Source organism: Apodemus sylvaticus, chromosome 19, assembly GCF_947179515.1.
Source record: "Apodemus sylvaticus chromosome 19, mApoSyl1.1, whole genome shotgun sequence".
Taxonomy (NCBI): Eukaryota; Metazoa; Chordata; class Mammalia; order Rodentia; family Muridae; genus Apodemus; species Apodemus sylvaticus.
The window spans coordinates 58230402-58302490 of record NC_067490.1 but is presented as its reverse complement, the minus strand read 5'-3'; the positions used below and the strand labels follow the sequence as shown (position 1 = coordinate 58302490).

General features: G+C 38.4%; 4 pseudogenes; 2 read left to right on the top strand and 2 right to left on the bottom strand.

Annotated features, from left to right (window-relative positions):
* Positions 1-18907: 18907 nt before the first annotated feature.
* LOC127669279 (frataxin, mitochondrial-like) lies at positions 18908-19650 on the bottom strand (annotated as a pseudogene).
* Positions 19651-20523: 873 nt separating this feature from the next.
* LOC127669278 (zinc finger protein 431-like) lies at positions 20524-37004 on the bottom strand (annotated as a pseudogene).
* A 16997-nt stretch (positions 37005-54001) lies between these two features.
* LOC127669277 (zinc finger protein 431-like) lies at positions 54002-58547 on the top strand (annotated as a pseudogene).
* A 254-nt stretch (positions 58548-58801) lies between these two features.
* LOC127669276 (zinc finger protein 431-like) lies at positions 58802-62620 on the top strand (annotated as a pseudogene).
* The last annotated feature ends 9469 nt before the right edge of the window (positions 62621-72089 follow it).

Genomic DNA, 72089 nt, shown 5'->3' with positions numbered 1-72089 from the left:
CAGCCCTTGCTCAAGTTTGTGCATGTAAATTCAAAATCAAAGATCGAATAATGTTAGGTTTCAAATCCTGCATTTAATTTCCGCTCACATTAGCTTTTCATAAATACTACATTCTAGAAGTGTTTTCCCTTGGAAATGGGCCCTACAACATTCATGACGGAATTTCTGTATATGCATGTCCCTCTTTGTGTGTGTGTGTGTGTGTGTGTGTGTGTGCGCGCGCGTGTGTGTGTGTAGCATAACTAGGAATAGAAGCCAGGTTCTTGTATGTGCTAGACATTTACTGCACCCCTGAGCTACATCTTTAATCTTTATATTTGTTTCTGTGAGACAAGGTCTGAGGAAGTTGCCTAAGCTGTTCTTTGTTACAGACCGTTCGTCTGCTTAGGGATATCCAGGGTCCTCTGGTCCAGGAAGGCACAGGTCCGGCTGAGATGACAGTCAGCACAAACCACGCACACACAGAGGCGGTTTGAACTGAATGTATTTTGGGGCCATAAGGCAAGGATTTTTATACAGGAAGAGTTGGTATTACCATTTCAAAAGATGTAGCCAGTGGGGCAGGCACAATTATCATAGCCATTTGGTACAAGGAAATGCAACATCAGGAACAAAGTTTCTCAAGAAACAGATACAGAGGATCAATTTACAGATGCCATCAAACTTCCTGATTAGAATACAGAGTCACTCATAGTTTACAGTAAACCTTCAAAGAGTTTTGAAGTTTCTTATACACCTGGGTCTTAACAAGTTCTTGTGAGAAATCCTTATCTAACATTTAGCCTTCTATCTTGTGAAACAAAACTTCCTGACTAAATTAATGCTCTCAGTACGGAGTGCCCTAGCCATCCTCATATACATACGCACAGTCATAAAAACCTACATGTGGTTGGAAGGTAGTAATTATGTAAACAACTATGAGGCAAGGCATTGCAACTCTGAAAAGAGGGTTTGGCTGGTCAGTGTGTTGACTTCAAAGACCGGATTATCAGCCAGGCCTTAGGAATCCCGGTGAAGAGAGAAAAGGAAAGGAAGAAGTCAGGGCAAACTGCTACTTGGGAACTAAGGGCTCATCTTAAATAGCCAGAAAGTAAGAGAGTACAGTAAATTGCCAGGTGAGATTATTAGCTTCCACAGCTTCCAGAGAGCTCCGTTCTTCCCAGGAGGCATTTCTTTTCTGCCTCTGTCTGTAAAATACCATTTTTACAGACATCACTGGGCCACCGTGGCAGTTCTTGAACTCATTTTAGTCTAAGCAAGCCACCACTTATGACCTTAACACTACCAAAATAATATAAATAGCTATGCAGGTTAAATCTTGAATTTTATTTCAAAATATGATACAGATTTTATAGGTTTGTGAAAATCAAGCACTTACTTGTATTAAATTAGAGTAGCTGTCCTCTATGTTTCTATCCATTTACATTGTTTATTCAAATATATTTTGGGATAAGTTTCTGTAATATTTTGCCTTAATTCTTTGTGGAATTTCTTCAAGATACTAATGTCTTTAAGAAGACATCTTGAAAGGACCTTTTATTTCCATTAGTCACAAGTATAATCATCAAAATCTTGTTTTACATTTATTTTGATTATCTCATAGCAGGAAGATATACTCCTACTCTTGCAATTATTGTTTTGTATATCCTTCTAACTTGGTAAGCAAAATCTATAACTTTCTGCCCATTTGTCTATACTTCTAATTAATTAGTTAATTAATTCACTTTATCTCCCAAGACCAGGCTCCCTCCCCTCCCAGTCACCCCTCTTACAGCTCCTCACATTCTCTCCTCCCTTCTTCCTGTGAGTACTGGAAGCCTCCCCATAACACCCTTGTCCCTCCCACCACACATTAGTTACTGCAATACTAGGCACATGTTCACTGGCCAAAAATGACAGCCCAGTTAGGAGAACTGGATCCTCAGGCAGGCAACAAATTCAGGGACAGATCCTGCTCTAGTTATTGGGGGAACCCACAGGAAGACCAACCTAAACCTGGGGAGGACCCGAGGTCACCTTTTTGTTTGGTGGTCCAGTTTTTGAGAGCCCCCAAGGATCTAGGTTAGTTGACTCTTTTTGTCTAATTATTGAGTCCCTATTCTCTCTGAGTCCCTCAACCCTTTCTATAATTCTTCCAGAAGACTTCCCCATCTCCATTTACTGTGGGACTCTGCGTGTGTTTTATCCCGCAGCTGGGTGGAGACTCTCAGAAGACAATTATACTAAGATGCTGTCAGCAAGCATAACAGAGTGTCATTAATAGCTTCATGATGTATTAGTTAGTGTTTCATGTAGTGAAGTGAAGCAATGACCAAGGCTTTTCTTCTAAAGGACAACATTTACCTGAGGCTTGCTTACAGGTTTAGAGTTTCAGTCCATTATCATTAGGGCAGTAAGCATGACAGCATCCAGTCAGGAATGGCACAGGAGGAGCTGAAAGTTCAACCTCTTGTTCAGAAGGAAGATAGGAGAAGGCTGACTTCTAGGAAGCTAAAAGTAAGATCTCAATGCTGACCCCTACAGTGGCATACATCATCCAACAAGGCCTTGCCAACTCCAGTAAGGCCACCCTCACCCCAACAAGGCTACACCCATTCCATCAAGGCAACATCTCTTAATAGTGATATGCCATAGGCCAAGCTTAAACAACCACACTCCATTCCCTGGCTCCCATAGGCTTGTTCAAATACATGAGTTTATAGAGGCCATACCTACATGATCAAAAATACATTTAGTTTGACTTCAAATGTCCCATAGTCTATAAAATTCCAAAGCTCAAAGTCTCATGAGATTTATGCATTCTCTAAACTGTAATCTCTTAAGAAATCATAAAGCAGATCACATACCTCCAGCATCATACAGGATATACATGACCATTCTGAAAGGCCATGGTGAAGAAATAATGGACCAAAACAAGACAGGAAGCCATCTGGGCTAACTCTAAACTCCACATCTCAATGTCTGATATCAAAGCCCTCTTCAAATCTCCAACTCCATCCTTCCTGATTGCTGTTTATAAATCTGATATTCAGCAGCAACAATTATTGTTCTTTTTGTCTGGTACCACTCCCTGTTAACAGCTTTCCTTGGCAGGTATCCCACATTTTTGACAACTCTAATACCTTGGGGTATCCAAGGCAACCTCAACATTACAGCTTCTATTTCCAGGGTCTGAGATACACACATGACCTCTGGGCTCATCGAAAGAGCTTGGATCACTTCTCCAGCTCTATCCTCTGTAGACTACAGAGTCTTATCGAATAAACTGTATTGCTGCTGCTGTTCTTGGTGATCATCATCCTATGGTGCTGGCATCTCCAATAACCTGGAGTCTTCTGCTGCAGCTACACTCACCAGTAAACTCATAGGCTGTGTTCACAGTGTAAAGCCTCAACTTCTTTGCATGACCACTTCAGTCCTGTGCCATCAACTGCAACTGAGGCTGCACCTTCACCAATGGCCTTCCATGGCCTCTCACAATGAGAAGCCTCAGCTGCTCTGCATGACCCCTTCATGCCTTCAAAACCAGTACCACAATACAGAGTTGAACTGCAGCATGAGGTTCAGCCTTAGCTACCTCCGGAATACAGCTTCTTTGCACCCTAGAAAACACTTCCCAGAAGATTTTACCTGAGTGATGCTGGTCTCTTCTTAATCACCAATGATTTCTTAGCTTCAAATAACCAGGATCAAATGTCCCAGTAGTCACTTCTATTGTTGACTCTATAGGGAGAGCCAACAAGCAGCTGAAAGTCATATGCAGATATTTACACAAAACCAATGGTCAGAAGCTGTTGACCCCTGTGATTGAATTAGGGAAAAGCTGGGAAAAGTTGAGGAGGAGGGAAACCCTATAGGAGGACCAGCAGTCTCAACTAACCTGGACCCCTGAGATCTCTCAGACACTGGGCCAGCAACCAGGCAGCCTACACCACCTGATATGAGGCCTAAACAAATACAGCAGAGGACTTCCAGGTTTAGTCTCAGTCAGAGAAGATGTACCTATCCTTCAAGGGAATGGAGGCCTCAGGGAGTAGGGAGGTCTGCGTGTTTGTGGGGCAGATTCTGCAAGCATATCAAAGTATCAATAATATGTCAGGGATTCATGCTTGCCCATAGGACTGTTCTCAAGTTGGGCTGGATATTGCTTGGCCATGCTTTCAATCTCAACTTCAACTCCCATCTCTACAATTCTTGTAGACAAGATAAATTTTGAGTAGAAAATTGGTGTCCTTCTTGCTCCATTAAGGTTCCTGCCTGGTTACAGGATGTGGCCTTGTTGGGATCCATATCCCTAAATGCTGTGAAGCACAACTAAGGAAGGACACCCTCGTGGATTATTGGGCACCTCCCATAACCCAGGTCTAGTTCTCTTCCTGGAGATACTTTCCCTGTTCCTGCTATCAGTTGGAGATTTCTATTCATTCTCATGGTCATCCCTCCTGTCCCTGTTTCACCTATCCTAATCACCCCATTCCCCTCCTCATTCTCTCTCCCATCCAGTTCCCTCCCTTCATGTGCCTCTTTTTGTTTTTTTCTGAGACAGGGTTTCTCTGTGTAGCACTGGCTGTCCTGGAACTCACTCTGTAGACCAGGCTGGCCTTGAACTCATATATCTGCCTGCCTCTGCCTTCCAGATGCTGGGATTACAGGTGTGCATCCCCACACCGGGCTGCAATCTTAGTTCATACACAAGAATATTTTTAGTAATTAGGAATCCTTAAATATATAAAGTTAATGAAGAATAATGTTTTGGGTTTTTTAAACATTAGACAAACAATACTATATAACCATTGTCCTTATTTCTTTGCATTTTACTATTAAAATTATTATCCTTTTAAATTAAGAAAAAAATACAAGCCATATAATATTGATCCAATATTCATTACCTCCTAATTCTCTCCTCCCCACCCCTCTCATCTCACTCACACACACTCACACTGAAAATCTCAATATATTTCTCAACAATTTGCAGAGGCAATATTACAATAATTAAAAGAACAAAAGTAATACTATTAACCCCAGTTCCACCCTCCAAGTCATGTTTATGTCAACTATTTGTTTTCAAAGTTTTATTTTAAATTCATTTTCTCTATCAATGAATATATTGAAATAAATTCATGTTATGACTAGTTAAATTTCATAGCCTACACTTTTTATTTTCCTGAGGTATAGTTTCTAATTCATATTAAACTTTCCTGTATGTATTCAGTCATTTTCCTTATATTGAGTTTCTCCATATTTAATAGTAATAGTAATAGTAATTAATAGTAATAGTAATTCAATGGTAACAGTAAAAAGCCAAGTTTTGTCCTTAAAATTCTAATAGGTTGATTGAATCAAAGTGTACAAAATACTCAACTCTATTAAATGATGTAGCCATATTGTTTTGTAAAAATAAGTCATTTATGTGTCAACAATGTAGGGCTGAGGCACTTGCCTTCTAAAATCCCCATGATTTTACTAGGTTATGAAGAATTATGCCTAAAGACAGAACCTTAGAGCTGCATGAAATTCTGCTAGATGCCTGGAACATAGTAATAAACAGCAGTGGAATCTATGGAGATTTTTTCTTTCAGTAATAATTTACCTTTGCTAAATTTTTTCCATTGTGTGATAGCACAACAGATCAAATATATTGATACTACTTAATAGTTTTCATATTATTTTAATCTTATATATTTGCTTTACTTTTTTGTAATAAGCTTCATAAGAATGATATTCCCAATTTTTATTGAGGGAAAACAATTCTACAGTCTCTATTTCTTTTATTCAGGCTTTTTGTATTCAAAAATTTTATATAGCATATTGAGTCATAGATTTTGACACCTGTAATAACAAAAGTTAGTCAGTCTAGATTTTTAATATACAAGTATGGCTGATCCCCAGGACTTTTACCTCCTCAGACAATGGACTATTCAATCTATCTGCAGAAGCATGTAAAATTACATTAGTTTCTTTTTAACTTACACACTTTCTGAAATACTTCTTGGGCTAGACTTATTTATTAGTTGATTGGATTACAAATTAGCAAATCACATAATTTTCTTACCTTATATTTTAAATTTATTTGTATGAGCATCCATTTATAAATTTGGCTAACAAAAGCTTAGATTATCATTGCCAAATGACTTGGGTAAAGAGCTAATCTTTGGTTTATAAGTATTTTGTTGTCTTCTGTACCAGATTTGTTGAATGTCTTCATCTTAGTTAATAAAGTTATTTTCTCTGAGATTATTGATCTTTTAAATCTATAAAATAATTTTGGGACTTTTGTGTTCTATGACATTAAATAGTTTACTTTTATTCGTAAGTACAAACTTTGTTGTACACCCCAAAGAAAAAGGAAATTTGCAATTCTGTTTTAAAAATAATACATTTCTCAGTATTATATAATTGCTTGTTATATAATTGCATTTGTGTGGTTCATTTAAAAATAACTTAATTTCTATTCAACCTAACCCAGTAGGAACAACCAATGACCTGTAAATTCCATGAATGTGAGACATTACTACCCCTTCCTTCCAAGTGACAAAACACTTCCTCTTCTGGCTTTTCTATATCTATAATGTAAGCAGAAGACTTGGGCTATAACATTGGGTATTCTAGCTGGAGACACCAGCTTAGAGAAAAAACAGAAAGAAGACCCTAAACAGCAGTCATTTCCACCAAAGTTGGTGGCTTTGGTACTCATTTTTGGAAAGCAGTCTCCTGGAGTTCAGAATCCAATCCATGAATCATTTGTTTGGCAACAATTATCTGGGCTCATTTATGGCAGTATTATGAACTGTGCTGGGTCATTCGTGGTCCTGGGCTTATCTGTTCCAAGTTTGGTTACCTGCCTTTCAAAGAGATCCTGTGATATACCCATTATTGTTTTAAAATCCTGTTTAATTAAATAAGAAAAATAAAATAAAAGGTATCTCCAAATTTGATAAATACAAGACAGAAATACAAGTTTGAAAAATACAAAAGAAGTCGACTAATATATGAAGTATAATGTATAATATTTATAGTGAAATAATCCCAGGGTTTTGTGATACCGTTAATGGCCAAAGGTGACTGGAAAATGTGTGAGTTTCAGTGGGATGTCTTAAATTCATTTTTCTATATGTTATATTACAATTCACTCAGACTCATTCTTATACTTAGAAAACAAAGAAGCACATACTTTCTTCAATTTGACTATGTGTACTGGCTAGTTTTGTGTGTCAACTTGACACAGGCTGGAGTTATCACAGAGAAAGGAGCTTCAGTTGGGGAAGTGCCTCCATGAGATCCAGCTGTGGGGCATTTTCTCAATTAGTGATCAAGTGGTGAAGGCCCCTTGTGGGTGGTTCTACCTTTGGGCTAGGATTCTTGGGTTCTATAAAAGAGCAGGCTGAACAAGCCAGGGGAAGCAAGCCAGTAAGAAACCTCCCTCCATGGCCTCTGCATCAGCTCCTACTTCCTGACCTGCTTGAGTTCCAGTCCTGACTTCCTTTAGTGATAAACAGCAGCATGGAAGTGTACGCTAAATAAACCCTTTCCTCCCCAACTTGATTCTTGGTCATGATGTTTGTGTAGGAATAGAAACCCTGACTATGCTGCCACATTTTTTTTTCTGTTAGTTGCTTCTATGTCCCATTACACTTCTCAAATAAAACATATCTGTTACATCTCTTATACAAACTTGGTGTGTTGCTATTTTGAATACCCACTTGTTCTGTAGATGTAAAATGAAAGCATTATTTTTTTGTCTAGGATGGATTAGTCTCAAAAAAGGATGCTAGTCTTGAGTATAAACAAGTGAGGAGGATGCACCTTCTATCTCTCTTGGTTTCACTTCTGTGCATTCTATTTTTTAATTATTTATTTGATTTTTTAATGATATATCACATACTTTCTTCATTTCCTTTACTCCATCCAAACAAGCCCATTCTCCACACTTTGGACCCAAAATTGTTAAACAGAAGTTATCCTTGCAGACAGCATCCTAGCATAACTATTTTTGAAAGGTTCCATCTAACAGGTGACTAAAACAAACACAGAGATCCACAGCCAATATTAATTAAATGGAACTTGTGGAAGAATTGGCAAAAGAATTCAGAAACTTGGAGAGAATAGGGACTCCATAGGAAGAACAAAAGAGCCAACTAACCTGGACCCTTGCGGGTTCATAAAGATTGATAGACCAACCAAAAATGAAGCATGAAACATACTTAGGCTCCCAGTACGTATGTACCACATATGTAGCTTGGTCTTCACCCCAGTTTCCCCAACAACGGGAGCAGGGTCATTTCCTGAATTTGTTGCCTACCTGTGAAACAATTTCCTAAACTAGGCTACCTTGGCTGGCCTCCACACAGAGTATGTCCCTGTGAGAGAACAGCCTGGAGAAGAGGGGTTACTGGTTTTGAGATGTAATGTGAATTAATTATTCAATTAATTACTTTACAAAGAAAACCAAACAGGCTGAAAGTTTTTTGTACCAAATTAGATTTACAAAACAATAGTTGCAAGGGTAGGAGTCTATCTTCTTGCTCTAAGGGAGATTTTATATATATATATATATATATATATATATATATATATATATATATATATATATATATATATATATATATATATATATATATTATGATGAGTACCCTTGTGACATATGTAAACAAAATGTTCTTTCATGTTACCTTCTTAAAATCTTTGTGTCAGCTTGGAGATATGACTCAGTGGTTAAGAGCACTGACTGTTCTTCCAGAGATCCTTAGTTCAATTGCCAGTAACCACATGGTGGCTCACAACCATCTGCAATGGAGTCTGATGCTCTCTTCTTGTATGTCTGAAGAGAGCAATGGTGTATTCATAGACATAAAATAAAAAAATAAATAAGCCAAAAAAATTTAGTGTATTGAAGTAATTCCAGAAAAGATTCACTCAAAATATTACAGAAACTTGTCCCAGATTTTATGTGAAGAAAGAACAATGTGTTTCAATAGAAACATAGAAAGCTGCCACTCTAATTTAATTAACTAAATACTTTATAAAAACATTTCTATTATTTTGGTACTGTTAGGGTCAATAGTGGGTGGACTGCTTGTACTACTAAGAGTTGAAGAACAGCATAGGCAACTTATTCAGACCCTGTCTCAGAGTAACAAGTATAAAGTAGATTAAGGCTAGAGTACTTGTCTGGGATATGCACAAGTCTGGCTTCTATTCTTAGTTCTGATACTCTCTCTCTCTCTCTCTCTCTCTCTCTCTCTCTCTCTCACACACACACACACACACACACACACACACACACACACACACACACACACACAATGTTGTAGAGCTCCTTTCCAAGGTATGACACTAACATATGTAATCTTATAAATATCTAAATTGAGGTGAATTTAAATGCAGGGTTTAGTGTAGTTTGATGCTATTCAGAGTAGGCAGAGTAATAGGTATTTTCAAGGACAGCTCCTTACTGGCCTGTGATAAGCAACAGGAAATACAAAGCCCCACCACAGAGCTTCTATAAGCTGTCCATCAGTTTCTACTACTTGCAAATCTGGGTAGTATGTACTTGAGCCCCATGAGAATGAAGGGCACATGTTTTGGGTTAGGTAGTTGCAAAGAAGAGGAAAAATTGGAAGACCTGGAGGGAGCTGAGTAGATTAAAAAAAATACAGTAGAAGCAAGATTATCCTCTGGTACACCCCAAAGATTGTTCTCTGTCCTTTTAATACTTTTCTTTCACAGTCAAAGCACCCCCCCTTCTAATAGGTCATCCATATTCTGTGACTATTTCTTCCTTTCTTTTTTAGTTTTTTGTTTTTCGAGACAGGATTTCTCTGTGTAGCCCTGGCTGTCCTGGAACTCACTCTGTAGACCAGGCTGTCCTCGAACTCAGAAATCTGCCTGCCTCTGCCTCCCAAGTGCTGTCTTACAACTTACTCTGTAGACCAGGCTGGCCTCGAACTCAGAAATCCACCTGCCTTTGCCTCCCAAGTGCTGGGATTAAAGGCATGCGCCACTTCTGTCTCCCAAGTGCTGAGATTAAAGGCCTGTGCCACCTCTGTCCAGCTCTGTGACTATTTCTAAATGCCTGATTTTGCTAACCTTAGAATGACTTCTGTTTGAGTCTCAAATTCTCCTGAAAACAAACAAGATGTCATCTGGAGTCATCAGCATCAGGGCTCCCAACTGAATATTTTCCAGGCATCTTGAAAGCAGAATACAGTCCCATTCAGACAAGTTGGTCTTCATGCCTGAAAGTTCCTTTTTTCTTCTTAAAGTAGGCATAAACTCCAGCAGAGGTACACATCACATGTATCCTTGTGAGCTGAATAGGTTGCTCCCTATTTACAATATGAGATAAACTCAAGTCTCATGGCTTTGTTGAATGGTTAACCCCTTTTGATTTAATTATTTGTCAGTTCCTCTATTTTTTTTTCTCGAGACAGGGTTTCTCTGTGTAACCCTGGCTGTCCTGGAACTCACTCTGTAGATCAGGCTGGCCGCGAACTCAGAAATCCGCCTGCCTCTGCCTCCCAGAGTGCTGGGATTACAGGCGTGCGCCACTACCTCCCGGCTCTCTATTTTTTTTTTTTACTTGACCCTAATTTAGTGGAGATTTGGACCAAGTCTAAGTTACTTCATGAGGCTATTAATCTTATACTTCTTCTGGGTTATCAGGGCTGAGGTAAAGATAGGAGCAACCATTTAAACCTTACTGCTATTAATGACATGTGCATGGGACTGAATAGAGGGTCAGCCCCTAAGAGCATTGGCTTCTCATCCAGGGCCTATCTCTGATTTCTAGCACTTAAGAAACAGCTCAAAACTGTAATCATCCAGGCTGTGGTGGCACATGCCTTTAATCCCAGCACTTGGGAGGCAGAGACAGGCAGATTTCTGGTCTACAGAGTGAGTTCCAGGACAGCCAGGGCTACACAGAGAAACCCTATCTCAAAAAAACCAAACCAAAACAAAACAAAAAAGAACCAAAAACCAAAAACAAACAAAAACCCCAAACAAACAAAAACAAAACAGAAAAACTGTAATCAAATCATGGAGGATCAGGCACTCTTTTTGCCTACTCTAACCACAGTTAAGGCCTTGGTATATACAGTGGAAAACCTACACACCTAAATTAAACAAATTTCATTTTTTAAATATGGCTTATGCATGAAGAATACCCTTTGTACAATAGGGAATCAAATATGCAAGTGCCTTTCCACCATTTGCATAATTGGTGCTCTAGGATGAGATGTCCTGGACTTGAGAATATAGGCAATTCTGCAACATCAGATGTGGCTTCTAGGAACCAAACTTGGGTATGCAGTGGGAGCAATACTAGTAACACTCCAGCTCTCATATATATATATCCTTGTAATGCACTAGATAAAGATATTCCATTATTACTCTGTTTCCTATCACCTGAAGGTGCTAAAGTCCATGTTAGATGTTTGGTGAAGGATTCAATAGTTTTCTAATCTTCTGTTAATAGATTCCCCACATTGCTTATTTTTATTGTTAACATGGTTCTCTTAGTATGAGTAAAGGTATATTTTGTTGAATCCAGTCAGAGCCCAATCAGATTAAATTAGAAAAATTTCCATAATTTGAAATATACTCTTCCTGGATGGAATCCTTTTCAGATAGGATATCTCTACAGTCAGTACAGTCTCAAAACTCACTGTCTTGGACCAAACTGGCCTCAAATTAAGACAGATTGGTCTGCCACTGTCTTCCAGGTGCTGGGATTACAACTCTACGGCCAGGTGAGATGCACTTTTTTTTTAAATTTTTTTTATTCGATATATTTTTTATTTACATTTCAATTGATTTCCCCTTTTCTAGCCCCCCACTCCCTGATAGTCCCATAAGCCCCCTTCTCTCCCCCTGTCCTCCCACCCACCCCTTCCCACTTCCCCATTCTGGTTTTGCCCTATAATTCTTCACTGAGTCTTTCTATAACAAGGGGCCACTCCTCCTTTCTTCTTGTACCTCATTTGATATGTGGATTATGTTTTGGGTATTCCAGTTTTCTAGGTTAATATCCACTTATTAGTGAGTGCATACCATGAGTCACCTTTTGAGTCTGGGTTACCTCACTTAGTATGATGTTTTCTAGATCCATCCATTTGCCTAAGAATTTCATGAATTCATTGTTTCTAATGGCTGAATAGTACTCCATTGTGTAGATATACCACATTTTTTGCATCCACTCTTCTGTTGAGGGATACCTGGGTTCTTTCCAGCATCTGGCAATTATAAATAGGGCTGCTATGAACATAGTAGAGCATGTATCCTTATTACATGGTAGGGAATCCTCTGGGTATATGCCCAGGAATGGTATAGCAGGATCTTCTTGAAGTGAGGTACCCAGTTTTCAGAGGAACCGCCAGACTGATTTCCAGAGTGGTTGTACCAATTTGCAACCCCACCAGCAGTGGAAGAGTGTTCCTCTTTCTCCACAACCTCTCCAACACCTGCTGTCTCCTGAATTTTTAATCTTAGCCATTCTGACTGGTGTAAGGTGAAATCTCAGGGTTGTTTTGATTTGCATTTCCCTAATGACTAATGAAGTTGAGCATTTTTTAAGATGCTTCTCACCATCCGAAGTTCTTCAGGTGAGAATTCCCTGTTTAACTCTGTACCCCATTTTTTAATAGGGTTGTTTGGTTTTCTGGAGTCTAACTTCTTAAGTTCTTTATATATATTGGATATTAGCCCTCTATCTGATGTAGGATTGGTGAAGATCTTTTCCCAATTTGTTGGTTGCCGATTTGTCCTTTTGATGGTGTCCTTTGCCGTACAGAAACTTTGTAATTTTATGAGGTCCCATTTGTCAATCCTTGATCTTAGAGCATACGCTATTGGTGTTCTGTTCAGAAATTTTCTCCCTGTACCAATGTCCTCAAGGGTCTTCCCCAGTTTCTTTTCTATTAGCTTCAGAGTGTCTGGCTTTATGTGGAGGTCCTTGATCCATTTGGATTTGAGCTTAGTACAAGGCGATAAAGATGGATCAATTCGCATTCTTCTGCATGCTGACCTCCAGTTGAACCAGCACCATTTGTTGAAAAGGCTATCTTTTTTCCATTGGATGTTTTCAGCCCCTTTGTCGAGGATCAAATGGCCATAGGTGTGTGGGTTCATTTCTGAATCTTCAATCCTGTTCCATTGATCTGCCTGCCTGTCACTGTACCAATACCATGCAGTTTTTAACACTATTGCTCTGTAGTATTGCTTGAGGTCAGGGATACTGATTCCCCCAGAATTTCTTTTGTTGCTGAGAATAGTTTTAGCTATCCTGGGTTTTTTGTTATTCCAGATGAATTTGTTAATTGCTTTTTCTAACTCTGTGAAGAATTGAGTTGGGATTTTGATGGGTATTGCATTGAATCTGTATATTGCTTTTGGCAAAATGGCCATTTTAACTATATTGATTCTGGCGATCCATGAGCATGGGAGGTTTTCCCATTTTTTGAGGTCTTCTTCCATTTCCTTCTTCAAAGTCTTGAAGTTCTTGTCATACAGATCTTTCACATGTTTGGTAAGAGTCACCCCAAGATACTTTATACTGTTTGTGGCTATTGTGAAGGGGGTCATTTCCCTAATTTCTTTCTCAGCCTGCTTATCTTTTGAGTATAGGAAGGCCACTGATTTGCTTGAGTTGATTTTATAACCTGCCACTTTGCTGAAGTTGTTTATCAGCTGTAGGAGTTCTCTAGTGGAGTTTATTGGGTCACTTAGGTAGACTATCATGTCATCTGCAAATAATGATAGTTTGACTTCTTCCTTTCCAATTTGTATCCCTTTGACCTCCTTATGTTGTCGAATTGCCCGAGCTAGTACCTCAAGTACAATATTGAAAAGATAAGGAGAGAGGGGGCAGCCCTGTCTAGTCCCTGATTTTAGTGGGATTGCTTCAAGTTTCTCTCCATTTAGTTTGATGCTGGCTACCGGTTTGCTGTATGTTGCTTTTACTATGTTTAGGTATGGGCCTTGAATTCCCATTCTTTCCAAGACTTTAAGCATGAAAGGTTGCTGAATTTTGTCAAATGCTTTTTCATCATCCAATGAAATGACCATGTGGTTTTTTTCTTTGAGTTTGTTTATGTAGTGGATTGCATTGATGGATTTCCGTATATTAAAACAACCCTGCATTCCCGGGATAAAGCCTACTTGATCATGGTGGATGATCGCTTTGATGTGTTCTTGGATTCGGTTGGCAAGGAATTTATTGAGTATTTTTGCATCGATGTTCATAAGGGAAATTGGTCTGAAGTTCTCTTTCTTTGTTGGATCTTTGTGTGGCTTTGGTATCAGCGTAATTGTGGCTTCGTAGAAGGAATTGGGTAGTGTTCCTTCTGTTTCTATTTTGTGGAATAGTTTGAAGAGTATTGGTGTTAACTCTTCTTTGAAGGTCTGATAGAATTCTGCATTGAAACCATCTGGTCCTGTGCTTTTTTTGGTTGGAAGACTTTCTATGACTCCTTCTATTTCTTTAGGCGTTATGGGACTGTTTAGATGATCAATTTGGTCCTGATTTAATTTTGGTATTTGGTATCTGACAAGGAAATTGTCCATTTCCTCCAGATTCTCCAGTTGTGTTGAGTACAGGCTCTTGTAGTAGGATCTGATGATTTTTTTGGATCTCCTCAGTTTCCGTTGTTATATCTCCCTTTTCATTTCTAAGTTTGTTAATTTGGATACTTTCTCTGTGACCTTTGGTCAGTCTGGCTAAGGGTTTATCAATCTTGTTGATTTTCTCAAAGAACCAGCTCCTGGATTCGTTAATTCTTTGTACGGTTCGCTTTGTTTCCAATTGATTGATTTCAGCCCTGAGTTTGATGATTTCCTGCCTTCTATTCCTCCTGGGTGAATTGGCTTCTTTTTGTTCCAGGACTTTCAGGTGTGTCATTAAGCTGCTAGTGTATGCTCTCTCCATTTTCTTTTTGGAGGCACTCAGGGCTATGAGTTTACCTCTTAGCACTGCTTTCATTGTGTCCCCAAGATTTGGGTATGTTGTGCCTTGATTTTCATTAAATTCTAAAAAGTCTCTGATTTCTTTCTTTATTTCTTCTTTGGTCAAGGTGTCATTGAGTAGAGTATTATTCAGCCTCCATGTGTATGTGGGCTTTCTGTTGTTTTTGTTGCTATTGAAAATCACTCTTACACCATAGTGATCTGATAGGAGGCATGGGATTAGTTCGATCATCTTATATTTGTTGAGGTCTTGGTCGATTTTGGAGAAGGTACCATGAGGTGCTGAGAAAAAGGTGTATTCTTTTGTTTTAGGGTGAAATGTTCTATAAATATCAGTCAAATCCAATTGGTCCAAAGCTTCAATTAGTTTTACTGTGTCTCTGTTTAGTTTCTGTTTTCCTGATCGGTCCATTGAGGAAAGTGGAGTGTTGAAGTCCCCCACAATTATTGTGTTAGGTGCAATGTGTGCTTTGAGCTTTAGTAAAGTTTCTTTTACGAATGAGGGTGCCTTTGCATTTGGCGCATAGATGTTCAGAATTGAAAGTTCTTCTTGGTGGATTTTTCCTTTGACCAGCAAGAAGTGTTCTTCTGTATCTCTTTTGATGACTTTAGGTTGAAAGTCAATTTTATCTGATATTAGAATGGCTACTCCTGCTCGTTTCCTGTGACCATTGGCTTGTAAGATTGTCTTCCAGCCTTTTACTCTAAGGTAGCTTTTATCTTTGACACTGAGGTGTGTCTCCTGTATACAGCAAATTGTAGGGTCCTGTTTCCTTATCCAGTCTGTTAGTCTATGTCTTTTTATTGGGGAATTGAGACCATTGATGTTAAGAGATATTAGGGAATAGTGATTATTACTTCCTGTCATTTTTGATATTCTTTTTATATTTGAGTGGTTATCTTCTTTTGGGTTTGATGAAGGAAGGTAACTATCTTGCTTTTTCCAGGGTGTAGTTTCCCTCCTTGTATTGGAGTTTTCCTCCTATTATTCTTTGTAGAGCTGGGTTTGTGGAAAGATATTGTGTAAATTTGGTTTTGTCATGGAATATCTTGGTTTCTCCATCTATGGTGAATGAGAGTTTTGCTGGGTATAGTAGTCTTGGCTGACATTTGTGTTCTCTTAGAGTCTGCATGAGATCTGCCCAGGATCTTCTAGCTTTCATGGTCTCTGGTGAGAAGTCTGGTGTGATTCTGATAGGTCTTCCTTTATATGTTACTTGGCCTTTCTCTCTTACTGCCTTTAATATTCTTTCTTTGTTTAGTGCATTTGGGGTTTTGATTATTATGTGACGGGAGGTATTTCTGCTCAGGTCCAGTCTGTTTGGAGGTCTGTAGGCTTCTTGTATATTCATAGGCATCTCTCTCTTTAAGTTAGGAAAGTTTTCTTCCATAATTTTGTTGAAGATATTTGCTGGCCCCTTCTGTTGTAAATCTTCACTCACATCTATACCTATAATCCTTAGGTTTGGTCTTCTCATTGTATCCTGGATTTCCTGGATGTTCTGGGATACAAGCTTTTTGCATTTTGTATTTTCTTTGACAGTTGAGTCAATGGTTTCTATGGTATCTTTGGCATCTGAGATTCTTTCTTCCATCTCTTGTATTCTGTTGTTTATATTTGCATCTATGGCCCCTGATTTCTTCTCAAGGTTTTCTATCTCCAAAGTTGTCTCCCTTTGTGATTTCTTAGTTGTTTCTACTTCTGTTTTTAGGTCCAGGTGAGATGCACTTTTAAAATGATCTATCTTCCAATCAGAGAATGAAGGGATAAATAAGATTCCTACATTAGGCGCACCTACATTGTTTTCGTGGAAAGTAGTACTTCTTGAAATGCTACAATAATAATTCAAACTGGCAATTCCATTCACATATTTTCAATACTTTTCTTTGCTAATTTCATCCATGAAAAAGGCTTGAACTGTGTTTGTGTATATACAGCTGTTCCATGGTGTGCATGTGCCATAGAGAGGACAACCTTTTGCTGTATAGTATATTCTTCCCCTATGTGAGTTCTAGACATGAATACCAGGGAGTCATTGGGTTCAGGTGACCTCATTGACCCTTATTTGGATTTTAAAAAATCATTTTTATGCTCTATTTTGTTATTGTCCATATGCCATAGGCCAAGTGTTGAAATCTGAAAAGAAGAGAGAAATCTGTAGGAGTAATATGTGTCTCCCAGACACTAAACTCAGGTCATCAGTTTTAGCAGCAACCCATTTTATCCATTGAGACAATTAGTTGGTCTTCATCTGTGGTTCTGATGTATTGTTATGAACAAGCATTTACTCATAACAATAAACAAACACATTTCCCTCCAAAGATAACAATATATCCTTTTTATTAGCAAATAGGATCTATTATTCAAATGGTCTTATTTTCTCCATCCTTAGATGACAATGTTTACAATCTGAAAAGAACAATATTTTAATGATGTAATGATTAAACTAGTCTTATTTAAGCATGAATAGGATAGCTCGTGGAAACTGGCTATGGTGTACGAAGCTGGAGGCCTAAGCCTAACACTCATCATCATATAAAGTTGTGTGACTCTACAAAGATGTCTTCTGGTCTGCAGCTATCTGTCATGGCACTAAATACCCACAATCAAGTTACACACATACATACAACAGATTTTTCCCCTAAATAAACCTCACTGCCGCCATATTGTCTAGCTTTTCTAGGTATTTCCCTTAGAATGCAGTGCTTCAAAATGAAAGCCAATCATGGGTAGGAGCTGGAAGCCATGTGTTCTACTTGAGACAGCTTTCTCAAAATCACCAGACAGGAAGCATGTAGACTTCAAGTCAGAGAAATCAGTGTTTCTCAGCTTGTGCTCTCATATGGAGAGATTTAAGAAATACTGCCATGTTGGTGGAAATATCACTGGGGCTAGTGGGCCTGAGAGTTTACACCAACACATCATTTCTAGTTTGCACTCTCTGCTTCATGCTTCAGCTTGCAGATATCAGCTCTGACCTTCCTGCTTTAGCTGCCATGTGACACTTGCTGCATTACCACTTTCACCCTGATCCCATATCCCTCTGGAAGCATAAGCCAAATTAAACTGCTTTAGAAGTTGCCTTAGATGTTGTATTTTACCACAGCAAAAGAAAAGACACTAATCCACATCCAATGCTTTGCACCTAGACAAATTTTTTCATGAAATTTAAGAGAAACCTAAAAGCCTTACCTTATTGTTTAAATTACAGGACTTAGGCCCATATGAGCTTGCAAGTACAAACAAAATAAGGAGTGACATCATCATGCTTGATAAGATTGTTAACACTTGTCAGTTTTCCCCAGAATAATCTTCTGTAACTGAATGTAAGTGCATTGACTAAAGATCTTACCAAATGCTTTATAGTTATAGATCACATACAGTATGAGTCCTCAAAGACTATTGTGACATATAAAGTCTTTAACAGATTCATTACACACTAATGGATTTACTCTTGTATAAAGATACCATGGAGTGTAAAACTTTACCACATTGACTACATTCATGATGTTTCTCTGCATGGCTTTTTCTCATAATTTCAGTGACTACTGCTTCATGCAGAGGCTTTCCCACATTGCTTCTCAGTAGTCACACAGCTTCAGTATGTGTTCTGTTATGTATTCACATATACTTGTGTTGTCAAAAAGCTTTATCACATTGATTACATTTGTATTGTTTGTAACCAGTATGTGTTCCTTTATATATCTACAGACCACAACGAAATACACAGTCTTTACCATACTGGTCACATTTCTATGTTTTCTCTTCCTTATGTCTTTTTGGGGGGGTACAGAGGGGACATATGTGGGGGGGGAAGGTAACACACATTTTTCACAGAGCTGTCACACAAAGTATGACTCTCATCAGTAGCAGACATGGGAAATCAGCTACAGGAGGAGGCTGGGTCTTCTGTTAGTTTTTAGTCTCTTGGAATTTGGCAGGTAGTCAAATGCCTTTTCTAGAATAGGCCAGTGAAGACAAGTCCAGTTTGGTGTTTAAGCTTCAGCCAGCTCCCTGGCCAGTAACTCATGCAGAGATACACTCTCATAGGTGTACACCCAATCTTCCCTGTACAGGCATAGCCTTGAGGCCACTAGAGCAAGAAGATGGATAGATTTGCTTGTTTGGGGGTCTGTTTCTTGATCATGTTAAGTCCCTAGATTCTGGCCAGTTTAATGGTGAGCATACCACCCATAAAGGAGACAACATATTCCTCCAGGGTATAGGGCTTGTGTGTAAGGTCTTCAAAGTTCACTGTTAGCTGGGCGGTGGTGGGGCACGCCTTTAATCCCAGCATGTGAGAGGCAGAAGCAGGTGGATTTCTGAGTTCAAGGCTAGCCTGGTCTACAAAGTGAGTTCCAGGACAGCCAGGGCTACACAGAGAAACCCTGTCTTGAAAACAAACAAAACAAAACAAACAACAACAACAACAACAACAAAAACCCTGCTGTCAGAGGATCTAGCATCTCTTCTGTGTGAGTCTTTCATAAGCTGTCTTGTCTAAAGAGATTGGGTTGTCCAAAGTCCCTAAATTCCTTAAATGTACCACTCAGACACTGATTTTTGATGTTCAGTACCAAAGTCAAGTAGTAGAGGCTCAAATGGGCATGGCGGATGACACTGGCTGCTTTGATTGTGACCACTATCTCCAATCTGTTCCCTCCTGCTTGAGAGAGGCAGTACTCCATCAGAGCAAGCTAGCAAGTACTCACATGTTGCTCCTACTCAGCAATCGCTCGGTGTGTATTTTTTTTTTAATTTTTTTATGTTTTAGGAAATGACTGTTGTGAAAAGACTTTACCACATTGCTTACATTCATAGGATTTCTCTCCAGTGTGTTTTGTTTATGTATTAGTAGGTAACTGTGTGGTGAAATGGGTTTATAACATTGATTACATTTGTAGGTTTTTTTTCTCCAAAATATATACTTTTATGTTATTGAAGATGATTATAACATGTAAACATTAGGAAGAAGCAAAAGAAACATGTCCTAAGTACTACCTTTTTGTTATCAGTCTCCATTTCATCATAGGGTAAAACTAAGTTCAGTTTGCCAGGCTCTAGGGGAGATAGGGACTTTTCCAAAGCAGATCAGCTTCTGCTCACCAAAACACAATGACTCTTCCAAACCACAGCTTATGTTATTCATCTTTGTTTCTCAAAACATGATCCAAAATATAAAAGAACTAGTAGATATGATTGCTTAGACTGTAATATCTATAATCTGCATCAGTTGACATAGATCAGCTGCATAAAGAAAGTCCCTATTCATGAATCCTGATTGGTCAGAAATATGTAGATGTGCCTTGGCACAGGTGTTTCTGATTTTCCAACAAAACATTTATAAGATTCTGGTTTAGGGTTCGGAGGGTTTGTGTGGCAGTTCAGCTCCTGAGTTAGATCTTTGGCCCTGATCAGTCAGTAGCAGATTAATTAAAATAAATTCTTATGATTTTTATTGAACTGGCATTTGAGTAGTGTTGAATCTCAGTGGACTCCCCATGACAAAGATGCTATGATATTGCTTAGATTCATACAATTTCTCTCCTGTATGAATTCTTTCATGATGATTGGAGATTAGTATGATTTGGAAAGGCTTTACCACATTGGTTGCATTCATAGGGTTTCTCTCCAGTGTGTGTGCTTTTTTTATGTCCTTGGAAACTAGTATGATATGGAAAGGTTTTACCACATTGTTCGCACTCATAGGGTTTCTCTCCAGTGTGTGTTCTTTTATGCACTATATAAATGTGCAAATATTTGCAGTATATAAATGTGCAAATGTTTTCTAAATATATTCATAGGGTTTCTCTCTAGCATGAATTCATTTGTGACTCCAAAGATGATAATGACATGCAAAGGATTTACCACACTAATTACATTCATAGGACTTCTCTCCAGTATGTATTCTTTTATGTTCTAGGAGACAACTCTGACTTAGGAAGTCTTTACCTCATTGATTACATCCATATGGTTTCTCTCCACTCTGTGTTCTTTTATGTTCCAGAAATGATTCTGACTTGCAAAGTCTTTACAGCATTAATTATATCCATAGAGTTTCTTTCCACTATGTACTCTTTTATGTTCTAGGAAATGATTCTGACTTATAATGTCTTTACAGCATTGATTACATCCACAGAGTTATTCTTCACTATGTGTCCTTTTATGCACTCGGAGACTAGTATGATTTGGAAAGGCTTTACCACATTGGTTGTATTCATAGGGTTTCTCTCCAGTGTGTGTGCTTTTTTATGTCCTTGGAAACTAGTATGATATGGAAAGGTTTTATCACATTGTTCGCACTCATAGGGTTTCTCTCCAGTGTGTGTTCTTTTATGTACTCGGAGATTCTGGGAACGTGCAAATGATTTACCACATTGGTTACATTCATAGGGTTTCTCTCCAGTGTGTGTCCTTTTATGTGTTCGGAGAGTATAATGACGTGCAAAGGCTTTACCACATTGGTTGCACACATAGGGTGTCTGTCCAGTATATATTCTTTCATGCACCTGAAGGTTACTATGATATGCAAAGGCTTTACCACATTGTTACATTCATATGGCTTCCCTCCAGTGTGTGTTCTTTGATGCATTCTGAGTTGACAGTGATAGACAAATTCTTTACCACACTGACTACACTCATAGGGTCTCTTTCCATTAAGTATTTTACTGCATTTTCGGAGATGATTGTGATATGCAAATGCTTCACCACATTGATTACTTTCATAGGATTTCTCTCCTCTACGACTTCTTTCATGCCCGCAAAGATAATTGGCGCATGTAAAAGCTTTACCACATTGCTTACACTGATGAATCTTTGTGTCTATAGTAATTAATTTTATAATTTGGTCTAATGGTTAAGAAGAATCAGATCTTAAGGACTTATCACTTTGTTGACATTCAGTTTTCCTCGACATTATGGGTTGTTTTGCATCTTTGAAGATACCTGTGATGGTAAGGACATTTCTTACATGGCTCACGTTTATAGTATCCTTTTTCTATGAGTATTTTCACATACTGAGGAGAACTAGGAAAGGTCAGAGCTTTACTACACTGAGTGCATTCATAAATTTCCCTTTACTACGAAATACACTACCTTTGTATACTGCATTTACAATGTGAACCAGGATAAACAATGAAGAATTTCCACATTCCTAGTACAATAAGTATTTTCTGCAGTGTGAGTTTCAGGATGATCCCTATGAAATTGAAAAACCAGTTAACTGTAAACTTGTATTACTCAGAAAGTCTATTCAATGTGGGGACTACTATATATATTCTAATTGTTCTGGAAGAGAGAGAGAGAGAGATTGGTTCTTTCACATCTGTATGCTTATGTGGCTTGTATCAATTGTTATATATGATATACCTATTAAAAGAAGAATAACAAGTGAAAGGTTCCATACTGCATTTCACACAATTTGACATTTTGTTCCTCATAGACATGTGGCATAGGATTAAGATTTCTTCAAAACAACATTCTTGACTCTCATAAACTGCCCTTCTCTCTTAGCAATGTTACCATAAGTATAAGAGTATCTCCAGCCGTGCGGTGGTGGCACACACCTGTAAACTCAGCACTCTGGGAGGCAGAGGCAGGCAGATTTCTGAGTTCGAGGCCAGCCTGGAGTGAGTTCCAGGACAGCCATGGCTATATAGAGAAACCCTGTCTCGAAAAATCCAAGATCCAAAAAAACTAAAAAGAAAGAAAAAAAAAAGAGTATCTCCAGCTCTACTATGGACCATTTGCCTATTAGAAAGTTTGCCCACTTATTTATTACCTTTTTGCTGTGTATACATTTTGCAATATCTAAGTAGTATGAGATTAAACAGATTGCCATTTCTAACACATAATCTAATGATGCTATTATACAAATGCTGTTATCAATAAGGCACTGTTTCTCAAGAATTTATTAATTATGATATGTGTAAATTAGTCCTTTATTATACAGTCACTTTCTTTAAAAATTTACAGGGAACATTATAATTTCTTCAGAGGTACATTCAAACCAACTTGCACATGAAAATTACCTTCTATGTCTTCTAAAATTTGGTAAATGTTCTTCAATATTGTCATCTTCCCAATTGTAGCCTACAATATAGAAATGGAAAATTTATGACAAATTATTGGAAATTAGGCCTAATTTAACTTACTATCTTTTGTGAACCATATAACCATGCCTGATTCAACTACCTCATTCTTCCTTTTCTCAATAGAAATTACAGAACAACTTTAATAACAAAGGAACAACTGTCCCTTTATTTTGAAAAGTGACAGGAAATTCACTATCTTACCTATAGCCTTGAGATTCCTGTAGGTCTCCAGCATCACATCTCTGTAGAGACTCTTCTGTGAAGGATCCAGTAAAGCCCATTCATCCCAAGTGAAGTTCACATGCACATCATCATAGGCCACTGCATTCTAAAATATCCCATACAGGAGTATAACACAGAACATGATGCCAACATAATTTTAAATGTATTCCTCACTGACAATATATTTGTATAATTCTGGTGCTTCCCCCACTGATTTCTTCATCCTGAAATACTAATGTAATCAATTATTTGAGAAAGAAATTGAATAATGAGGTTCAATTCTGTCATTTCTGTGAATTTTCAATAGGATATGGCTTTGCAAGAGAAATGCCAATTAAGAGAGAGAGAGAGAGAGAGAGAGAGAGAGAGAGAGAGAGAGAGAGAGAGAGAGACAGAGAGACAGAGAGAGAAGGAAACAGTACTGAGCATTCAATGAACTCATAGATTTTTCACTGGGGCTCTGACTCTGATGAACATAAATGGCCAGAACAGAACTGAACTAAAACTACAGAGAAAGAACACAAGACTTTAAATTTTGCATATTTCTTGTTTCCAGAGCCAGTAAACATGGATAATCTTTCAAAGCTCAGCTTCTAAATTTAAATGAACTGTACCATTCTTTGACCACAGTTGCAGTAGGTTTTATATGACGTTCTTTCTGGAATAAGGATTCACTTTGCTTATTTATTCTATTAATGTAAAGCATAGCAGGAAGAAGTGTTACTCATAGGAGAGTTTGTAGGTCATTTCAGTTTGCCATCTGAGACCTCTAGCTAAATGTATGATGAAGTCCAGTACCCACTGACATCTTCTAACCTCAACTTCTTCTGTTTGCATTATATTCAACACTCCCATCTTACAAGTTTAAAATAATTAAACTCTGTACAACTCTCTATGCCCTTTGCCTCTTAAGTCCTGATACTTTCCACATTCCTCCAAAAGAGAACATTTCCAGGTTCTGGCTAATAGAACAATCCCTTTTTTTTGTACCTTTTATTTTGTTGTTATAACTTGATTCTCTGATATTAAATCTTCTAACCAAAAGTATCTCGGGTTATGGACTTTTTTTTTTTTTTTGATGGTTATCTGAGGAAGCCTCAATTGAGGGAGTGTCTCCATCAGAATGAATGGTTACTATGTCTGAGAGACTGTGTTGACTGATGATTGATGTGGGAAGGCTCTTCCACTGATGATGGCAATATCACTAAGCAACTAAGCCTGGACTAGATAAGAGAGCCGAGCCTGAAACAGTAACCGTGTTTTTCCATTCTTTTTGTCTTCATTTTCTACCTTGAGTTTCTCTTCTAAGTTCCCAAAATGATGGAATGTTATCTGATATAACCATCAAAAAAAAAAGTCCATAACCCGAGATACTTTTGGTTAGAAGATTTAATAACATATAATATCAGAGAATCAAGTTATAACAACAAAATAAAAGCTAACACAGAAACAGTAATACAACAAACTTTTTTTTTGTTTGTTTTTTTGAGACAGGATTTCTCTGTATAGTCCTGGCTGTCCTGGAACTCACTCTGTAGACCAGACTGGCCTGGAACTCAGAAATCTGCCTGCCTCTGCCTCCTGAGTGCTGGGGTTAAAGGCATGTACCACCACTGTCCAGCTACAACAAACGGTTTTAAAACACCAAATCAATATGTTAACCATATCAGTCACTTAAGTAGCAACATAAACAGTGGTGATTGATAAAACTGGAAAACACAGATTTGCTAAGAAAGGAGGAGGAGAGGCAAGACTTTTTTTTTTTTTTTTTTTGGATTTGGTTTTTTCGAGACCAGGTTTCCCTGTATAGCCCTGGCTGTCCTGGAACTCACTCTGTAGACCAGGCTGGCCTTGAACTCAGAAATCTGCCTGCCACTGCCTCCCAGAGTGCTGGGATTACAGGAGTGTGCTACCACCACCCGGGTGAGGCAAGACTTAAGGAGAAAAAATTAATATGTTTCTCCACAAAAAGTCCCCAAACTAACAAAATCTCAAGGAATTCATAAGATAATAGAGTAAATTTTCAGAAGACAAAAATAGGTGGTCTGTAATGTTTTAGAGAAACAACAATAAAATATGTGTTCAATTAATAAAAACCATACAATATAAATTATACCACTGTTAAATGAAGACACAGAGACTGGCTTATAAATATAATGTGGTTCTGTTTTTTTTTAAAGATTTATTTATTGTTATATGTAAGTTCACTGTAGCTGTCTTCAGACACCCCAGAAGAGGGCATCAGATCTCATTATGGATGCTTCTGAGCCACCATGTGGTTGCTGGGACTTGAACTCAGGACCTTTGGAAGAGCAGTCAGTGCTCTTAACCGCTGAGCCCCTATAACGTAGTTCTTAAAACAAGAATTAAAGGATTATATTCAAAATCAAAATCAAAGAAATCACTGGCCAGTACTCATACTGTGCACTCTGGTTTTCTCTTTTGCTAGTAGCAAAAAGTGGATTGAGAATCGAGGGCTATTCCAGTTGGAGAGTTTGCATGAAGCATACAAATGATTCAACATTAATGAAATGATTTGGTCTAGCAAGAGTATCTCATTCTCTATGATAAAGAAAAGAATGTCTACTAGGAACACTTAGCAAAGCATTTTAATTCCAATGACAGATGATTAGATATAATTCTAAGGCAGGATAAGGAATGCAAACATTTACAAACCAAATGGAACAAAGCAGATTTTTAAAGAAACAGCATATTTGTATTGCACACCTAAAGAGCTTGTTTTTTACTAATTGGTTTATAAGTCATAAGCACTTTTGAAAGCAAGTCTATCCCTGTTTTAAAGCATAGGTTTGTGGTCATGACAGAGAGGTTTTTCCATATGAGTACAGGTGATACAACAGAGAAAAGGACTTCAGATTCCATGAATCTGTAGTAGCAGGTGATTATGAGCCCTTCAGCTTGTGTAGGGTGTTGGTATCTGAGCTAAGGCCAAACCACAAAAAGAACATTTGCTGAGTGACCTGCCCAGCCCATATATCAATTTTTTCCTAATAAACAAAATGTCTTTCACAGATTAATAACAAAAACCTAAATGAATATAGAATTAAATAAATAACCCTTGGGATCCTGAGGTCTAAGTATTAAGATGCTGGGTATGGGACTAGATAGGATGCTTCCAGTCCTTACCCATACTCTGTTACTTGAGACCCAGTATTCAGGGTTGCTCTTTGTGAGCAGCTACCTTCCTCACTCTGTCCATGCCTCCTGTAGATACCACAGACCATCCTATCTGTTCTTTCAGACTCATCTGTGTCTGAATCCTCCTCAACTACAGGCAAACAGCCCCTTCTCAGGCATGCTTACCTGCAGACTAAGTAGCCAGTCCAAAGACCTATCCCACTACTGTTATTCCAGACCCAATTTTCACAGTGGATCCTAGCACCTTTTTGATTTGGTTTTTTTTGAGACAGGGTTTCTCTGTATAGCCTGGAACTCACTCTGTAGCCCAAGCTGGCCTCAGACTCAGAAATCCACCTGCCTCTGCCTCCCAGAGTGCTGGGATTACAGGCAAGCGCCACCACAACTTGGCTTTTGTTTGTTTGTTTGTTTGTTTGTTTTTGATACTTTTTCCTCTTAAAGGAAGAAAATATTTTAGTGGAGCCCACAGTCTTTGAATTTTTAAAAGACTTTGAATTTTAAAAGATATTGGACATTTTAAAGGGATTAAATTTTTAATATATAAAGACTGTGAGACTTTTAAAGTAATTTAGATCTTGGGGATGAATAAGAAAGTAAAGGTTCAGGCTTAATAGTGATGTGTTTTTGTGTCAAGCTGACAAGGGGTCAATTGTACTGGCTGGTTTTGTGTGTCAACTTGGCATAGGTTGGCATTATCACAGAGAAAGGAGCTTCAGTTGGGGCAGTGCCTCCATGAGATCCAACTGTGTGGCATTTTCTCAGTTAGTGCTCAAGACAGGAGGGCCCCTTGTAGGTGGTACCATCTCTGGGTTGATAGTTTAGGTTCTATAAGAAAGGAAGCTGAGCAAGCCAGGGAAGCAAGCCAGTAAGGAACATCCCTCCATGGCCTCTGCATCAGGTCCTGCTTCCTGGCCTGCTTGAGTTCCAGTCCTGATTTCCTTTAGTGATGAACAGCAATGTGGAAGTGTGAGCTCAATAAACCCTTTCCTCCCCAACTTGCTTCTTGGTCATGTTTGTGCAGGAATAGAAACTCTGACTAAGTCAAGGACACCACAGAAGAAATGGATCTATCCGTCAAAAAAAAATTAAATCTAAAAGTCTTCTGGCATAATACATCCAATAATGCTGTGTTACCTCACACATATTTTCTAGTTCCACCCATTTGCCTAAGAATTTCATGAAGTCATTGTTTTAATAGCTGAGTAGTACTCTATTGTGTAAATGTACCACATTTTCTGTATTCCTTCTTCTTTTGAGGGATATCTTGGTTGTTATTGTGTAAATGTACCACATTTTCTGTACTCCTTCTTCTTTTGAGGGATATCTTGGTTGTTACTGTGTAAATGTACCACATTTTCTGTACTCCTTCTTCTTTTGAGGGATATCTTGATTGTTTCCGGCTTCTGGCTATTACAAATAAGGGTGCTATAAGCATAATGGTACATGTGTCCTTATTATATGTTGAAGTATATTTTGGATTTATGCTCAGTAATGGTATAGCTGGGTCTTCAGGTAAACTATTTCCAATTTTCTGAAAACTGTCAGATTGATTTCCAAAGTAGTTGTACCAGCTTCCAGTTGAAGTAGCAATGGAGCAATGATACTCTTTCTTTACATCCTCACCAGCATCTCCTGTAACCTGAATTTTTTATTTTAGCCATTGTGATGGTGTGAGGTCGAGTCTCAGGGCCATTTTAATTTGCATTTCCCTGATGACTAAGATGTTGAACATTTCTTTAAGTGCTGCTCAGCCATTTATGATTCCTCAGTTGAGAATTATGTTTTGCTCTGTACCGCATTTTTTTACTGGATATATTCTTTATTTACATTTCAAAGGTTATCTCCTATCCCAGTTTCCCCCCTCCCAGAAAACCCCTATTCCATCTTCCCTCCCCCTGCTTCTATGAGGGTGTTACTCTACCTAACCCACTCCCACCTCCCCACCCTCTATTCCCCTACAGTAGGGATTCTATCAAGCCTTCATAGGACCAAAGACCTCTCCTCCCATTGATGCCTGACAAGGAAATCCTCTGCTACATATGCAGCTGGAGCTATGTGTACTCCTTGGTTGATGGCTTAGTCCCTGGGAGTTCTGGGAAGGTCCAGTTGGTTGCTATTATTGTTCTTCCTATGAGGCTGAAAACCCCTTCAGCTCCTTTATTCCTTTCTCTCTTTTTTTTTTCGATATAATTTATTTACATTTCAAATGATTTCCCCTTTTCTAGCCCCCCCCCCACCCCCCAAAAGTCCCGTAAGCCCCCTTCTCTTCCCCTGTCCTCCCTATTCCTTTCTCTTAACTCCTCCACTGGGGACCCTGTGCCCAGTCCAATGGTTGGTTGCGAACATCTGCCTCTGTATGTGTAAGGCTCTGGCAGGGTCTCTTAGGAGACAGCCACACCAGGTTCCTTTCAACAAGCATTTTTTGGCATCCACAATAGTATTGGTGTTTAGTGACTATATATGAGATGAATCCCCAGGCTGGAGTCTCTGGATGGCCTTTCCTTGAGTCTTTATCTCACTTTATCTCCATATTTGCTCCTGTGAGTACTTTGTTACCTTTCTCAGAAAAAGCAAAGCACCCACACTTTAGTCTTCCTTCCTGAGCTTCATGTAATCTATGAATTGTATCTTGGGTATTCAGAGCCTTTGGGCTAATATCCACTTAACAGTGAGTGCATACCATGTGTGTTCCTTTGTGACTGAGTTACCTCACTCAGGATGGCACTCTCTAACTCCATCCATTTGCCTAAGTATTTCATTAATTCATCGTTTATAATAGCTGAGTAGTATTCCATTAATTAATGTGGTAAATATACCACATTTTTCTGTATCCATTCATCTATTGAAGGACATCTGGGTTCTTTCCAGCATCTGGCTATTATAAATAAGGCTGCTATGAACATAGTGGAGCATGTGTCCTTATCGTATGTTGGAGCATCTTCTGGGTATATGCCCAGGAGTGGTATAACTGGGTCCTCAGGTAGTACTAGGTCTAATGTTCTAAGGAATCGCCAAGCTGATTTCCAGAGTGGGTGTACCAGCTTGCAATCCAGCAATGGAGTACACACACACACACACACACACACACACACACACAAATCAATGAAGCAAAGTTGATTCTTTGAAAAGAATAAAACAAAACAAAAACAAAATAAACCCTTATCCATACTAACTAAAAGACAAAGAATATTCAAATTTTAAAATCAGAAACAAAAAGAATAACAGAACAAAAAAACAATGAGGAAATCCCCAGAATTATAAGAACATACTTCAAAAATTTATATACTACCAAATTAGAAAATCTAAAAGAAATTGATAATTTTGTTGATAGGCATCACTTACCAAAGTTAAATCAAAATCAGATAAACAATTTAGGGAGCTCTGTAACTGTAAAAGACAAAGAAGAATTCATGACAAGACTCCCAACCAAAGAAACCAAGGGCTGGTTGGTTTTAGTGCATAATTCAAACTTTCAAAGGAGACTGAATGCCAACACAGCTCAATTTATTCTACAAAACAAAAATAGAACATTACCCAGTTCATTTCATGAAGCCACAATTACCCTGATACCCAAGCATATAAAGATTCAAAACAGAGTGTAACAGGCAAATTTCCCTCATAAGCATAGATGCAAAATTACTCAATAAAATACTTGCAAACAGAATCAAAGAAAGAGCTGATCAAGAAGATCACCCACAATGTTCAAGATGCAGGAATTGTTCAACATGAATATAAGGAAATATAATCCATAAAAAGTTACAGAAAGCCTGGCGGTGGTGGCACACACCTTTAATCCCAGCACTTGGGAGGCAGAGGCAGGTGGATTTCTGAGTTCGAGGCCAGCCTGGTCTACAGAGTGAGTTCCAGGACAGCCAGGGCTACACAAAGAAAGCCTGTCTCAAAAAAAAAAAAAAAGTTACAGAAAAAAAAAATTACAGGATCCCATTAGACACCAAAAAAGCCTTTGACAAAAAGTCCTCCGGAAGCCGAGCAGTGGTGGTGCATGCCTTTAATTCCAGCACTTGGGAGGCAGAGGCTGGTGGATTTCTGGGTTCAAGGCCAGTCTGGTCTACAGACTTTGTTCCATGATAAAAAGGGCTATACAGAGAAACCCTGTCTCAAAAACCAAAACAAAACAAAAAGAAGTCCCTCTGAGAATTTTCATACACTTCTTAGATTAAGAGAGATATGAGGACAACAAGCAGAGTAAAACACTGTAACAGCATGAAGTTCTCAGTACACATGGTCCATCAGCTCATGCCTCACCAAGGTACAAGCATCATGGCTCTGCTACAAAATGTGCTACATTCCAGGAATTCCTTCATACCCCTTAGAAATATTCCATGACAAAACTAAATTTAAACAATATCATTACCTTGGATAGAACTTCAAACACCATATTGAATAGATAGGGAGAAAGTGGGAGGCCTTGTCTTATCGTTGATTTTAGTGAATTTGCTTTAACTTTCTCTCCATTTACTTGATTTTGTCTGCTGGCTTGCTGTATATAATTTTGATTATATTTGTGTATGTGTCTTGTATTCCTGATCTCTTATTTTTGTGTATGTGTCTTGTATCCCTGATCTCTCTCACACTTTTAACATGAAGGGGTGTTGGATTCCGTCAAAAATTTTTTCAGCATTTAATGAGATTCTCATGTGATTTTTTTTAAGTTTCATTATATGTTCGATTATATTGATGGATTTTTAGATATTGATCCATTCCTGCATCCCACAAAAATTAATAATTAGGGGGCTGCAGAGATGGCTCAGTGTTTAAGAACACTAACTGCTTTTGCAGAGATCCTGAGTTCAATTCCCAGCAACCACATGGTGGCTCACGACCATCTGTAATGGGATTTGATGCACTCTTCTACTGTGTGTCTGAAGACAGCTGCAGTGTACTAATATAAATAAAAATAAATAAATCTTTTTTAAAAAAGAAATTAATTACACAACAAAACTATAAGAAAAGATCTTATACAAATATACACACTCAAAAAAACAGAACAAAACAGCAACCAACCAAACCAACAAAAAAAACCCACCACCTCCAACAACAAAATATCATGAACTAAGCTGGGCAGTGGTAGCGCACGCCTGTAATCCCAGCACTCTGGGAGGCTGAGGCAGGCAGATTTCTGAGTACGAGGCCAGCATGGTCTACAGAGTGAGTTCCAGGACAGCCAGGGCTATACAGAGAAACCCTGTCTTGAAAAAACCAAATAATATATATATATATATATATATATATATATATATATATATATATATATATATCATGAACTAAAAATCATTGCTCACTAATACATTTAAACATCAATGGGCTCTATTCAACAATAAAAGGACACAGGTTAACAGAATGAATGTGAAAACAGGGTCCATCATTCTGCGGCATGCAAGAAACACACTTCAGCAACAACGATATAGAGGACCTCAGAATAAAGGGCTCAAAAGGTTTTTCCAAGCAAACAGACTCAAGAAACAAGCTGGCATAGCCATTCGAACTTCTAATCAAATAGACTTTCAACCAAAAGTAATCAAAAGAGATGGGAAGGATACTTCATAAGCATCAGAGGAAAATCTACCAAAATGGCATCTTAATTCTAAACATCTATGCTCCAAAGACAAAAGCAGATACATTTGTAAGAGAAACATTTTTGAAGCTTAAATATCACATCGAACCCCATATACAAATTGTGGGAGACATCAACACCCCACTTGCACCAAGGACAGGTCATTAAGACAGAAACAAACCAGGTGGTGGTGGTGCATGCCTGTAATCCCAGCACTCTGGGAGGCAGGCAGGTGGATTTTCAAGGCCAGGCTGGTCTACAGAATGAGTTCCAGGATAGCCAGGGCTATACAGAGAAACCCTGTCTCGAAAAAACAAAATCCAAAAATAAAACAAAAAAAAAAAAAAAACAAAAGAAAGAAAGAAAGAAATGAAGGAAGGAAGGAAGGATATAATCAAACTGACCTAACAGATATCTATAGAATATTTTGCCCAAATGCAAAAGAATATTTCTTTTCAGTACCTCATGAATCTTATCCTATATTGACCATGTACTCACAAAGAAGTGAACTCAGAGAGAAGAAAAGCCTGAGAGAGATAGAGACCACAAGCTGTCTCCAAGAGCAGTTTCAGAACAGCAATGAGTCCCCTTCATTGCCTGAGACTGTGGTTTTGCATCTATCCAATCCTCTCATTCTCAAGAACCCCAAAATAACTGAGGTTGGTCTGTGGCATCTTATCAAATCAATCTATACATTCAATGCAATTGCATCAGAATTCCAACACAATTCTTTTCAGACCTTGAAAGAACAAGTCTTACCTTCAATATGGAAAAACAAAACAAAACAAACTACTGTTTTAGGATACTTAAAAACAGTCCTGTATAATAACAGAACTTTGAGAGGTATCACCATCCCTGATTTCAATCTGTACTATAGAACAATAGTAATAAAAACTCCATGGTATGGGTATAGAAACAATCAGGTTGATCAATGGAATTGAATTAAAGACCCTGAAATAAACCCACACAACTATGGACACTTGATTTTTCACAAAAAAAAGGCAAAATCATACAATGGGAAAAAAAAGAAAACATTTTCAACAAATGTTTCTGGTCTAACTATAGTTCTACATTTAGAATAATGCAAATAGACACACATTTATCACTGCACACAAAACTCAATTTCAAGTGGATCAAAGATTTCAACATATATCCAGATACACTAAATCTAATAGAATATAAAGAGAGAAATAGCATTAGATGCTTTGATGTTTGATTTCAGAGCCTGGAGCAAGGGAATGAGGTGTATATTTTGAGGTGTATATTTTGCATACCAAAGCAGACCTAACCTCCAGGTTATCCAGCATGCCCCAGTCCCAACAAGGGAAAACCTATTCACTAAACTGAACATTCTAACACAGGGCTGGGCTGCTCTTACCCCCAGAGGCTCTTCCCTACATAGTCTAGACATTTTGGTTTCCCACTCTCCTATTCTCTTCTCTCTCTCTTCACATGTATTTCCTCTTCCTCTCTCATCTCTCTTCCTTCCCATGGTGACTTGCTGGATTTGGTCCTTTGGACCAGTGAACTTATCTGAGAGCAGCTTCCTTTAATATAATCTAATGTAGTTGAAATTAGATAATTTTACTCGTGAAGATATAACTTACCAATTAGGCCACAGCTTCCTAAACAGAAAAACCAATAGATACGGTACTAAGATCAACAGCTGATAAATGGGAACTCATGAAATTGAAGAGCTTCTGTAAGGCAAAGGACACTGTCAATATGTCAAAACAGCAGGCCACAGACTGGGAAAAGATCTTCAACAACCCCACATTCTACAGAGGGCTCATATCCAAAATATACAAAGGACTCATGAAGTTAAACACCAGTTACCCAAATAAGCCAATTAAAAAATAGGGTATAAAGCTAAACAAACAAATCTCAACAGAGTAATCTCTAATGCTTTAGAACCATGTAAAAAAAAATGTTCACGTACCTTAGTCATCAAAGAAATACAAATCAAAACAACCCTTGAGATTCCACCATCAAAATGGGTAAGTTAAAAAATTCAAGTGACAGCACATACGGGTGAGGATGTGGAGAAAGGGGAATGATTCTCCATTACTGGTGGGAGAGCAAACCGCTATAATAACTGCAAATCTATCTAGTAGATTCTAAGAAAATTGGTAATAGTTCTTCCCGAAGACCCAGCTATACTACTCATGGTCATTTACTTATAAAGTTTTCCATGCTACCACAAGGACATGTGCTCCAATATGTTCATAGCAGCTTTGTATATAATAGGCAGAAAATGGAAACAATCCAGATGCCTCTCAACCAAAGAATATATACAGAAAATGTGGCTCATTTACTCAATTTATTTAGCTATTAAAAATAAGGACAGAGCCGGGCAGTGGTGGCGCACGCCTGTAATCCCAGCACTCTGGGAGGCAGAGGCAGGCAGATTTCTGAGTTCGAGGCCAGCCTGGTCTACAGAGTGAGTTCCAGGACAGCCAGGGCTATACAGAGAAACCCTGTCTCAAAAAAAGCAAAAGGCCAAAAAAAAAAAAAATTAAAAAAAAAAAATAAATAAAAATAAGGACAAGCCGGGTGGTGGTGGCGCACGTCTGTAATCCCAACACTCTGGGAAGCAGAGGCAGGTGGATTTCTGAGTTTGAGGCCAGCCTGGTCCACAGAGTGAGTTCCAGGACAGCCAGGGCCATACAGAGAAACCCTGTCTCGAAAAATCCAAATACAAAAAAAAAAAAGATATTGTGAATATTACCATCAACTAAATAGAAATAGAAAATATTATGAACGAGGTAACTGAGATGCAAAAGAACATGTAGGGTATGTATTCACTTAAGCATGGATATTTAAAAGAGCCGGGCAATGGTGGCATATGCCTTTAATCCCAGCACTTGGAAGGCAGAGGCAGGCAGATTTCTGAATTTGAGGTTAGCCTGGTCTACAGAGTGTGTTTCAGGACAGCCAGGGCTACACAGAGAAAACCCTGTCTCGAAAAAGCAGGGGGAGAAAAAAAAAAGAAATGCTGGGACAGAAAATGAGGGAATAGCCAAGCAATAACTGGCCCAACTTGAGTCTTATCCTATGGACAAGCACCAAACCCTGATGCTATTAATAATACTCTATTATGCTTGCAGACAAGAGGCTAACATGATTGTCCCATGCAAGGCTCTATCAAGCAGCTGACTGAAACAGATGCAGACTGACAGCCAAATATTGGATGGAGCTCAGTGAGTATTACTGAAGAGTTAAGGGAGGGATTGAGAGACCCAGAGGGTCTCCACAGGAACATCAGCAAAATCAAATATCCTGGACCCTTGTGGCCTCTCAGAGACTGCCCCACCAACAAAAGAACACTGCACTATGTTCTTTTACACTGAGCTCCCTGCATACACAGCAGAGGTGCAGCTTGGTCATCATGCTTGTTTCCTAACCTGTTGCCTGTCTGAGGATTCTGTTCCCCTACCTGGACTGCATTTTCAGGACACAGTGGGACATGATGAATCTAGTCCTGCAGAGACTAAATGTGCCAGAGGTATCCTTTTCCAGTCGACTTTCTTGAAGGAACAAGTAAGGCAATATACAAAATCTTGGAAAACACCTTTCTACAGACTAGTCATCAGGACTAAGACAAAAGGAATGCCACACATGCCCCAGCGGAGCCCTCTCTGAGGTTTGCATTAACTCAAATGTAAATGTTCTTAATCTGGGCCTGTTTCCAGATTCCAGCCTTGAGTTTACTTCTTTTGTTCTTGCGGACCTCAAATTCCCGCCAAGTGTCTAGAAGCAAGCGGGTCCCAAAAAGCTCTCCATAAGATACATGATATTCTAGTATAATCCACAGACCCAGAGAGGATATAGGGAAAAAGGAGGCCTATAAGGGGGGAAGTGTGGATCTCCCTAGAACCATGCTTTTCTCTAAGAGAAAACTGAACATTTGCGGTACACCAGGCCATAATGCTAATTGTGATCCTGTAAGGCCACATTGAGCAGCTTTTTAGAGATCTCTGATATGGGAATGGACCAAGTAGCTGGTTATAAATCATGGTTGTTTCCTTTCTTATTGGTTTGGAGCCATGTTTTTGCATAATCCTGGTGAACAAACATGATGTATCCTAGCATTCTAATCTCTAACAGGCTTGGTTAGCATACTATTTATCTGTGGTGTGTTTTACAAGCAGTCCTCCCTCAGCTAAATTCTACTTGGTGTGACTTAGTATTTCCTAAGCACTTGAGTAAATCCTTTACATCTTCAATTCTATTCTTTTACAGCAGAGTTTAGTACTGGATTGCTACCTAAAACATGAAATGCAACTTTCACAAAATTTACTCCAAGCAGAGCTTACACCTTAATGCGAATTCCTAAGAGCTGAATATGAAGAAACTAGTTTGGCATCCTGTGATGGGTGTTTCTACACAAAAGCCATTATGCAGATGCAGATGCAGTTCCCACAGTGAATTTATTCAGTTATTCAGAGCTAGTGCTGAGTCCAAGGAGTGGTTAGAATCACAAGGGAACCTATTGAAGGCATACTGTTCCTCCCTACACCAGGAAAAGACTCACCAAACCAGCTCTCATAGCTCAGCCCCCTGCTCTTCCACACTGTTAACAGTGACCCTGTGCTCACCATGCTGAAACTTTGGAGCTCGCCTGAATACACCTCATAGCAACCAGCAGCCGGGATCAGAGCACAGAATGCCAAACCACGCTAGGAGGCTCAACAACTAAACCAACCTGGCACCCCGAAGAACCTTCCTCCTCTTTGAGTGGCAGGTCTGTCTTAAAGGTTTGATTGGCCAGGGTGTATTGAGTGACATGAGCACCACCCATAGTGGTCAAGCTTACTGGAGGTCCACAGTTTAGTGTTTCCTGACTACCAGTCAAGAGGCTGACCTTTCTTGAATCTTCAGGAATTTGCATTTCAGTAGCACTTTTACCTGTCCTCCAATAACTTACACATCTATCTTCCTTACACGGCCCTGGATGGACCCACCACTCCGGCTTGCACTGCTCAGCAGCCATCTCCTCCTTTTCATGGGCATTCAGACTATGCTCACCAGGTCCTGAGTTCAAAGATTGCCTGAGCTCCCCTCACAGTGCTCCGTAGGCATTCCCCTTCTTCATTTAGGAATTAAGGTAGATAGCATGGATAGCCCATTACCAAATTCTAGTGGAGTTATTAATCTGTCCTACAAGTGAAAGGGTGCTCAGAATGTATATAATTAAAGAGAGATCTTAGGAAACAAGTAGTGGGTTTTTGTTTGTTTGTTTGTTTTTGTTTTTTTTATGCTTCTGGGTTTTTTGGTTTGTCCATTTCTTTGTTACTGTTGTTTTGTTTTCTTTGTTTTTTCGTGGCTTCATGTTGGGTTCAGGGAAACTGCGGCTACTGAACACCTGGCAGGCATGAGACAAGCCTGGGAGAAAAGCAGGAAATGATGTCAAACACTGTGGCACACTATTGTTTGCTGGCACAGCTTCCCTGTAGCAAGCAATGAGATCATGAGTCACTTCCAAACCAATGATTTCCTCTAAGAAAAGACTCACAGGGATTTTACTGAGGGAGTCTGTGTATATTCACATATAGGTTTTCTTACTCCTATAAATGCTGAGTCATATCCTCTACTGAAGGTTATCACAATTCGCATATATGCAAAGGACAGGTCCTAACGAACAAGTGACATAGCCCCTAAGGAAGGGTAACAGTCTAGGGAAGAATGAAACTGGGATAATCATTCTTTGGAATTTGTCTCTATATAAAAAGGTAGGTAAGGTCTGCCTCCACAGACAGCAAAAGGATCACCAGTTCATCAACAAAATCCACCCAGACACTTTTGGATAGAATGCAGATATTTTATCTCTCTCAAGAAGAATAGGGCCTTGTTTATTTGACATTCTTGGTCTTCTTAGTGATCTGTGGATACAGGGACTTTTATGACTCCCAACAACCTGTTGTTCCTTAAAGAGGGGATTATCGCCTGCAAATTTAGCCTGCATTATCCTTAAAGAGGGGATTATCTCCTGCATTATTTAGCCTCAGGCAAATAGGAGCTCTGCTTTTAGCTATCCAAAGCATCTTTGTCATTCCTGAAACCATATACACACAAGTAACAGAAATGTGCTCAGCAAGTTTTCTTCATAGTTTTAGGATACTTATTCACTCATACTTGACAATGAAGAAATTGACTGGAAGCCAGGTAGTAGTGGCACATGCCTTTAATCCCAGCACTTGGGAGGCAGATGCAGGTGGATCTCTGAGTTCAAGGCCAGCCTGGTCTACAGAGTGAGTTCCAGGACAGCCAGGGCTATACAGAAAAACCCTGTCTCGAAAAACAAAACAAAACAAAACAAAACAAAACAAAACAACAAAAAAAGGAAAAAAATGTATTTAAAAAAAAAAGAAATTGACTGGAAAGATTTTGGGAAAAGTGAGAGAGATCTGAAAATGTGAAATTGATGTAATATATTTCAATTAAAATGTTTAGAAACAATTTTTAAATGAAAAGTGACTAGAGAGATAGCTTAACATTTAAGAACAATTGTGTGCTGTTAATGAGGACCCAGGTTCCATCCTAGAAAACACATTATAGCTAATGTTGGTACTCCATTCCCAGGCATCGCCTGCATTCTTCTGGCCTCTGTTGTTGCTGCACACAGACACATGCAGGAAAACACCTGTATGTACATAAAAATAAAACGGAAGCTTAAAATATAGAATTGTATATGGTGATGTCACAGCCCAGAGGCAGACAGCAGTCAGAGCTAGTTATGATGAACTCTTTCAAGTCCTTCATGGCTGCAGCTGTGGTCTTCCTTTGAGCCAGCCATCTCAGAGGCTAAAGCAGAGTCATTGTGAGGTTAGAATAGCTCAGCAGAGATGTTCCTCTAAGAAAATTGTCCAGAGTTAATGATAGCTGATTTTTCCTTGATGTTTTCTGAATTTATGTTGTCTGTTCTTTTTACATGTGAGAACCATGGCCTTGATACAACTGTTAGATCATACATCATAATCAACGGGAGCAATATCTCTTTAGCAATGTACTTTCTCTGTGTCACTTAGAGGATTTTCAGCTAAGACCATGTAGTAAAAGTCGAACATTCCAGAGACATTTTTATCCATAATTTATATATTTTACATATGTTTCTGCACACTTTGAGCTAAGAAAGCCCTTAAATAGCTCTGCTTTTACATTGTGACCACATTCAACAGAGGATTAGTATAGGCTTGCATAGGAGCAAGCAAACCTATATGTGAACATATTCAGATTCCCTCAGTAAAATTCCAATGCTTCCTTTCTTGAAGGAAATCATTGCTTTGGAAATGACTCCTATGTTCTCCTTGCCTACCATAAGGAAAAAATTCTTCCTTACTTCCAATGCCTTGGATGATATGATGGCTATTTTTACTAATTAAACTGACTATATGTGGAATTAACTAAAACCAAAAGAGTTTGGGTACTGTGGAGAATTTTTCTTAATTATAGCTTTTGAAGTGGAAAAAAATTCTTCTTTAATGGATATTTTGTGGTGATGAGATCCACCCTTAATCTAGACCATGGCTTCTTTTGTCAGCCTAGATATATAAAAGTCATTGAAGATGGTATCTTTCTCTACCTCTGTGTAGCAATTTCTTTTCCCCTTGGCATTAGAGCCTACTTCATAGGAATTCTAGTATATTCTGAAGATGAACTGAGAATCCAGCCACATGATTTGAACAACTACTGAATTCTTCAATTTGCCCTTGGTAGCAAGCCATTGTTAGACTAGTTGGATCACAGCCTATAAACCATTTATTATTCCACTTTCTGCATACATTGCAGTTCACAGTTCATTCTATCAGTACTGTTCATCTGGAGAACCTTTAGTAATACTGTTTGTTTGTTTGTTTTTCACCTTTCCACTGTGGAGGATGTGCCAGCTAACAATAGTACTCCAGTGTTTATCATCCATTTCCTGCTTTTCTGCTGGGCTTCACTCACACCTACCAGGTGAGAAATAGCTGCAATTTACCCGAACCACAGAAAAACTCTCATTTCCTAAAAACTCCTTAATTTTTAATATTCTGATCACCCTTCCGCTTGTAGGACAAATTAATAACTACAAGTTGAGTAATTGTAATGTCTTTATATTACAAAATAAAACCTATGCAAGCTGCTTACCCTGATTTTAGGAGGAAGAAGGGGAAGTGCCTATCGAGTGCTGTGAGGGGAGATGAGGCAATCTTTGAGTTAGGACCTGGTGAGTGCAGGCTCAATGCCCATGAAATGGAGCAGCTGGCTGCTAACAGTACAAGCTGGAGTGGTGGGTCCACTCTCGGCCTGGGTGGGAAGACAGGTGGATAAGGTATTGGAGGACAGGCAAAAGTGCTACTGAAATGCAAATGCCTGAAGATTCAGAAAAGGTCGGCCTCTTGACTGGTAGTCAGGAAACACTCAGCTGTGGACTGCCTGAAAGCTTGAACACTAGGGGAGGTGCTCATGTCACTCAATACACACTGGCCAATCAGACCCTTCAGCAGACCTGCCACTCAAAGAGGAGGACGGTTCTTCCGGGTGCCAGGAGGAAGCTGGTTGACTTAGTTGCTGAGCCTGCTTGAGTGGTTTGTCCTGCAATACTCTGATCCTGGCTGCTGGGTGCTGTGAGGTACAATCAGGCAAGCGCGAAAGTTTCAACATGGTAAGCACATGGTCACTGCTACCAGTTTGGAGGAGCAGGGGGATGGGCTGTGGGAGCTTGTTTGAGAGACTTTCCCTGGCTTTGGTGGGATCTGGCTGCCTTCTGAAAGGTCCTTTGTGTTCCAGCTACTCTGTAGACCCAGCAGTAGTAGCCTGAATAAGTTGACTGTGGGGGCTTCATCTGCATAGGATGCCAAACTTGGAGAACCCCAGTTTCTGCATATTCAGCCCTTAGCATTTCACATTAAGGTGTAAGCTCCACTTGGAGTTAATGTTGTGAAGTTGCATTTTGTATATTAGGTAGCAATCCAGTATTAAACTATGGGGTAAAAAGTAGAATTGAAGTTGTGAAGGATTTACTAGTGCTTAGGAGATAGTAAGGCACCCTAAATAGAATTTAGCTGAAGATGGACTGCTTGTAAAACACTCCACAGATAAGTAGTATGCTAACCAGGCCTATTAGAGATTAAAGTACTAGGATACGTTTGCTCACCAGGATTGTCCAGATGTATGACTTCAAACCATAAGAAAGGAAACAACACTGATTTACAATCAGCCATAAGGCCCATCCCCATATCAGAGAGCCCTAACAAGCTGCTCAATGTGGCATGACTGGATCACAATAAACATTATGGCCTGATGTGCCACAAAGGTTCAGTTTTCTAGGAAAAAAAAAACATAGTTCTGCTACATGGGCAAGCTGACATCTGGTGACAATCATTTGAAATAGTAAAAAAAAAGCACTGTTTTGACGAGTGCTGGCCTGATCAAGGTAGGCTTTCCCTGAGGTCCCTGTGAATGGAGAATGACATAGTTCCTTCTGAGACCCTGGAGCATGCTATGCGCTAGGCAGGGCTAGTAACTCTCTGGGGCCTAGTCCTTGGTTTCTTTTCCTACAGCCTTGAGGTATGGAGATAAAACAGAGCTCCTTTAAAACCATGAATATGCTTGGGAGAGCTGGTAACAGTCTGGGGCCAGATTCTGAGAACACAGTTATTCCCAACACATGGAACAGTGGATATCTTGACCTCTATAGGCTTGGACAGGAATGTTCTTGAGATACTCTGAGTTCCCCTTGTACATCACTGTTTGATTAAAATCCTCCTGAGTGTATTGCATTGTATGATAGTTTATGATACTACATAGAAATCTTTCATTCCCTCTATTTCTCCCATGTTAGTAGTAAAGAAGATGGTTTTCTTGGTGGTGGTGCATGCCTTTAATCCTAGCACTTGGGAGACAGAGGCAGGAGGATTTCTGAGTTCCAGGACAGCCTGGTCTACAAACAAACAAACAAACAAACAAAGAGAATCTTATATAGCATAAGCATAAGACATTGCTTGTGCAAGACCTTCCTACCCCAGTCTTTTTTTACTCTGTGTCCTACCATCAGTCTGAGTTGTTTAGGGATTTCCATTTGAACTCCTCCAAAAACAACTCAACTGAATGTAATCCATTCCTACCACTGATGTCCTGCCTGAATACAAAGGATTACCAGTTCAGACTCTGTGTTCTCCATTAGAATGAGTCCTCACCAATATCATTCTCTAGATTCTAGGAATTTAGTAGTGCATTAAGTTTATACACTAACCTGAAATGTCCCCTAATTCTAGCTGTTTTTCTCTGCACTGTATTCTTTTCCTCCATCTCCCAGCTGATCCTCCATTCCTGTCCTCATTCTCCCTCATTCAACCACAGAATCTAGTCTATTTTCCCTTTCTAGGGAGAGCCATGTGTTCCCCTTATACCCCTCCTCTTTTCCTATCATCTCTCTGGGTCTGTGGATTGTAGCATGTAAATATCACTTACCTAATAGCTAATATCATTTATAAGGGAATGTATACCAAATTTGTGTTTCCAGGTCTTGGTTCCAACCTTGGGGTGATTTTTTTTTCTAGTTGCATTTATTTTCCTGTAAATTTCATTATGTCATACCCCCACCCCAGGGCCAGAAGGTTTTATGTATTCATTTTACATCCGGAATGCTGCCCTGCCCCCATGTTCCTCTGGGCCTCCACCATACATAGTCTTTCCTACTATTCCTCCTCTGCTTCTTCTCTGGGAGGGTGGAGGAAGCTTCTGGGTGTTCCTCAACCCTGGTACATCAAATCTCTGCAAGACTAAATTTCATCATCTCCTACTGAAGCCTGAAAATGCAACACAGTTAGGGGAACCGGATCCACAGACGTGAAACAGCTTCAGGAGGTCCCATGTGAAGACTGAGCTGCACCTCTGCTCCCTTATGCAGGGAGCCTAAGTTCAGTCCCTCTATGCTCTTTGGTTGGTGGTCCTGTCTTTGAGAGCCTACAGGGTCCAGATTAGTTGTCTCTGTTGATCTTCATGTAGAATTCCTATCCCCTCCAGTTCTCTCAATCCTTTCTTAATTTTTCAGTAAGACTTCCTGATTTCCTTTTAATATTTTGTTGTGAGTCACTGCATCTTTTTCAGTTAGCTGCTCAGTGCAGTCTCACAGAGGACAGCTCTTCTACCTCTTGACTGCAAGCATAAAGGAGTACCATTAATAGTGTGAGAATTTAGTGCTTACCCACGGGATAGGTCTCAAGTTGGTCCAGTCATTAGTTGGCCATTTCCTCGGTCTCTGCTCCATATCTGTTCCTGCATTTCTTATAGACAGGACAAGGTTTTGAGGGTGGGATGGAGTCCTTATCCCCTCCACTGTGGTTCCTGCCTGGATACAGAAAGTAGACACTTCAGATTCCATATCCCTGTTGCTAGGAGTCTCATCTAAAGTCACCCCCATAGATTCCTGTTAGCCTTTCCCATCTGAGATCTCTGGCAAGCCCTTGAAATGGCATCCACCCTTTCCAGTCATTGATTTCCATTCATTCTCTTAGCCCTTTGGTCCTTTTTCCTGTTTTTCCCCACAAATTATTTTCAACCCCCATCATTCCCTTCCCCATTCCCTCTCTTACCCAGTCCCCTCCCTCCATCTGCCTCCTATAACTATTTTTTTTTCTCCCTTTCAAGTGAAATTCAAGCATTGTTTCTTAGACCCTTTTTTTCTTGTTTAGCTTTTTTGGGTCTGTGGAGTATAGTGTGTGCATCCTGTACTTTATGGCTAATATCCACTTTTAAGTGAGTACATACTATGCATGTTGTTTTGGGTCTCAGTTACCTCATTCAGAATGATCTTTTCTAGTTTCCATCTAGTTGCCTGCAAAATTCACAATGTCCTTGTTTTTAATAGCTGAGTAATATTTCATTGTGTAAATGAACCACATTTTCTGTATGCATTCTTTGATTGAGGGGCATCTGGGTTGTTTCTGTTTTCTGCCTATTATGAATGGAACTGCTATGCACATATTTGGAGTACATGTCCTCGTGATATGGTAGAGCATCTTTTAGGAGTATTATAGCTGTGTCTTCAGATATTCCCAGTTTCCTCAAAAATCACTGGGTAGATTTGCAGAGTCATTACACAAGTTTGCACTCCCACCAGCAATGGAGGAGCATTCCTCTTCCTTCACATCCTCCCCCATTTGTGCTGTAGCTTGAATACTTTATCTTACCCACTTTGATGTGTGTGAGGTCCAATCTCAGAGTCATTTTGATTTGTATTTTTCTGATGACTAAGGAAATTGAACATATCTTTAAGTGTTTCTTAGCCATTTGAAGATTCCTTTGTTGAGAATTCTCTCTTTAGCTCTATACTCCAGAGAGAGGAGGGAGAGACAGAGAGAGAGAGAGAGAGAGAGAGAGAGAGAGAGAGGGGGGGGAGGGAGAGGGAGAGGGAGGGAGAGGGAGAGGGAGAGGGAAAGGGAGGGAGAGGGATTGGGAGAGGGAGAGGGATTGGGAGAGGGAGAGGGAGAGGGAGAGGGAGAGGGGGAGAGGGAGAGGGAGAGGGAGGAGAGAGAGAGAGAGAGAGAGAGAGAGAGAGAGAGAGAGAGAGAGAGAGAGAGAAGAACCTCTGGGTCAAAGGGCAGCCCATCCCGTGAGCTTGAATGTTCAGGGTAAGGGGCAGGCTTTGTCAGGTAGGGACTGAGGAAAGCTGGAGGAATCTGGAGGCCAGGTCTGCTTTGATATGCAAAAGATACACCTTTCTTCTTAGTCTTAGGGTCTGAAACCAAACCACAAAGCAGTCAAGGCTATTTCCCACTTCCTCTATTAGATTTAGGGTATCTGAATTTATGCTGAGATCTTTGATCCACTTGGAATTGAGTTTTGTGCACAATGATAAATATGGATATATTTGCATTTTTCTACATGCAGACCTCCAGTTAGACCAGAAACATTTGTTGAAGATGCTTTCTTTTTTCCATTATATAATTTTGCCTTCTTTGTGAAAAATCAAATGTCCATAGTTGTGTGGTTTTTATTTCTTTGACTTGATTTTATCGATCAACCTCTCTTTTTCTATACCATTACCAGCTTTTTATTATTATTATTATTGTTCTGTAGTTCAGCTTGAAATCAGGGTTGATGATACCTATAGAAGTACTTTTATTATACAAGTTTGTTTTGTTTTGTTTTTGTTTTGTTTCATTTTTCCATATTAACTTGAGAATTGTTCTTTCAAGATCTGTACAGAATTGTGTTGGAATTCTGATGTGAATCATATTGAATCTGTAGCCCACTTTTGGTAAGATGCCAAGGACTCTTTAGTTTTAAGGTTCTTGAGAATGGGAGGATTAGATAGGTACAAAATAAGTGTCTCAGGCATTGATGAAGGTGCAAACTGACAGGTGTCTGATTGATGTTCTGAAACTGCTCTTGGAGACAGCTTGTGGTCATTCTCTCTTTCTCCCTCTCTCTCTCTCTCCCTTTCTCTCTCTCTCTCTCTGTCTCTCTCTCTCAGTTTTTTCTTCTCTCTGATTTTACCTCAGTCTTTTATTGGTTTCACTTTTTTTTTTTGCTATACAATAATATACAAACAAAAGCCTTTTTATACTTTTTCTTAAGCTCATTATTTTCCATGAAACACTCTATATGATGATATCACTAGAAAACATTGCACACACAAAGTCACAGTTCAATGTCTGGTATAGCAAGTTATACATTAACTTTTTATTTTCAGAAAAAGCTACAAATTATACATCATCTGGACATAAACAAGGTTATAGCATTATCATAAGAACATAAAGGTACTAAACAGGTCAGGATAATGTTAATATTTTTAACTTGTCTAAATTTGCAAAATCTCTGTATTAATCTCATCTAAGTATTTCTATAATGCTTTACAACCTCTTTTCCAAATGCTATCTTGAGTCCTCTTGCAATTTTCCCCAGAATTCTTCACAAACCCAAATTCTATCTCTAAGAACTTATACCCTAATTTCCTTAGGCAGACAAAGCCAGGGAGTCAAATTAGTATGTTCCATTCTTTCCAGAAGGGTGATTCACTAATCCAAGGACCCCTTGCTGTGTCCAATTATTCTACTCATCCTTTTATCTTTCTTTATTATACATTTATGTTACAGTTTTCTGTTACGGGTGTCCTGATGCTGTTTGTATTCTGATGTTATTTCTGCTTCCTCAAAACAAGTTATCCCTGACTAGAAGTCTATCAAATATTTACGTGATTCATGTGAACCTTGTCCCTATTTTCACTGATCAATAAAGGCTAGAGTCTGTGATTGGGCAATAGAAGGGAGACATGGGCCTGGAGTCTTGAAAATGGAGGTTTGAGAGTGGAGGTAGAGAGGCAGAAAACTACTTTGCTTACTCACTCTTTGTTAATATCTAACAAGTTGCTTAGTTCTGAAGTGATGTACATTCTTGGGAGTAATTTGTTTTCTTTTTCTTTTTTTATTTTTTGAGGCAGGATTTCTTTTTTTTTTCCTTTTAATTTTTTTTATTCGATATAATTTATTTACATTTCAAATGATTTCCCCTTTTCTAGCCCCCCCCCACTCCCCGAAAGTCCCGTAAGCCCCCTTCTCTTCCCCTGTCCTCCCTCCCACCCCTTCCCAGTTCCCCGTTCTGGTTTTGCCGAATACTGTTTCACTGAGTCTTTCCAGAACCAGGGACCGCTCCTCTTTTCTTCTTGTATCTCGTTTGATGTGTGGATTATGTTTTGGGTATTCCAGTTTTCTAGGTTAATAACCACTTATTAGTGAGTGCATACCATGATTCACCTTTTGAGTCTGGGTTACCTCACTTAGTATGATGTTCTCTAGCTCCATCCATTTGCCTAAGAATTTCATGAATTCGTTGTTTCTAATGGCTGAATAGTACTCCATTGTATAGATATACCACATTTTTTGCATCCACTCTTCTGTTGAGGGATACCTGGGTTCTTTCCTGCATCTGGCAATTATAAATAGGGCTGCTATGAACATAGTAGAGCATGTATCCTTATTACATGGTGGGGAATCCTCTGGGTATATGCCCAGGAGTGGTATAGCAGGATCTTCTGGAAGTGAGGTGCCCAGTTTTCGGAGGAACCGCTAGACTGATTTCCAGAGTGGTTGTACCAATTTGCAACCCCACCAGCAGTGGAGGAGTGTTCCTCTTTCTCCACACCCTCTCCAACACCTGCTGTCTCCTGAATTTTTAATCTTAGCCATTCTGACTGGTGTAAGATGAAATCTTAGTGTTGTTTTGATTTGCATTTCCCTAATGACTAATGAAGTTGAGCATTTTTTAAGATGCTTCTCCACCATCCAAAGTTCTTCAGGTGAGAATTCTTTGTTTAACTCTGTACCCCATTTTTTAATAGGGTTGTTTGGTTTTCTGGAGTCTAACTTCTTGAGTTCTTTATATATATTGGATATTAGCCCTCTATCTAATGTAGGATTGGTGAAGATCTTTTCCCAATTTGTTGGTTGCCGATCTGTCCTCTTAATGGTGTCCTTTGCCTTACAGAAACTCTGTAACCTTATGAGGTCCCATTTGTCAATTCTTGCTCTTAGAGCATACGCTATTGGTGTTCTGTTCAGAAACTTTCTCCCTGTACCGATGTCCTCAAGGGTCTTCTCCAGTTTCTTTTCTATTAGCTTCAGAGTGTATGGCTTTATGTGGAGGTCCTTGATCCATTTGGAGTTGAGCTTAGTACAAGGAGACAAGGATGGATCAATTCCCATTCTTCTGCATGCTGACCTCCAGTTGAACCAGCACCATTTGTTAAAAAGGCTATCTTTTTTCCATTGGATGTTTTCAGCCTCTTTGTCGAGGATCAAGTGGCCATAGGTGTGTGGATTCATTTCTGGATCTTCAATCCTGTTCCATTGATCCTCCTGCCTGTCACTGTACCAATACCATGCAGTTTTTAACACTATTGCTCTGTAGTATTGCTTGAGGTCAGGGATACTGATTCCCCTAGATTTTCTTTTGTTGCTGAGAATAGTTTTAGCTATCCTGGGTTTTTTGTTGTTCCTGATGAATTTGATAATTGCTCTTTCTAACTCTGTGAAGAATTGAGTTGGGATTTTGATGGGTATTGCATTGAATCTGTATATTGCTTGTGGCAAAATGGCCATTTTAACTATATTGATTCTACCGATCCATGAGCATGGAAGGTTTTCCCATTTTTGTAATTTGTTTTCTTTACCTATACTTCATAATGTTTTTTTTCTCATAAGTTATTGAGGAACATACTGTTTTTTCATAGTCATGTACTAGAAAAAACTAGAACATAATCACATTGTTATTTTATGCTGCTTGAAAGATTTTGCTGGGATATATAAGCTATGGGAGAATCAATAAAGTTGTTGGAACCTTGTTCCATACTTCAAAATTGTATATATGTAAAGTTTTATATAAATGTCTTAGAACTTTGTTCAATTCATCACATTTGTATGTTTGTATAAGTATAAAGCTTGTGTGGGTGTGGTTGTTGGCACTTGCTCTATCCACTAACTTGTGTATGTATGTATATGTTTATATGTGTATAGTGCATATGTGTATATGTGAAATGCTTGGAAGCTACTTGTTGGAACTTTGTTCCATCCACCCATGAGGTATATGTGTATATGTGTATATTTGCATATGTATAAATATGTGTATATATGAAATGCTTCAAGCTTGCTTATTGGAACTTTGCTCCATCCATTCAGTTGTGTAAATGCGTATATGTCTGCCCATCTATCTGTCTGCTTGACTGTCTCTATATATGTATATTTGCATGTATGTATTTATATATTGATGTTATTAGAATCTTCATTTTGCTTCAGTCTTTCAGTCTCTCTGTGGATGTGTGTCTCTATGTGTGTGCGTGTGTGTGTGTGTGTGTGTGTGTGTGTGTGTGTGTATGTGTGTGTGTGTGTGTGTGTGTGTGTGTGTGTAAGAATTTTCTCTCTCACTGGCCCCTAAGCATTAAAAAAGTTCAGAGTTTTTTGCTAGCCATAGGTAGTGCCGGTCCCAGTGCCTCAAGCTTTGTTCCCTCAGAAGAAAGTCTGCTGAGTAATTTTTCTAATTGCTGGCTGCCATAACCAGCAGCCTCCATTGCTTGGTTTCTGGCTGACCCCCTTTATCCCTTCTTTGTACTGACCACCATCTGCTGCTTATCTTGGTTTACCCTCTCCTGATTGTCCTGGTCTTTGACATCCTGACATTTTTTTTGACAGAATATTTTGTTCATCCATCTACAGTGATTGAAATTTTTTCTGGAGGAATAGAGGCAGAATTGGGGTATGATCTATGTGAGGGGGTACTGGGAGGAGAGGGGTGCTTCTGTTGGGATACAAATGAATAAATAAGTAAATTAATAAAAAAGAAGATATTTTGCTGGATACAGTAGTTTGTGCTGACATCTATAGTCTCTGAGTGTCTGCAACACATCTGTTCACCTGTATCTATTTATTGGTAAATTTAGTTCATTGATTTCTCAATATCAATGAACAGTGATGTTTAATTCTTGATATTTTGTTGCTGTTGCATGTGGTATTGGTGTTGGTGTTGGTGGTAGTTGTGGTGGTGGTGATGGTATGTGAGTGAATGTGGTGTGTATGTGTGTGTGTGTGTTTTCTCCTTTCTCTTTCTTTTGGTTTTACAAATAATGTAAAATTACTTATTTCCTGTGGTTCATTTTTGTTGTTAACCACCTTGAATCGGAATTTTTCCTTTTAGCACCTTGTGTGGGGCTGTATTTGTAAACAGATAGTGTTTAAATCTGATTTTATCATGGAATATCTTATTTTCTCCATACATTATTATTGAAAAATTTTGCCTATAGTAATCTCACCTAGCATCTGTAGTTTTTTAGAGTGTATACCATACGTGTCCAAGTCCTTCTGGCTTTTAAGAGTATTGAGAAGACTGATATAATTCCAGTAGGTCTACAAATGTGTTATTTGGTTTGTTTGTTTGCTTGTATTGTTGACCTTTTTCAGTTTTTAATATTCTTTCTTTGTTCTGAATGTTTAGTATTTTGATCATTATGTGGCAATGGAACTTTCTTTTCTGGACCAATCCATTTAGTATTTTGTGTGCTTCGTGTATTCTCATAAACATCTTATTCTTTAGGTGAGGAAAATTTCCCTTTATGAACTTTTTGGAAATATTTTTCGAACTTTTGAGCTGATACTCTTCTCTTTCCTCTATTCATATTATTTGTACTTTTTGTCCCAGAGTTCCTGGAAGTTTTGTGCCAGGATGTTTTGAGATTTAGCATTTTCCTTTTTTTTTTCCATTTTTTTTAAATTTATTGATATATTTATTTACATTTCAAATGATTTCCCCTTTTCTGGACCCCCATTCCCCGAAAGTCCCATCAGTCCCCTTCCCTCCCCCTGTTTTCCCACCCAACCCTTCCCACTTCCCTGTTCTGATTTTGCTCTATACTGCTTCACTGAGTCTTTTCAGAACAAGGGGCCACTGCTCCGTTCTTATACCTCATTTGATGTGTGGATTATGTTTTGGGTATTCCAGTTTTTTTTTTTTAGATTTATTTATTATTATATGTAAGTACACTGTAGCTTTCTTCAGACACACCTAAAGAGGTCATCGGATCTCTTTACTGATGGTTGTGAGCCACCATGTGGTTGCTGGGATTTGAACTTGAGACTTTCGGAAGAGCAGTCAGTTCTCTTACCTGCTGAGCCTTCTGTCCAGCCCCCAAGATTTAGCATTTTCCTTGACTGAGATATCCATTTTGTCTATTGTGTCTTCAGTTACTGAGATTCTTCCATCTCTATTCTGTGGTTGAACTAGGTTTCTGTAGTTCGTTGTTGCAGTTCTATAGTTCTAAGATTTTCATTTCTAGGATTCTGCTAATTTCTGTATTCTTATTGCTTCAATTTCCACTCTTAGACCTTGAACAATTTTATGTGGTTCTTTGAGCTGTTTATTTTTTATTGTTTTCTTCGTATTTTTCTCTCATTGTCTGATTTCATTTTCCTTGATTTCATTATAGGATTTACTCACTACCTCTTTAGGGATCTCTATCATTTTCATATAATTGGTTTTAAGGCCTTTTTCTTTGTTTTCAGCTATGTTGGAATTTTCAGGGCCTGCTCTGGTAGGATAGCTTGGCTCTCTTGATGACATATTTCCCAGGCTGTTATTGATTATGTTTCTTTTTAGTCTCTGGATTTTCAGAGAATCTGTTGGCTGAGTGTTGCCTTTTTCCCCATCTGCTTATGTTCCTATGCTGGTGTGTAGACACCTGCATTTGAGGTGAGTATAAGTCTATGTGCTGATTTCAGTGGTTTGTCTTGTTTTGATGGGAGTTTTCTTCCTGAGTTTCTTTTTAGTCTCTGGATTTTCAGAGAATCTGTTGGCTGAGTGTTGCCTTTTTTACCCATCTGCTTGCCAGGTGTGTTCAAGGATCAATGTTTGCTGATGTTGGAGGCTGGGCTAAGAGGAGGCCAGTTAAAGATGATCTTAGCAATGCAAAGGAGGTATAGACAGGTGAGATATGAAGCTGCCTCTGGTATTCTAGTCCAGTGCTAGGATCCACTGTGAAAATTGGATCTGGGGTAACAGATAGCTACAGTGGTAGGTCTTTGAGCAGACTTCTTGGTTTTCTGGCAATTAGGATATGTGCTTAGCAGGTGTGCCAGCCCATAGCACTTGGTTTAGACATAGATAAGGATATAAAAAGAAGGGCAGGTGGGGATGGTTTGTAGTATCTGCAAGAGGTGTGGAAAGGAACAGAGGAAGCTTCCTCCAGTATTCTGTTCTATGGTTAAAAGCAACTGTGAGAATAGGGTCTGGGATATCAGATAGTGTAGTAGGTCTTTTGAAAACTTACTTAGTCTCCTGGCGGGCATGGCCTGTTGGTTGAGAAGGGGTTCTCTGCCTGTAGTTGAGGACTCAGACACAGATGAGTCTGGAAGAAAAGAGCAAATGGTGATGGTCTGTGATATCTACAGGAGAAATGGAAGGGGAGAGGAAACTGCTCACTAGAGTAAACCTCGTGTATTGGGTCTTAAGTAACACAGAATGGGGAAGGTCTTGAGGCATTCTGCCTAGTCCCATACCCAACATCTTAATACTAAGGTATCAGGTTCCCAGTGTTCATTTATTTAATTCTATGCTTATTTAGGCTTTTTTTAAAAAAGATTTATTTATTTTATACATAATGAGTACATCATTGCTTTCATCAGACACACCAGAAAAGGGCATCAGATCCCATTACAGATGGTTGTGAGCCGCCATGTGGCTGCTGGGAATTGAACTCAGGACCTCTGGAAGAGCAATCAGTACTCTTAACCACTGAGCCACCTCCAGCCCTAGGTTTTTGTTTTTATTAATCTGTTGAAGACTTTTTGTTTATTGGATAAAAAAATTGTATCTGGACTGGCTAGGTCACTTAGCAAATATTCTTTTTGGGTTTAACCTGAGCTCAGATCCCAATACTCAACCCAAATTGGGAGGCTCATAACTACCTGCTACTGTAGATCCAGGGGATTTGATGCCCTCCTCTCTGGTGTCTCACATGTACTCACATGGAAAAAGATCTCTTTCACACAGACACACATATGCTTAAAAAGTGGAATAGATTTGCTTTCAAAATGCTTCTGAGTTATAGATCAGTTAGTGCAAGAAAAGCTATTTAGGTGTATAATACAAATACACACTTCTTTAAAGCTTTGCTTTGTTGCATTTGGTTTGCATAGACTTATATCCAATCATCACTCATTCAAAACAAATCTTTCTAAGTGTTCCTAGTAGACATCCTTTTCTTTATCATAAGAGAATGAGATAATTTTACTACTCCAAATCATTTACTCTAATATTGAATCATTTGTATACTTTATGCAAATCGATACAATTGGAATAGCCCTCCACCCACAATCCATTTTTTTTATTACTAGGAAAGAAGTAAACCAGAATGCATGGTGTGAGTTTTTGCCAGTGATTTCTTTGATTTTGGTTTTGATTATAATCCTGTAATTCTTATAACAACTGTGTTATATTTATGTCTGTCATTGTATCTTCTTTTAACAGTGACACCATGTATGTTGTGTGATTTTATTAATTACACTCTTATTATATTGCTGTTTCTATGAAAATTGTAGACCTTCACCTATTTTCGTCTTCTGAAAATTTACCATATTATATTATGAGTTCCTTGAGATTTTGTTTGTTTGGGGACTTTAAGTTGTCTCTTTTTGGTGCTAATGAGTTGCCTCTCCGCATTTCTCAGCAAATCTGTGTTTTTCACTTGTTCCAGTCATCAATGTTAGCCTTTTTCTACTTAAGTGATTGATATGGTTAATCCATTGGTTCTGGGTTTTTAAAACTTTTGCTACATTATTGCCTCTGTGCTAATTAGCTTCAATTCTCAATATTTCAAAAATTCTAGTCATCTGAGGGAGCCTCAGTTGAGGGAGGGCTGCCATCAGAATGGCTGGTTGTAATATCTGAGAGATTGTGTTGATTGATGTGGGAAATCTTTTCCACTGCGGATGACAATATCTCTAAGCAAGTAGGCCTGCACTGGCTAAGAATGATAGCTGAGCATGAGATAGTGACCAAACAAGAGTGCAAGCCTGAAAACAATGTTTATCCATTCTGTTTGTTTGTTTGTTTGTTTGTTTTCGAGACAGGGTTTTTCTGTGTAGCCGTGGCTATCCTAGGAACTCACTCTGTAGATCAGGCTGGCCTCGAACTCAGAAATCTGCCTGCTTTTGCCTCCCAAGCATTGGGAATAAAGGCATGTACTAGCACTGTCCAGCTATCCATTCTTTTTGTCTTCATTTTCTACCTTGAGTTTCTATCCTAAGCTCCCAAAATGATAGACTGTTATCTGACAGAACTATTCTAAAAACCCATTGATAACCTGAGATGCTTTTGATTAGAAGATTTAATCACAACAGCAGAGAAGCAACTTAGGACAAAAAAAGTGGTGGGGGGACACAAAAAGTGATTTTTTTGCTGCTAGACAGAACCTCGAAGTATTCTTTCTCTTTTGGAAGAATGTCCAAAGTATCAAGAATCGAGATGGCAAAGAGCATAGAGAGCTTTACACCTTTTACGACCTGTAAGATGGGAGTCTTGAAAGTAATGCAGACATTGAAAGTTGAAGTTGTTGGATGTCTGTGAAAATAGACTTCATGATAAATTTCTAGATATTTTGTGACAAAATGTTTCTTATTATGTCCATACCCTGGGAAATTGAGTAAAGCAGAATTAAAAAATAATGGACTGATTTCTTAGATGTAATATTAAATCTGTTTAATGGTTATTATTAACGACTCATTCAGGACTACAGTGAAAAGAAGCAACAAGGGCAGAAACAAATACAATGACTGTGAATTGTTAAGATAAACAGCACTAGGTAGTTTCATATGACAGTTTGAAATGGCCTAAAAGGTGTCCTAAGAGTAATACTGTCCCCTGCTAACCTTTAAAATAGTAGAATGAGTAAGCAAAGGGAATCCTAGTCCCAGATAGGAACTTCATATAAAACCTAATGCAACTGTGGTACTAGTGTGGTATATTCCATCCCAATTTAGAAGCAGACTTTTGCAAGATTATTATCCATGTTGTACTGGTTCCAGTAACAAGAAAGATGTAAAATTCAAAGTCTTGTAGAATTCAAAGTTTTTTCTCTGTGGTATTTGTTTAGCATTGTTCTAGCCATCTATATTTGTCAGAGTCAGAACCTCGTGGTTTTTTTTTTTTTTTAAACAAACCAAACCAAACCAACCAACAAACAAAACCCCTGTGAATTCCTTGCATGAAGCTATGTTTATGAAGCCTGAGTTGCATTTGAGAACACAATATGTGGAGATACATAAGCTATGAGAGATCTACTATGGAGAGATGGATATAGGAAATGGATTTACCCCAACTGATAGAACTATATGAGAGGTTGCAGGGATATGGCCATCTAAACCCTTTAACTGAAGCCCCATGTGTCTGAGACACAGCTACAGGACTTGGTATTTGGGCTCCTGCCTTGATCCAATCTTCCCTCACTATGTACATATTTCTCTTTATTGAAATGGGAAAGGGTATTCTGTGCCATTGTATACTGGAAAGATATAACTACTTTTCTGATTTTACAAGTTGTGGCAGTGGGGAGATTACTGTTGAGTGTCAGAAGGGACTTTGGACATTTGAACAGTGTACAGGCTGTTGCAGACTATTAGGACCATTGAAGTTAAACTAAATGCATTTTCATCTGGGATGACCATGAGCCTAGAGTAGCCAGAGGCAGAATCTAGTTGGTTGAATCAAGAAGCTCCTGCATAGGAGGATTTCTTTGAGCTTTTGTCTCTCTTTTGTGTCTTTCTTTAGGGACCTCATAGAAACTTTTCTAGGGGGCAAGAGAGATGGCTCAGCAGTTAAGAGCACTGACTGCTCTTCCAAAGGTTCTGATTTCAAATCCCAGCAACCACATGGTGGCTCACAGCCATCTGTAATGAAATCTTATGCCCTCTTCTGGTGTGTCTGAAAATAGCTACAGTGTACCTACATATAATAAATAAATAAATCTTTAAAAGAAAAAAACTTTTCTAGGAGACTTTTTACATTTCTTATTGGGAATGGGATTGGGGTAGCTGTATCCTCAACCCATTTCCTGTTTTTTTGAGGGGTTTGTGTGTGTGTGTGTGTGTGTGTGTGTGTGTCTACTGTGTTGTGACTCTATCCCTTAATCACATCAGATACACTAAAAGCAATTGATATTAAGTGCTAAAGCTATTTTGTTATCCTGATATTTCTACATTTTTAGTTTTGTTGTTTTTGTTTTTGTTTTTGAAGATGAAGTCTCTGTGTGTAGCCATGCTTGTCCTTTAAGTATGTTTGTATATGAGAAGGCCAGTGACTTACAGATTCTCCTGACTCTGTCTCCAGAATGCTGGGATTAGATGTGAGTGCCAAGTCCTGCATGGGCTTCAAAGGACAGTGGGGCATGGTGTCCAACCCTGTAGCCAAGCCAACAGAACTTGGGACTCTTATGAGTTTGACAGTTGCTATTTGTAAGGTTTGTTTGTAATGTGTTTGTTTGTGTGTGTGTGTGTGTGTGTGTGTGTGTGTGTAATTTTCATTATGTTCCTCCTTCAGGGTATTCTCTCCCTGTTAAGGATTTCATCTTCATGATAATTAGGTATAGCTGGAGTCCAGGAGTTGAGATTGTGTCAATGTTATTCACCAAAAATGTTAATTATTGTGAATTTCAGGACAGCCCTTAAGGCTAGGGAAAAGAACTCTGAAATTACGAGTTCAAAAATATATAAATTCTCAACTGTGTAAAATAAAAGGATGCAATATGAATTGACTAAGAACTTAACAGATATAGTAGAACAAAGGCAGCTTTGCTATGAACCAGCGTGTCAGAAAATAAGAGAAGAGAGAATAAGATTTAGGGTGTGGTAATTTCAGAACGCAATCCCATCCAACTAAACTTATTTTTGTATTTATGAGATTGGCAGATCTCTGAATTCATTTGCAATGCTAAGAAAAAAGAATGTACTTGTTCTCTTTTTCTAAAAATCTGGACGCTGTGGTCAGGGGTTGCTGATTCATTGAATAATCAAAGGGGAACCTGGGGTGGACAATTGTATTGAAATGTAAATAAAAGACAAGGCTTTGGTTTGCAAGAGCTGAGCAGTCCGGTGATCTTCAGAAAGCTGTCTTTAGCCAGACATGGGCTGTCAGTTTGCATCCATGTTTTGGCTTCAATTTCTTTTTTTCTACTGCTCCCAATACCCTTTCCCCAAAATTACTCTCTAAGCCAAGGCTGGTTCTTAGCTTGTTGGCCAACATGCCTGGCTTTTTTTCCCCTTATATTACTGGCTCATGGGCCTATAGTGTACTATTTTGCACATGTTAAGCATGTGTTGCTGTGCTGACCTTCTCTACATCTTGGATTTTGAAATTTGACAGAAAGCCTATTCTGTTCTCAGGCTGGCACATAATCATGTCATAAATACTACCTGAGCCTTCTGTCTCATTGGACTGTAGTGTGTTCCATTCATCTTGTCTGTTGTGTTTGTTAAGAAATATTTTAATGAATAAGAGTATTTTGCCTGTATTCATGAATATCATGAATATGTGTGCCTGATTGGCCCTCAAAATAGTCATAGAACATGACTGCTGAATCCCTGAAGTTGGGATAATGGATAGTTGTGAGCCCACATGTAAGTACTGGCAGTTGAGCTCAATTATTAGCAAACCAGTAAGACCTCTTCTCTACTGAGCCATCTCTCCTGATCTATGTTGCTTATTTAGGATTAACATTTACATTGGTAATATTTTCATATGTGCACTTGTAATTGTTTAAACATGCATTTCCTTTTAGTAAGATATTATTAATGTCATAATATAAAATGGGTCACTTCAAGTTTCTGGAAGATGAATAGCAAACTAGAGTGAATGTATAATTCTCAGGAACAACCTTTAACTTTTTTTCTATCTTTTTAATTCATTTGATTGAGTTTGGCAGGGGAATTAGGGTCTTACTATATTCTTCTGGTTGTACTGGAACTCATTGCATCCACCAGGCTGGTATCTAACTCAGTGAGATAACATCTGCCTCTACCTCCAGAATTCTGGGATTAAAGGCATGAGTCAATACACCCAACTTGCCTATCATTTTTCCCTAGTTAGTAATTGTTCATATCATACCATTTCTCTATGTGCTCAATATTGTTCTCTCTCTCTCTCTCTCTCTCTCTCTCTCTCTCTCTCTCTCTCTCGGCATTTCTTTCTATTCTAGTGGCACAGAAATGACAGGAGTGAACCTTATTATTCAGTTTCCTTCTGAAATAACTTCATTATTACATTAGTACTTCCATGTCAAAAAAATCAGTGAGGAAGACCCAGAATTATACAAATATATTGACAGTGAGGCATACATTTAAAGTGATCTTGCCATGATGCTTTGTATTGTATACCTATATGGGATATTTTAGAATGCAGTGACCTATGATGATGTGTGTGTGAACTTCACTCCAGAAGAATGGACTTTACTAGATCCTTCACAGAAGAGTCTCTACAGAGATGTGATGCTGGAGACCTACAGCAATCTCACTGCTATAGGTAAGACAGTGAATTTCCTTTCACCTTTTAAAATAAAAGGACAATTGTTTCATTGGTATTGATGCTGTTCTGTGATTTTAATCAAGAATGACGAATAATGAGGTAAATGAATCAAGTATGGTTCTAAGGTTCATGGGAGACACTAACTTAAATTTTGCCCAATTTCCAATAATCTGTTATAAATTTTCTGTTACTATATTTTTAGGCTACAATTGGGAAGATGACAATATCAAAGACTATTTTCAAAGTTCTAGAAGACATGGAAGGTAATTTTCATGTGCAAGTTGGTTTGAATATGCCTTTGAAGCAATTTTAATGTTCCTTTGAATTTTGAAGAACAGCAACAATGTAAAAAAGCACTGCTCTAAGTATATCAATGATTATTAAATTCTCACAAAACCATGTACCTCAATTTGAGGTATCTGATTTGTATTTCCAGTGTATTGTTGTAAGAAGGATATAATCAATGCCTTAATCAATATTAGCATTTGTGTCATAGCCCCGTTAGATTATGCTATAGAAATGGTAATCAGTTTAATCCCATACCAATTTGATATTGCAAAATGTATACACATTGAATAGTTGATAAGTATATGTGGAAAGCCTTCTTTTAAAAAAAATTTTTTTTTAACTTTTTTGAGACAGGGTTTCTCTGTGTAGCCCTGTCTGTCCTGAAACTTCCTCTGTAGACCAGGCTGGCCTTGAACTCAGAAATCCACCTGCCTCTGCCTCCCAAGTGCTGGGGTTAAGGGCATGTGCCAGTACCGCCCAGCTGTGGAAAGCCTTCTAATAGGTAAATAGCCTGTAGTAAAGCTGGTGCTACTTATATACTTGTAGTGACATTGCTAACTTTAAGTGAGAAGGGGATAGTTTATGAAAGTCAAGAATGTTGTTTTGGAGAAATCTTAATCCCTTACCTCATATCTATGAGGTAGACAGTGTCAACCTTTGTTAAATGCAATGTGGAACCCTTTCATTTTTTAATTTTTTATTCTTTTAATATTTATATGTAACAATTAATGCAAGTCATTTGAGTATAGGGATATTGAAAGAAGCAGTGTACTCCTCTCTCTCTTAGTACAATTAGAAGATATGTAGTAGTCCCTACATTGAGTAGAGTTTTTTAATGTGATACAAGTTTATAATTATTTGGTTTTCCAATATCATAGGGTTCCTCCACAAACTCACATTGCAGAAAATCCCTACAGTACCAGGAATGTGGAAATTCTTCTGTTTGTCCATGTTCACATTGTAAATGCAGTATACAAATGTAGTATATCTGTACTAAAGGGAAATTTATGAATGCAATTAGTGTGGCAAAGCTCTGAGCTTTTATAATTCTACTCAGTAGTTGAAAATTTCATCTAGTTAATGGATGCTATGAATGTGAGCTATGTAAAAAATACTCTTAGCAACACAGGTATATTCAAAGGTACAAAAAATATAGGGGAATACCGTGAATGTAAAGAAAATGATAAGTTCTCAAGACCTGATTTCTCTTCACCATTAGACAAAATTGTAAAATTCATTCATACAAATAGAAAGATCCATCAGTATAATGAATACAGTAAACCTTTTACATGTGACAATTGTCTTTGCAGGCATGAAAGAAGTCACAGTAAAGAGAAACCCTATACATGTAATCAATGTGGTAAAGTATTTGCATATCACAGTAGTGTCCAAATACATAATAGAACACTTACTATAAAGAAACCGTATGAATGTAATCAGTGTCAATTCCAAGTACATAAAAGAACACATACTGGAGAGAAACCCCCTGAATGTAATCCATGTGATAAAGCCTTTCTACGTTCTGGTCATCTCCAAATACATAAAAGAACACACACTGGAGAAAAACTTTATGAATGTAAACTATGTAGTAAAACCTTTGCAAGTCATGCAAGTCTCCGAAGACATAATAGAACACATACTGGAGAGAAACCCTATGAATGTAAGCAATGTGGTAAAGTCTTTGCACGTCCTGATATTCTACAAACACATAAAAGAACACATAATGGAGAGAAATGTGGGTGTAAAGAATGTGATAAAGTCTTTGTAATTAAGAGCAGTCTCCTAGAACATAAAAGAACACATACTGGTCAGAAACTCTATGAATGTAGCCAATGTGGTACAGCCTTTGCATGTTTCAAGAATCTCCAAATACATAAAAGAACACACACTGGAGAAAAACTTTATGAATGTAAACTATGTAGTAAAACCTTTACAAATCATGCAAGTCTCCAAAGACATAATAGAACACACACTGGAGAGAAACCCTATGAATGTAAGCAATGTGGTAAAGTCTTTGCACGTCCTGATATTCTACAAACACATAAAAGAACACATAATGGAGAGAAATGTGGGTGTAAAGAATGTGATAAAGTCTTTGTAATTAAGAGCAGTCTCCTAGAACATAAAAGAACACATACTGGTAAGAAACTCTATGAATGTAGCCAATGTGGTACAGCCTTTGCATGTTTCAAGAATCTCCAAATACATAAAAGAACACATACTGGAGAGAATCCCTATGTATGTTATCAATGTGGTAAAACCTTTCCATATCACAGTCGTCTCCAAATACATAAAAAAAACACATACTGGAGAAAAACCTTATGAATGTAAGGTATGTAGTAAAAGCTTTGCAAGGCCTGATGTTCTCCAAAGACATAATAGAACACACACTGGTGAGAAACCCTATGAATGTAAGCAATGTGGTAAAGTCTTTGCACGTCATGATATTCTACAAATACATAAAAGAACACATAGTGGAAAGTAACCCTATGGATATAAGCAATGCGAATAGACTTTGTAAGTCAGAACCATTTTCTAGAACATAAAAGAGCACATAGTAGAGAAACCCTATGGATGTAATCATGTGGTAAAGACTTTCTAAGTCAGAGTTGTCTCCTGGAACATTCAAAAATTCATACTGGAGAGAAAAACCTATGAATGTAATGAATGTGGGAAAACCTTTGCATGCCATTATCATCTTTGGATACATAAAAGAATTCTTACTAGAAATAAACCCTATGAGTGTATTTAATATGATGAAACTTTTTCACATTTATAATACACTCTTAATCATTATGAAAATTTCATACTGGAGGGAAATTGTATGAATAAAAGTAATGTTGTAGGGCCTTTGTGTTAATCGAATCCACTGGGATTCAACTCTACTCAGATACTAGGTCAATGGAAATGAGAAGAATTCATTTTAATCAATCTATTGCTGACTAATTAGGGCCATGGATCTCACTCAGGAGAAGAACTGAAATACAAATGCTTCCCCCCCCAAAAAAAACCAGAATCTTACAAATGTTTTAAGCATGAAAATCGGAAATACCTATGCCAAGTTATATCTACATTTTTCTACCAATCTGGATTCAGGAATAGGGGCTTCCCTTATATAGCTGATCTATGTCAACTGATGCAGATTATAGACATTACAGTCTGTGCAATCATATCCATTAGTTTTTGTGTATTTTGGAACCATCATTATGTTTTGAGAAACAAAGATGTATAACATAAGCTGTGGTTTTGAAGAGTCATATGTTTCGCTGAACAGAAGGTTACGAAGAGCAAAAGATAAAAAGTGGAAGGTGATCTGCTTTTGAAAAATACCCATTTCCCCTAGAACCTGGGAAGAAGAACTTAGTTTTACCCTATGATGAAATGGAGCCTGATAACAAAAAGGCAATACTTAGGACAAGTTTCTTTTGCTTCTTTCTAATGTTTGCATATTACATTCATCTGCAATGACATAAAAGGATACATATTGGAGTAAAACTTTACAAACATAATCAATAGCATGAACCATTTTCACATACTTTTACCTACTATTACATAAAAGAAAACACACCGGAGTGAAACTTATGAAAGTAAGCAATGTGGTAAAGCATTTTCACAACACAGTCATCATCTCCTAATATATACAAGACTTCACACAGCGCTGCTGTTGAGCAGGAGCAACATAGGAGTGCTGCAGGCTTGCTGCCATGATGGAGTACTGGGCTCTACCTGCCTCAAGGAGAAGGAAACAGACTGCAGCCAGTGGTCACAACTAAAGCAAATGGCACAATCCACCAGGCCCATTTGAACCTCCACTACCTGAATTAGATACTGAATACCAAAAAGAGGAGTGTCTGAGTGATGCATTTGAGGAACTTCAGAACTTTGGACAACCCAATCTCTCTAGAAGAGACACCTTTTGAAAGGCTTGGAGAACACATGCTGGATCCCCTGACAGAGTTCTTTGACATCCTTAGAGATAAGCCCTATCATGGAGGATTATTATGTATCCTTTGGGGGTGTTGTTTTCACCATTAATCTGGTTGAGGATCTAGAGACCTTCATGATCAAGAAGCAGACCCCCAAACAAGCAAATATGGCTATTTTCTCTCACTAGTGACCCCAAGTGCTAGGACTGTACAGAGAAGACTGGGTGTACTCCCATGAAAGTGTATCTATGTATAAGCTGCTGGCTAAGGAGCTCACTGAAGCTTAAACATGAAATTGGACTTGTCTTCATTGGCCTATTCTGGAAAAGGCACTGGACTACCTGCCAGATTCTAACACATTAAAATATATCAGGTGAACACTGAGCCTCCTTTTGTAGCTGATTTTCCTGTTTCCCATGCCTTCTACTGATGACAGTTACACTGTGTGTGACAGCGCAGTAAAAAAAAATGTGTGTTACCTTCCTGGTACTGCTCCCCCAAAAAATACACACTGGAGAGGAACCATAGGGATGTAACCAATGTGTTAAATACTGTGTATTTCATTGTGGTCTCTAAATACATAAAATAACACATAGTGGTTACAAATTCTACAAATGTAATCAATGTGATAAAGCCTTTTCACAACACAGGTATTATGAATACATAGCAGAACACATTCTGAAGATGTGTGACTACTGAGAAGCAATGTGGGAAAGCCCTCTGCATGTAGCCATAGTCATTGAAAGTTTGAGAAAAAGCCATGCAGAGAAACATCATGACTGTAGTCAGTATGGTAAAATTTTGCATTCCTTTGTATTTTTATACAAGAGTAAAAGCTTTAGTGTGTAATCAATCTATTAAAGACTTTGTATATCACAATAGTCTTTGAGGACCTGAAAGATCTCATACTGAATGGAATCTAACTAATAAAGGGTCTGGTAATATCTTTAGTCAATACACATACTTTCAGTTATACAATATTCTGGGGAAAACTCTGACAAGTGTCAACAATTTATTCAAGCATGATGATGTCCCTTCTTTTATCACTTCTTATCATAGCTATGAAGGAAGTAAATCACTTACCATAGTCATTCAAGCGTAATGGAGGAAATCAATTTTGTCCAGTTATGCATGCCTAAGAAAGGGACAGCTTGAAATGATTCGCACCACAGGAACAGTGGTAGCAGGGTGTTGGTCGCCAGAAGTGTTGACAGTTGCTGTTGACCTAGGGCTTATTTGTATAATGATGTACATAATTTACTTTGTGTTTCTCATTTTGTAAATATTTTCCCTTCCAAGGTTATTTGATATTTTTCTTTTTTTTGTTTTGTTTTGTTTGGATTTCGTTTTTTTTTGAGTCAGGGTTTCTCTGTATAGCTGTCCTGGAACTCACTTTGTAGAACAGGCTGGCCTCGAACTCAGAAATCTGCCTGCCTCTGTCTCCCAGAGTGCTGGGATTACAGGTGTGTGCCACTATTGCCCAGCGATATTTTTCTTCTTGCGGAAGTTATTGACTCCATGATACTTAGAAACAGACCGAGTCCAGTAGTCAAGAGTGAGACTCTGTTCCTCAGCAAAAATTCTAAATGCTGTGACCTTCAGGACAACCCTTAAGGTTGTAGGAAAGAGCCCTGAAAACATGAGTTGAAAATATATAACTTTATAACTATGGAAAATATACAGATGCAATGTGAATTGTGTGTGGGACTTCACAGACCTAAAAAAACAATGGTAGCTGCAATAAAATATGAGCTTTTCAGAAAGATACAGAAGTAAGGAGATTCCTGAGTTCAAGGTCAGCCTGGGACAGAGTGAGGTTAGGCACAGGTTTGGTGGGAATGGTAATTTCAGGATGGGATCTGATACAGGTGGTTAATTGTCTCTGCTTTCAAAGTTAGGCAGATGTCTGAATTCAGTTGCTATGTTAAAAAATGTACTTGATGGCATATATAAGAATTAAAGGATAAGGCCATAAAATGGTGATTTGTAAGATGATCAAAAGGGAATCTGGGGTGGACTATGGAGTTTATATGAAAATAAAATACTGTGGTTTGGTTTGCAAGAGCTGAGTTGTCTGGTGATCTTTACAAAGCTCTCAAGTAGAACACATGGCTGTCAGCTTCTACCCATGATTGACTTTCAATTTGATGACCAACCTTCTAAGGGGACTATCTAGAAATGCTAAATAATATAATAGCAAATAACAAAGGCAAAATAGATACTAGACACCAATAAGTTGTCCTCTACCTGTCACATATACACCATGGCACAGGTGTATAAACACAAACACAGCTCAAATATTTTTAAGTGGATAAGATTAACAAAGCAAAGTAATAACCTAATTAGTGAGGATACATGGATTGATTTGCCACTTTTAAGTTATTATTGTAGGGTTTTTGTTTTTGTTTGTTTTGGGTTTTTTTTGTTGTTGTTGTTGTTTTTGTTTTTCCAGACAGGGTTTCTGTGTGTAGCCCTGGCAATCCTGGAACTCACTCTGTAGACTGGGCTGGCCTCGAAATCAGACATCTGCCTTCCTCTGCCTCCCAAGTGGTAGGATTAAAGTCATGTGCCACCACTGCCCGGCAACTGTGAATGTTATTTTATCTTTTCATTCTCCAATTCAAAAGATAGGTCATTTAAAAAATAACTCTTAACCGACCTTAGTGGTGTGTTCCTATAGTCCCATCATGTGAGAAACAGCATGGGCTATATAGAAATATCCTGTTTCAAAAGGATTCCATAAATGAAGAGTATATCTTAATTTATGAAAACTTTTCTAATTTAATCTGAATGGATCTGACTGGATCAAAAGTAACTTTTTGTTATCTATTTAGACACATAAGAGAAGTGTATTAACAATAGTAAGAAGCAGCACAGAGAGTCCATTTACAGAGGCTCATAAAACGATTGAATCCTTCAACAAATAGCAGGGACTTCATCATCTTCAAGTGATAGAAGACAGAATATCACCCGTATCCCTCCCACCTCCCATTAGTTACTGCAAGACTAGGCATATCTTTCACTGTGGCCAAAAATGGCAGCCCAGTTAGGAGAACTGGATCCACAGGCAGGCAACAAATTCATGGACAGATCCTGCTCTAGTTGTTGGGGGAACCCATAGGAAGACCAAGGTAAACCTGGGAGAAGGGGATGGCAAGGTCACCTTTTTGATTTATCATCCAGTTTCTGAGAGCCCCCAATGGTCTAGGTTAGTTGTATCTTTTGGTCTTATGGAGTTTCTATTTTCTCTGAGACCTTCAATTTGTTTCTGTAACTCTTCCACGAGACTCCCTCAGATAAACCTACTGTTTGTTTGTGGAACTCTGCTTCTGTTTTATCCAACTGTTGGGTGGAGCCTCTTAGAGGACAGTTATACTAAGATGCTGTCAGCAAACCTAACAGAGTGTCATTAATAGCATCACTGTGTCTTAGGTTTCATGCTATGAAGTGAAGTAATGATCAGGGCTTCTCTTCTAAAGGACATTTACCTGAGGCTTGCTTACAGTTTTAGAGTTTCAGTCCATTATCTTCTGCTCATTATTAGGGCAGTAAGCATGGCAGTGTCCAGTCAGGAATGGCACAGGAGGAGCTGAGAGTTCAACCTCTTGTTCAGAAGGAAGATAGAAGACTGATTCCAGAAAGCTAAGAAGAAGGTCTCAAAGCCCACCTTACAGTGACACACATCCTCCAAGGCCACACCTACCTCAACATGGCCACACCCAGTCCATCAAGACAATAATGCCTGAAAGTGACACAACCTAGGCCAAGAATTTTCAAACAACCACACTCTACTTCCTGGCTCCTATATGCTTATTGAAATACATGAGTCTGTGTGGGCCATACCTAGCCAAAGCTTGATGAAAAATACATTTAGTTCAACTTCAAATGTCCCATAGTCTATAAAATTCCAAAGTTCAAAGTCTCATAAAATTCATGCGATCTCTAAACTGTAATCCCTTAAGAAATCAAAACCAAAAAGCAGATCACATATCTCCAACCTCATGCATGGTATACATGAGTATTCTAAAAGGTCATGGTGAAGAAATAATGAACTAAATCAAGACAGAAAGCCATCTGGGCTAACTCCCAACTCCACATCTTCATGTCTGATATCAAAGCCCTCTTCAGATATCTAACTCAGTCCATCCTTCTTGACTGCTGTTTGTAGATCTGACATTAAGCACAAAAACTTTGTTCTCTTTGGCTGCTTCCACTCCCTGTTAGCTGCTTTCCTTGGCAGGTCTCCCACATTCCTGACATCTCAAATACCTTGTGGTATCCAAAGCAACTTCAATATTACAGCTTCTGGTTCCAGTGCCTGAGATACACACATGATCTGGGCTCATCGAAAGAGCTTGGATTACTTCTCCAGCTCCATCCTCTATAGACTAGAGTCTTGTGGAATAAACTCTATTGCTGCTGCTGTTCTTGGTGATCATCAACCTATGGTGCTGGCATCTCCAAAACATGGAGTCTTCTGCTACAGCTAGTCCTTACCAGTAAACTCATAGGCTGTGTTCACAGTACCAAACCTCAACTTCTTTGCATGACCAATTCAGTCCTGGGCCATCAACTGCAACTGAGGCTGCACCTTCGCCAATTGCCTTCCCTGGCCCCTCTCAGTGAGAAGCCTCAGCTGCTCTCCATGACCCTTTCATACCTTTAAAACTAGTACCACCTAGGTTATGCTAAAATATTACCAAGCTGAAGCTTGAGTTTCAACCTTGTGTACCTCTGGAACACAGCTTCTTTTTACTCCCAGAAAACACTTCCCAGAAGTCTTTACCTGAGTGTTGTTGGTCTCTTCTCAATCACCACTAACTTATTAGCTCCAGCTAACCAGGATCAAATGTCCCAGTAGTCACTTCTATTCTTGAAGCTATGGCCAAAGCTGCCAAGTTCAGCGGCTTGATGGGACTAGAACATAGCCCTTCTTGTTATTACCAATTTTGTTTTCCAGCTCTTTCTATGCCCAAGCTTGGCTCTCTTGAAACTTGCTCTGTATATTGACTTTGAACTCAGAGATCTGCGTGGCTCTGTCTCCTGTAATGCTGGGATTAAGTCATGTACTTAATACCTGGATTTACGGTTTCCTTCACTTAGAAACTCCTCTGTTTAAGGCTCACTTTGAGCTTAGAAATCTGCTTGTCTTTGCCTCCTGGGATTACATTGTAGAGGATTTTGGCTTTTTTTGTTTGCTTGGTTTTGTTTTGTTTTTGACTATAATAATGAGTTAAATTTCAGTGGAAATTTTTTTGATGAGCATGGACCCCAGTAAATCCATGACATTTAATATTGTATATAGTGAGCATAGTAAACATTGTTAGCCACTTACCAAAGAAGTTTCTCCAGCTGATTATTTAAGTTTTTTTTGTTTGTTCATTCGCAATTTGTCTTCTATCTAGTTGTTCAAAACATGGCTATAAACTTTCTACTGTTTGACCACTATGTCTATCTCATCAGTGAATGCAGTTTATTAGTTTTTAAAGTCTGACACCATGATGGTATTGTTCAATATTTTCTTTGACGTTTGTATTATTGGAGCAATCTCATAATAAATGCTGAATTGATGGAATTATTATTTAATAGTGCATAGAAGCCAGTTGCCATATCCTCAATAAAGGTTAACAACTGCTATCACCTCACACCAATTATCGACTGACACAGGCTTCTCAGTAAGGGGAGAGGCCTAGAGATTACCTACTCCATCTATACCCGGGTTTTGGTTTACTTGATCTCTGTAGCTCTCCTGTAGTTATCATAGCTGCTGTGATCTCACAGGTACAAATAGCCATATCAAGACAACAGCATATCACAGCACTCTCCCCTGTCTTCTGGCTCTTACATTCTTCCTGCTTCTTATCCCCTAATGTCCCATTAAGCCTGGGGTGGTGTCAATATATATGTCCTATTTATGGCTTAGTCCTTCTCAATCCTTTTAAACGTTATTTATTTCTTCATTTCCTGCTGCCACTGCAGAAAAGCTTCTCTGAACAAGGTTGAGAGCAGCCCACTTCTATAGATATGAACAAAATATATTTAGAAGGAAATTTAACATCTAGACCTAGGTAAAAACAATTGTAGATTGTCTATGACCTCTGGAGGTATGGATATCACACTAGGATTATAGTACTTGGTGTGAAATTCCCTTCTATGATAGAGGACTCAACCTCAATCAGAAGGTTGTCGGTTAAGCCATGTATTGGTTTACTTATATTAAGGTTCGATAAAATGATACCAAAACCAACTTAGGGATTTGTAAGGCTTTTTTTTTTTTTAATCTTACAAATTATAGTTCATCAATGACGGAAGCCAAAGCAGGGATTCAAAACAGGAACCTAGAGGCAGGAACTGAAAAAAATATAATAGAGAAATGTTTTTTGCTGGCTTGCTTTCCACAACTTGCTCAGTTGACTTTTTATACAACCCAAGACCACCTGTCCAGAGATAGTATGGCCCACAGTAGTTGGGCTCTCCTCTATCAATTGTTAATCAGTAAATGCCTCAATTGCTTGCCTACAGAGAAACCTGATAGAAATAATTCTTCGGTTTATGTTCTTACTTTCTGAATGATTCAAGTCTCTGTCCAGTGGACAAAAATTAGCCAGTCCATAACAGTTATGTACTTATTGCACAGTCAGCACATTTTCCCTGGTATTGCTGCATGTAAAATCCAGCACTGGGAATGCTGTCTCTTCTCTGCTAGCAGGCACCCCAAGAAGTGCCTGTAGCCACCTGGGAGTCTGCAGACCTGTTTCCCTAACCTCAGCAGGCTAATACCTTTCTTAATCTCTTTGACCCTGCTAACTTAAAGGATAAGAACAAGTGTTCGTAGTTCTCCTAGCACAAGTTATGAGGGTGACTTATGAGAGTCTTTAAAAGGATCCTTCTATGGAAGCTTGTTTGTATAGGTGAGTTCTTAGAATAATATAGTTTTACTTTGGCTGGGAGGATTTTATAACATTGCTTCAGGTTTGATATTAAATAATTTCACATTAGATTATTAAGGAAAATACATCTTTCCAAGGGATGTGCCAAGAAGATTTAGAATTTTTTCAGTAAATAAATGAATGAATGAACAAACAAATGAACAAAGGAACAAATTGTAGTGCTGGAGAACTCTGAGGACTTATAAAATGCCATATGAACTGGGTAGTTGGGTAATATTTCCTGTCCTCCCTGCTGTCTTTCAACCATATCGAAGAAGTGTAGGTTCCTGTGGTCAAGATAACTTCTCAGAAAATTCAGCAAGGATCCTTCTCTTTCTGCAACAAAGTTCTCAGGCTGTGAAAGACTGAATCACTTCAAACATTTTCTTGTAAGTAATAGAGAGGAATACTAAGATGGATACATATTTGATGTAAATTAGTAATTATGGCCATTTTCTTCATGCCTTTTGTAAATATTTATGGACTTTAGATGTAACTAGTGTAACAAATGCCAAGAGTTGGAACTCAAATCTCAGTTCTCTTACTTATGGTTTTGAGTTGTTGTATTTTCCTATTAAAACAGAATCAAACAGATTAACTACAAAATGATAGGTCTGCCCTTGAGAGCTCTGACAGATGTCTGTCTTTATAAGAACCACACAAAGAGTTACTCAATTTTTGGTCAGTTACTATATTTTATTATGTGGCAAACGATAAAATACTAAATCAGTCAATGTAAAAAATTTCTACAAACAATCAACCTCAAGGAAAAAATAGACTAAAAAAATTAAAAAATAGACAAATTATATTGCAAGTTTGATTGAGAGCTCTGATTTCTGCTTTCTTTCACATGGTATAAACTTTTATAGGAACCAATAAATCTAAGGGTATTTCAGACAGATTAAACTATTATTCCAACACGAAGAACAAGAAAGAAGAGACTTTCAAACGTTCCCATGAAAACAAAAGATCCAAATGATTAGTTTATTAGTAGGCTTTTTCCCATTAGAGGGTTTACTGCCCTGACAGTGTGAACTGACAGCACACTTGCCATAGCCTCCTGAGCAATGGAATTGCTTTACCCCAAAAGCAAATTTTCTTGTAATCAAAATCAAATAATCTCTCAGGAGATAGAATAGAAATGATACTGAATTTGTTCTTTGCACACAAATTGTGAGAGAGCAGCATAGCAGAGACAGCATTAGATGGAAAATATCTTGAAGTCACTCTTCTGTGAAATATAGTTGGAGTCTCCTCTCAAACTATATACTAACTATGTGAATATTTCCTCCACATTAAATCTTCCACTGAGTAATCATTATCTCTCTACCCACAAGAGTCTTTCATAGGAGTAAGTTAACAGTGGCTATCTGGTGACTTCACTTCAACCAATGACAGGAAAACTCTTAGAAGAAATGAAAATTCAAATGCTAGTTGCTGAATAGCAAAGATACATCATAATATAAAATCACACAACAAATTTAAAAGTTAGATCTATTTTCTTTACAAAAGTACTTTTGTTCTTCATTACAATAAAATGTTTGTTTAAAATATTAATAGCTGGAACTAGAGAGATGTTTGGTGTTTAAGAGCACTGTTTTTTTAGAAAACCCAATTTAGATTTCCATCATCCACATGATGACTCCAGTTCTGGGAGTTCTGGTACACTTTCTGGGCTTCAGGGATCACAGGCACACACATAGAACACAGCTACATACATGCAGACAAAACAAGTACATGAAACCTAAATATGAATAGTTGCAAAGCTGGGCTTATCTTCCAGCAATTGAAAAAATAGTAATTAAAAAAGTAATATCAGACTCCATTTTGTCCCTCAATTCCATTGTTTTTCAGAAAAAGATATGAGTATAAACCATTGACAAAATATTGATGCTTCAAATTAGGGAAAGCCCTACACAAAGTAAGCCATCAAATGTGCAGAAAGCTTTTGGAAAATCCTATAATTGCATTTTTATTGATGACTTTCAAGAAGTTATGAATTTTATTTAGAACAAAACAAAGTAATGCTTTCTTTTCTGTATAAAGAAAATAGGCATTTTTATAGAGAGAAACAATTTTTCTATAGCAGCATCTGTGACTTGGTCATGCTCAATTTCCTCTTCTGTAACTGATGATTCCTTAACACAAGCTCTAAACTTCATATAGAAGAAATATATGATGATAAATTATAAATACTCTGAAATTAAATGTTAAAATTAGCAATGATGGACAAATGTATAAATTCATACATTATTTTTTAACTATAATTTACATATTCGTTTGCCCTGTCAGAAATGCAGTTTTACTACACAGTAGCCCTCGGCCTGTGGTATTCATAATAGCAGCTGTGTGTACGAGCTAGTGCCTACAATGAATGAATCAGAGAAACTCAGTGTGGTGCCTGGAGTTCTGAGCTCTAATCAGTTCTCTGGCAGACTCACAGGTGATATGAGTACTGAAAACCACTGAGCTGGAACCACTAAACCCGAAACTCACAAAAATCATTTAACAGCTGTGTGGAAATGTTAGCGACTCCATGTCCAGGTGACATAGAGTCAGATAAATGAAGAAATTTGTTTAAGTCCAAACTTCTTTTCAAAAGAGAACACCTCCAAGACTATCACACCTTCCTCCTCAAGAAGACAGCTCAACACAATTGTTCTCCAGGGGCATTACAGGGTTTAAAAATCTGCAACTGTGGACAAGAAATATCAGAAGTTGCTGATCAGCTTGGAGAGCACCATATACATCCCAGTACATGTGGGGATGAATTTCACAATCTTGGAAGAGGAAAGTATTTTATGGAAATTCTAACAAAACCTTACAATGTGACTTATTTTGGAAAATCAAGACTGTCATTATAACAAGAAAGCAAAGGCACCTTACCGAAAATAA